Source organism: Melanaphis sacchari, unplaced genomic scaffold (genome assembly GCF_002803265.2).
Source record: "Melanaphis sacchari strain LSU unplaced genomic scaffold, SCAv2.0 Contig7_pilon_pilon, whole genome shotgun sequence".
NCBI classification, from domain to species: Eukaryota; Metazoa; Arthropoda; class Insecta; order Hemiptera; family Aphididae; genus Melanaphis; species Melanaphis sacchari.
In genome coordinates, this window is record NW_020271560.1 from 4,480,001 (window position 1) to 4,552,089 (window position 72,089).

Sequence of the window (72,089 nt, forward strand, 5' to 3'; positions counted from 1 at the left end):
CATTTTGATATTTGATACTCATATATACTTCGATTGTCGCTATAAAAGAGGTTTAAATTATTTTAAAGAAATTATTTGTGATAAATAATAATTTGTGAATACTTGACGACATCTATATCGCATTATAGGTCCAATACGAACATATTATTGTATTGATGCGTTTATTATCTATACCAATAAACACTATATTATTATATCATAATATAGCATAATATAGCTCCAGGGTTAACCTTAGCTGCTTTAGTTGCAGAAAAGTTATTATATCCAAAATGTTTACGATATCACGTTATGTAGTCGATTTAGAGTATTAAATTGTAAGTTCTAAGGTCATACTTTCATAAGGCTTGCGGGCCACGGAAAAATATCGTCTACGTGTCCGACTACTAATACGCTTATCTGTTTAAGTAATCGAGAAAGTTATTGGCCGATCAAAGTTCATAATATGATTAGATCTAGGAGTCAATTTATAAATCTTCTACTTGCAACAATTGTTCATAAATATATTGAGTATTATAGACTATAGTACCATATTATAATATATTGTTTATAGATCGTCAAGAACACGTGTATACTCTCATATATCATAATAAAACACTCATGACTCATGAGTTCAGGGTTGCAAAAAAAATATGTCTAGCGTTTTAAAACATTTTTTTCTACTATTAAATTAGAGTTACTATTATCACGTTTTATGATGAAACAGTTGTTTAACTAAGCTATATGAAAATAACGGAACCTCTGACATTTTTATAAGCGAATAGCATTATTATTATCGCTACAGTCTATATTGAAGCAATACAGATTAGACTTAATTTAAATTATTAACTTAACAAAAAAAAAAAAAAAAAAAATTAATAACATTGTGACAAATAAAAAAATATAACAGTATAAAATAATATAAGAATCAAACAAGGAATAATGGGTGTTTTTTCATTGCTCAACTTCACCATATTCTTAAATGTAGACATTTTTATAAACAAAATGTATGTTAAATATGATGGAAATGAAAACGGTTCAACAGAAAGACAATAAAATAAAATATGAACTATCTATAAAGTACACATCATATTGTTATTACTAATTTGTACTATATAACACTGTAATAATATTTCTAAATACAAAGTACGAAATTGTCAACATTCTTTTTATTTTTGGTGTTAAGGCATACACATACCGGTGGTTTTAATCTTTATTATAATGAAACCTAACACCAATGGAGACAAATCAGACTTTTGCCAATTTTCATTAAAAATATCTCATACATTATATTATACGCCCAGTATACGGTGCGTATTGCTTATAGCAAATAAACAACGTTATCTGTGTAATCAAATATGGCTGTAGTATAATATGGTTCCTTGGTATGTACATGTTAGGGTCATATATGATAATGAGCGATTTAATATAATTTAAAGTTAAAGCACATACAAATAGGTAACTATGGGAATAGATGATTTTGATGTTAGCTATTATCAAGAGGTTAGTATGTATAATCGTATATTAAGTCTATTAAAAAAAAAAAATTAAATATTGAAAATTATTTGAAACGCCACCAAAAAGATTAAACATTGGATGATCAGCTAGATATGTGCGGCTATTGTTAGTCATTAAATCTAATAAAATATTCGAGGAGCGAGACATAAGGTGACCTACCAGATTAGAGCCTTTTCTTCTAGAGCTTTTGAAACTCCCAAAGAGCGCCACATCATATGACGTAAAACTAATTGTTTATTATGGCATTATTGTAAGGTAGCCTAACTGTAACCTGTTGGATAAAACTATAAAATCAAAAATATTGTTTATCGACTCGCGTTACGTTAAATGTTAGCATTAGACTACCAAATTTAATACGGACGCATTTTTTACGTCAATGCAGTGAATGGGAATAACTATGGTAAATTATAACGTATGTTTGATGATTTCACGCTGAAATTACAAAGAGGGTTTTACACTCCATACTTCTTGTCATTATTAGTACTTCAGATATTGAGTGAAGCAAAGAATGTATTGGTTTTAAAATTTTATTATATGTATTTTTTTCATATAATTTTGTGCCTAAAGACAATTTCTCTAGTAACGACAATGCTCTAAACGACCGATGAACAACTTTAAAGGTTTTTTTGGTTAAAAATTAGATTTACAAATAATTGGTATTATTAGGAGGTCAAAAATAAAAATTCTCAGTATTTTTTAAAATAATAGGAAAAAATACGAACTTTTGTTACAATTTTAATATTTGTAAATAATCCAACTGTTTCGTAAAGAATTTCATGTATTGAAAATTTTTCTATAAAATTTGAACAATGGACCATAAATTTTGTCATAATTGTTTATAATATTATCTATTAATTAAGCTTATTGTTTTACACACATAACATGTAGCTTAAGTAAGAAAAAAAAAAGTTAAAAGAATATTATATTAAATTACACATGTACAATATTATTTTGTAATACAGATTAATAATTAATAAAAAATAATTGCAAAAAATGTATAAATAATAATAGGATTCAAGATTCAATACTGAAGTATAAAAAAATGGTTAATTTATTTTAATTCATAAAGGTACAATTATTTTTGTTTCATTTTTTTTTTTTTTAGTTTTGAACGAAACGTGCATGCAACCTACATATCTTTCCTAAATGTCATTTTTTTCTCATCAAGTGGAGACGAAAAAATAATTCACCAGGACTTCAGGAAGAACGTTGTTTTTAGATAAGTTGAAAATATCTTTTCACAAAGTGCGAACTTATTAGTATTTAAAATCTTTGCGGTATGGCGGTTAGTTCATTAAAATTCGAAAAAAAATGATTTAACAACATCACACACGTAATAATGCGATGCGTAACACGTAATATACATCTACAGTACAACTATCATTATGTAGTGTAGTAATTCGTACACGAAAAATATACATAAATATATAATAAATTCACGAGAGATGGGCCGTGGGATCTGGTGTTGTGCGAACCACCTGTATTCATATAATATTATGTATGTATGTTTTTATATATATATTTATTAAGTGTATATATAATAAACGCAAGGTCTCTCTCACTTTCATCTCTCTCCCTATCGTCGCGTGAAGGCGGCGCGTCTTCAGCTTTATTATATTTCGTTTTTCCTCTCCATCGTCGTTGCGTTTGTCCTTCTCTACTGTACGACGTCGCGTCCATCGTCGTCGAACACGACCGCCTTCTTGCGCCGTCAGTTACTGCTCATTATTATTTCCGCGACAACGATGAAGCGCAACACATGTCTTTGGGTGGTTCTCACCACTTACCTGGTTCAACAATGTAAGTGAACAATTTTATTATATTATTTTATACACGAATTTTATTTTATATTATAGATTAATAGTAAGTCGTGGTGATAATCATACGAGTTATATAGTTGTAATATTATATTTACTACGAAGTATGATTGAAATAACCTTTTGAGTATTCCGTAAAACATCGTATCAATATTATGTACTTATGAAATGTATAAAATTGCTTTTCGAATGTCCGTTGATTATTCCTGTTATAATAATATCTTGTACTGTAGAGTTTATACGGAAACAATTTAAAATATATATTCGTTACTGCCATGGCGTATTTCATATATTCCAGAAGACTTCAACACATCTCTCTAAATAAAAAAAACCACGAACTGACCGTTATACTTCATAATATAATATGATGTATGCGCCATTTAATATAGTAAATCTTGTTTCTTGACGAAATTATTTACTTATTAATAATTTGATTAGTAATATATTTTTGTGTAAGAGTTCTTAAAACATTCTTTGCACATTTATCATAGTTTTATAATTTATAACAAAAAAAAAAAAAAAAACTAAAATAATTTACACAATGAAAAAATCATAAGTTATGTATTCAATATTTTGCATAATATATTGAATGAATTAGTTTCCACTAGAATTTAAATTTAATTAAACTGCATTTTTTGTTACCCCATGGTTTCTAGTTTGAACCCAATAGTAATATTTGTGGTTATTTGACCTTGTAATAAAAAAAAAAAACACGATTAGTTATTGATATTTTCATTAACAAAGAATAATTAATATTAAAATTTTTTATTTGGATTATTGACAAAATAATAATAATAATAATAATAATTTTAAGATTAGAATGATTGTTAAAATTAAATATGATTTTTTTTTTAATCTATTATTGTTAATGAATTTAGAAAAATCAAGTTATAGCTGTAGTTAATTACTATTCAAGATAGATCTGTATTTCAAAATCTTATTAAATCATAAAAAAAATGTTTTTAGTAAACATTTAAACAATCTACTTTATTTCCCATTAAATGATTTTAATAGGTATTTAATACATTTTTGTTATATTTTGGATAAGTAATAACAAGGATATAATAGTTAAAATTTTTAATGAAGATATATTCACTGGCGAAGGAAAATTTACCATATTTCATTTACGACGAATGTTCATTGTACATAGTTTTTTATAGAATCGGGAGCATTATTTTTATACAAAGTCGTCTAGGCTGTAGTGAACATTGTTTGAGGTAATATATTATATGATTAACCGTCTGCTGATGTGAACGTATGACAAATTTGAAACCGGTATGGAAATTAAAATCGTCGTTATTTAACTTAAATTTATAAGTGACAAGTTTTTATGTTGTCAATTCAAAAAACTCATGTAATCCTATACAATACTATGTAATATAGTTACGCTTTATAATAATCATGTGTCGGGTTTACAATATAGGTACTATATGTTGATATACCTTTATATATTTTTATGTTAACAATTGATATCGACGTGTTTTCATTTTACATAAGAATATAGTTCTAAACTACATTATTTATTGACTGTGTTGAATGTAGCAGTTGGGTAATTTTTTAAAAGTCGACTATGAAGAAGTGGAACTAATAAACGTAAATAAATTTATTTTAATTTGAAATGAATTTCCGATGGACATCACACAAGATTCAAATTCCTATTAAGAATACATTAAAATAAGACAGATGACATTGTAAGGATTCCAGATTCTCTTTCTTTATAAATACTAAAAACATTTAAAAAAAAAAAAATACTCAAATACTAAAAAAAAAAAAAATAATGGTTTTAAATAACATGTTGCTAACTACAGGTTTTGAAAAAAAAATAATATTCTGTTATTCAATAAAAAATAAAGTATATTATGCATGTTGCTTTAGTTTTAACTTGTATTTTTCATAATTAATTAAAAGTAGTTACATAGTGCATTTATTAGCCGAGTGGGATATAATATATCATTATTATTTATACATTTTTTGCTTAAATATCATTAAGAATATATTTTTGTATCCGACAACGTTCTGTCAAAGATGCAAACTTTCACTTTCGACTGGTTTCGTAAAATCGTTCCTGTACAACACATTTTTACGTCATGTTTTTTAATAAAAACTAATGGTTTCCATGATCTTATAGGAATGCGGCGTATTCCGCATCGAGCGAACACAATATATAATATTATGTGTATCTTATATTATATTAGCTACATGTCACGTGTCATAAAGATTATATATATATATTATACTACATATATAGATTAGACGTTAACGCGCGCTAGAAATCCGCCATAGTTCATTCTAATAGAATTTCTGCAACATGATTACACAGGAAGTTTATATCATGGAGGTATATAAACTATTTTTGTAGATACAATAATTATCATACTGTTAACGTTATATCACCAACTATTAGTTCATGCACTTGCCTCTAATTTATCTGATTACAAGTATTATTATCCAAACCTATTTTACCATCAATATTTTTTCGAAAACCCAAAAAAGCGTGAATTATATCCAACAGATAATCAATTCCTGAGGGACTATTGGGAGTTTAACATCATTAGCTGCGATAACTTGAGACCTTTATTAACATAATTTGAATATTCAACGTACATGCATGGGTTATACACATAATTTATGTGCTGACAATAAACGTTTATTTTAATAATACCATCAGTGAAAACGATTGTAATAGTTGTAATATTAATATCATAGTAATCGCAGCGGAGGTGTCTTCGTCGAAACAGCCAGAAAGCACATTATCATAATTATCATCATCATATCATAGTTATAGTCCACTATTATACAGAGCGTTTCACTAAGTCTGTTCATTCTCATATTTTTCTTTTAATAATGAACTAATACAAAATCTGATGTTTACAAGAATATTTAAGTATACTTAAAAATAATATTTTTAAATTCTTGAGATTTTTTGTACTACTTAAGGAGTATTCTATATGTTACGATACAAATTTCTGTTTATAAATGAGAAGTACCCTTTTTTTCTGTGAATTATTTAATCATAGTATTATAAACCTATAGTACTTTCTACACTATTTTTAGACCATTAGTGCCTAAAGTTAAATAATTTAAATGCTCGTTTGAATTTTGATTTTGATAAGTTAAAATTTTTGGGAAATTATCCACTAAATAATTTATAGTAGAAAGGAAGATTCTCGTTTGAAAAAACAGAAGCTTGTATATTATCCACAGAACACTTCTTAAATGTAGAGCTAATAAATCCAAGAAAGTATGGTTTGCTATCTAAAAATATATTAGATGTACTTAAAAAATTCAAGAAACAGAGTTTTTGAATAACTGAAATAGATTTTAAATAAAAAAAAAAGGGGATTAGCATGTTTGGTAAATACTAATACACCATGTATCATTATCACCATTGTCGTTGTTGTATTACATTAACCGGTGGATTGCGAAATCCATTCAAATTCGTGTGTGATTTTTGAATCATCTATTGCAAAGATATAAACAATCCGGTTTGTTTTTTATTTTAATAACGCTTTCGGCGCATTTTTTTCACACGCTCATCGTGAATGCGCTTTATTATTTGGTATTTTTTCTATTCGATTTTTAAGTCGTTCTCATTATACAATCGTGGCAAATTATATGTAATATATTCCATGAATTATAATATAGTACGTTTATTCTCATCGTGGACACAATATCATCCCTGCACACACATACGAAACTTACATACATAATACATATATTATGAGTGTATAATGTATTGTACTTTATTATCGCAATGTGTTCACACGAGTCCGTGCGTAAATTAGTATAGATAGTGTCACACACACACACACACACGTCTTGCAAGGCAAAGTTATGATTATTAATAATAATATAATGCGTATTATTGTGCGAATAATAATAAAAAAGCAATTAAATGCGACGACGAGAGACGACTGACCGCGTCGGCCTCGACCTTTTATTATATATTTTTCCCGCCCGCAGACCGCGGACGGTTTCTATTTTTATTACTATACGCGTTTACAGTATACGTTAGGTGCATAGTGTACATTGTTATCGTTATTATTAATTCGTTCACAACCTTGAAAATCCGAGATAATTGAAAAAAAAAAACTCCCTTGTGTTATCATATAATTACAGGGTAATGCATGTGTTTCATCGCGCTTGTTCTCGTCGTCCCTCCCATTCGCTCGCCAACTATGAATTTTTTATTTGTCAATACATCTTATACGTGAAAAAGATAAACAATAACATCAGACAAGTGTTCATGGAAAACACAAAAACACTGGTACGGTGAGTTTAATAATGATTTTATTGTCGTCAAAGTGAAAACAATTTTTCGGGCTGATGAAAGTGTAGTTGATTTGTTAACTCAAAAGTGCAGTTTTTAATAAACACGAACAGAGAAAAGAGAGTATATACTACTTAAACTACAGCCAATATGAGTTTGTACATAATATCGGTCGTTATCTCGATTATTGTTTGCTGCAACGAGAGGAAAGTCGATGCAGTCGTTTTCTAAGTTTTCTACACGTTTACGGTCAATGCGCAACCAAGACGATGGTCAAGTTTTCTCTGCAATAATACACCTTTTTTATATATATTTATCTTTCTTTTGATTAACGCTCGGTATTACACTTGAAAAGTGGAAGTTATGTATATTCGGTTTTCGGACCACATAAACTTTAAGAGACGTATTTGTGGCGCGTCACACGTGATTATAAAAACGGAGTAGGTACTTATGTCGATTGTGTCATATTGCTTTAGCGTATGAAACAGACTGGTTTGCGTGACCGCGCGCGCAGTAAACCGTATAACAAGTGCAAAGCATCAATTTTGATTTCGGACGGCTCAACGGAGACGAGCAAAAAGGTGAAAGTTTCACGCGCTTTGAATTTTCTTTCGTTCGGCATCGGCGACGACATAATCAGTACTTCGGACGGTACGGTACAAGAATCGCAAAAAAATTTTACGCCGCTGTCGTTTGTATACAAACGTAGGTGGATCTGAGCGATTTTACGAAATGGTCGCATTTATATCGACATTATCATCGTCGTGTATTTACACAATTTAAACGTGATTATCAGGTTGTTACATAAAGTATACATAGTATATCTTAACATATTATTATTAATAATAAGCGTCACGGCGACGACCTCGAGTGGAAGACGATTTAGACGCGTGCTCGTATGGAGGCGGGGGAGGTATTGTTGTCTCGCTATACAGGGAAATATATGTATTTAAGACGATTTGTTACGCACCGCGGCCGAAATTATTTTGAGTTCCTTCAATTTCTCTGTGTCCGCCTTTTGTCCGCGATTATTGTCCCGGAGCTATGTGTGCCTGAGATTCTCCGCTTTTACAAATAATAATACGTCAATGAATAATTCCACAGCAACAACAATGATTACGACAACGTCGATCGTCGTAATAACTAATATAACTGAGATTGCGGTAATGACGATACCTATATATATATATGTATATAATTGCGGCACGACAAGAGAGGAGAACCAATAAGATCGTAATAATAATAAAACGTTATTGTTAAAATAATTACCGTCCGGCGGCGGAGGCGGCAGTGACAATAATAATAATAATTAGCGCGTCGACGTCGGTGACAAAAAAAAAAGAATATAAATAAAAAACGACGCACGACACGCCCTCCTCCGCCCTCGCGTCATTGTGTTCGTATGCAGCGGCAGCTTTCTATTCGGTATTTGTGTATACGAACGAATATACATATAGCTTACGTATCGTAAAATATTATTATCTAATGCGTGTGTACAATATAAATCTCATAACATAATGTATAGATCCATTGTGTACGTTAAGTCGACCGTTCGGGGCAGACGGTAGACATATATTATGCAAAAGTTCAACGGCTCCATAGGATACGCATCTGTAAGGTATGTTCTTTGCGTGACCCGGCGGCGGCGTGGTATACATCTCGTAAGTGTACCGTGCACTTAGGTCTCTTAGACTGCGTCGCCGCCACAGCTTTCTAAAAACTAAAAGGTGCATTATACGCCGTTAATATAATATAATATATTTATAAACATAATAGTCGTATAATAATAATTATTATTATAACCATTGCGCGTATAATATACGTACGTACGTCATATAGCATAATGCTGTGGAGGTACAAAACGACGTATGTATAAGGTATATCCGTCTGCAGTGTGCCTATATCTATTTTTATAATAGCGTCCGATGAGCGAAATTTGATGATGTATTGATATGCACGACGGCAAGGTTAGGCGCGAGTGACGTAACCCGGTCATTTCTTCTCAAAAACGAAAAAATATAAACCGATCACGACGTGTATAGTTATCTCCTCGTCGACATCATCGTCGCTGCTTTCACCGTGGGATTCGAAGCCTAGATTAAGTGTTATATATCTACGTATATGTGTGTACTGTGTACCAAGACTTGAGTCGATCCTCGGAGTTGCGCTTATGTACTGCGACAGGAATGTAATCGACTGCGGCGTATAAAGGTCACGCGCGAGTGGATTGCGCAACGCGTACGTTCATTGTTGTCGTTTTGGTTTGACGAAAAAAAAGCCTAATCGTCTACTACCCTGTCGCATCTCCACTGTATGCGTTCGGATCGTGATCCGACTGTCATTTGTAAAATATATCGCGTTGAAACAATAAAAATGACAGTTATCGATATTTTATTAAACCATATAAAAAGCACGAACAGGGTTTTTGTTCAAAAGTCACAGCCATTTCGAATACAATACACAGTAGCGCTGAAACCAGTGCTCCCGGGTCTGTTATTGTTGTACAGGCCTAAAAAATGTATCGTTTTACATCGCTACGGCATAGTTGCAAGGGGAAAACTGGGTTACTTCCCCCCTCGAGATTTTTAATTTTTATACCATCGTGCTTGGTATATAAATATTAAAAACAGCGAAGGGTCCGAAATCGAACGCCATCGTACGTACGACAGTTTCGGTATGGACAAATTTTTTCGATTTCGTAAATTCGGTATACGCGTTTATAATAATATATATGCGGCTGCAGTCGTCGTTAAGTTTTTTTTTTTTATGCTCATATATTATGTAAATATTATTGACGATTATGCAAGACGCAATGATACACGAGCAAATCGATCGAACAAAATTCGGCGAATCTCGCGCACCGTCCATGGTTGAAGACACGACGTGTTAAAATACCATTACGGCTATATATTATGAAACCGGTTAACCCAATCATTTTGTTACCGGTTATTGTTACGTTATTATTTTATACCGTGTACCACCTAGAACGGACTGATGTCATACCGACAATCGGTGTAATTGATATTCATCGATTTTTTTTTTTTTTTTTATTATACAGGGATTTAATTTTTGTGTAGTAACAATATTAGTTATTAAAATACGCGAGTAGTTGATTTAATAACACGAGATAAATCGCATTGAACTCTGTGTTTTGTTTTTAGGCTACTGCCAGCAACAATTGAAGTCATCCAATGTACAGGAAGATCCGTGCAAAGCCAAAAACAAGGTGGTAGCCGATGCAGCTTACTGCGATCGTTATTGGGAATGCGTGGACGGTCAGCCTGAGTTGTACGACTGTCCAAACGGTCTGGTTTTCGCAGGAAAACATAGGGGTGTCACCGAGGGATGTGACTACCCATGGAGAGCGGACTACTGCGAGGGCAAAACTCAAGCCAGTAAGACAGCCCTTAAAATAATAGAATATATTATATTCCGTATATAAAATAATTTACTAGTCTGCAATGTACCTACGAGTATAAGGCATGAGTCAAGAAAAAGTCTATGGTTTATACTTAAAATTAAGATATTTTACAGGCCACGAGCGTGTTGGTGAGCTTATAAACAGTACAATGAGTAGTCTTTGGTATTATGTGTGATTTAATGCAAACAATGAATATGAAGTCCATTAAAACCGTTATGCACATTTGTTAAGGTAATTCAATCGTGATTAAACGTGGGTAGTATTTTTTTTCAATGATCGTTAAATTATATGATTTGATAAGTCTTTTTTGAAATTTAAAACGATTTAAAACCTAACCTAACCAGACAGGATGGAGCTAGACACTGTTCCAGGGACGGTGTCTTTAAATTTGAAAGCAATGAACCAAAATCGGAGCTTGCACACTTTTTTCATCGAAGTCCGTTCTTGCGCATACGGGTATTCCGTGCGATCGCCTCTGGTTATTATTTAAAATTATATATTGTAATGTATGCGATGGACCCTACCAATATAATAATATACACACGATCCCATCATTGCCCAGGTCGTCACGAGCGTTTTATTCCATGTTATATATTCGAATATATTCCTCCGGCGATGTCCAAGCCAATGGACTTCTCCATAGGTGCAGCATTAATGCCATATAATGTTAATATTATTATTAAACTTATGCATGTCGACAGTGCTACGTGCTATACGGCAAGTCCGTCGTTGCGCGGAGGTGAAAGTATACTGCTGACGCCTGAAGCGGATTAGACGCCCACCCGAGGAGGCAAGTGATCGCCTCACGAAACTCGCAATGTCCACGTCAATAATATAATATAATATAGTACATTCAATAATAATAATAATAATAATAATCTATTTGAACCGATTACAATATAATATTATAATCGTCATACAACACGCGCGCACGGCGTCTTGTATTGTTCTAAATTACTTTTATTATTTTTATTATTGTTATTGCTAAAACAAAGTCTGCAATCCGTGATCCTTGGCCTACGAAGATAATTTTTATTGTATACTTTGCCCTCAGATATATAAATAACAACTGCAGGTTAGTTAACTTGTAATACGCTGCTGCGCATTGGATGTCCATGTTAATCAATATTTGCGTGCTAGTCAATGTTTTTGTTTGTTATAACACATGAAAGTTCTATATGACACATAATATCAGTTGAATTCGGTTATCAAGTATAATATAATATGATATTAGAATTGGCGTAGAAATACGCCAAGTCATTACGAATGTAGATTTAAAGTTTTGACTGACATTTGGCTAACATATTTAAAGTATGTTATATGTATATTGTACTTACCTAATGTAATTATAAAACAAAAACATACATAGTCATATAATAAATTGAATAGGTACTTGGACCAATTGTATTTTAAATTAATAAAACAATTCCAACGAAAAATAACTTTTATTGGAGTTTTGTTATTGTGTCTTATCGAAAACAAATTTGTTGTAATGTGTCTATATTTAATGATGAAACTTTATGGTGCTTTTGTGAGGTCTGAGGAGACAGTAGTAAGAAGTTGTTTAAAATAGGTCAAAAAATTTAAGAAATAAGACCTTATTGTTCTTTATACATGAGTAAGATGATATTTAAATGATTAGTAATCCTGTGTTACATTTGCATATGAACGCGATTTTGTCGGGTTTTCAGTGGTGTTCAAGATAGGTGGTGAAGTTGAATTGCAATTTTTGTTAACGTTTTTTATTTGAGATGTTGTATTACAGGTTAGTTGTTTGTATATTTATACATAATTTTCTAGTTAACAGAGCGTGGTCCTTTGCAGGGTTGGATATGAGATTTTCCCCAAATTTAACACGCACGGGAATATATGCACAGTAGATTTGGCAATTTTGATACTGTGGTAGTTGTCGATTAATATCATTATAACCGTACGTATTGCGTTTCACAGACGGTCCAATAGCCAGGGAACACTGCGATTGGCTGTACGGAATATTCGGTCACGAGACATCTTGCACGCGTTACTGGACTTGCTGGAATAGCACTGCCACCGAACAGCTGTGCATCGGTGGGTTGCTGTACAACGAGAAAACTCACTCTTGCGACTGGCCCGAAAACGTCGATGGATGCCAAAAACACCGTAAGTACCTGCAGCCAGTGATGTATTATTTATAAAAAAAATCACTGGCTTTATATTTGCACTGTAAATATAAGTACCTATGATTGTTATATTAGTATTTGCACACTCATGTGCATTTATCGGGTACCGTATGCCGGGTTGTGGTCATGTATGATCACGTTTAACCGATTTTACGCAGCCACGTCTTCTGATGCGTCATATGGCTTTTGTCATATTCTGATAGGCCGTTATAATCACTGTTTCGTTCAATAACCTCGGTTTACCGGAAAATTTCCAAAGTCAGGGCAGTCGGGTTCAACTCAACTTTTGGACACGACACAATAGACGAAGTAATTGCGTGAATACAAGTTTATTCTATGGCGTTTTATGACGTATCGTAATACGCGCCTACCACGTTTGGAGAGCTTTCACCGCGCGTAGGTAAACGGCGATTTTGTCGTCATCGATGATATAACCATACGAGGCGTATTATATTGCGACGGAAGATCGTGTTCTCTACGGGTTCGGTACAGGCTGCACAACTCGATTGACGACCGTGTGTTTACATTATAATATAATACTATTATCATAATAACATACCTGTTCTACCCGTTGAAATGCTCGATCGGTAAATTACATAATGATAATTCGCGATCAAAAATATAGTCGGAAAAATACAATTTACTTCGACCGAGTGATATAACATGCGCTCGCAGTGGACCCGATACTCGGACTTTATGGTGGAACTAGAATATTTTAACATAGTATTTTTACTGTTTCGTTTTGACGCGCAGTTTCACCGATTGACGTCTTGTGGAGAACCGAACAAATAATATCGCTGACTGGTCTTGTATATACAGTCATAATCTTTTACATGTTATGTCAGTTTACGGATTTTTTTTTTCATTGTAGTTTTTATTAAAAAAAAAATTCGTCGCCTACTAAGAGATACTCGTTCGCGGACGAAAAATACTGAGATTTATGTCGACATAATATTATAATATTTTTTTTGTTGTCCATGCGAGTCATATAATAATAATCATAACATTGCCGCTGTTGCGTCACGACCACCAAATTCGTCTATTTTTTTTTTTTTTTTTTTTTATAGTAAAAACACGATGCGCGCACGTATGCATTAGGTAAATTTTTGTCATTATTTCGTTATTAATTTATCATCAAATGCTATTTGAAAGAGAAATCCCGTTTTATTTATCAACGAATCGACACCGTGTAGCTTGTACGAGCAACACTTGTTACACTCGTCCGTTACAGTCAACCCGAATTTATTTATCGGCTTATATAACTAACTGACTGCACGCTTTGACACGATCGGTATGCAAAGTATCTTTATATGAGCGTAGGTATACGTTTATGATGTAGGTATATTGCACGATTGGATGTATCGTATTATTGGAGTTATGTAATCGGGCATGGGCCGTAGAAATAAAGTCAAAAAGCGGTAGATACTGGTTTTTTTTTTCAATTTCGAGATTTAAATAACGACATATTAATATAGTTAGGTCGAAAATTATTCGAGACAGATTTTACGAATTCATTACAATTAATTTTTTCTAATAACGTGAGCGCTACTATCATCGAAAAAACGCACGGGTCTTCCAGTACTTTGATTTTTACTTTTTCACGTAATTTCCCTTTCTTTCTCTCTCTCGCTCTTTCTATCGAAATCAGGCGGTAGTCCCTGCATTTTAATTTACACGCAGGTCAAATATTTTTTTTTTTTTTTTTTTGTTATTCGTTTACAAAAATCTTGTACAATGTGCATGATATATTATTACGATGTACGTAAATGCATGACGTTAAAAACCGTTTTACGTTTTAGCTCTCTGCAACGAAGACGCCAACGGAAACGTACCACTGGGAAAATCGTGCAATAGGTACTGGCAGTGTCAGGGAGGTTACCCGAGACTGCAGAGGTGTCCGGCCATGTTGGTGTTCGACAGGCGCACTCTAAGATGCGTTGTGCCGCCCACTGAGGATTGCGAGGTGCCAACCACACCTGCCCCGTCGCCCGACGACTTGCCGTCTAACGAAGATGACGGTGAAGAGAACGTACCACAACAAGCTAAGGCCGCCGCCACCCTCGCACCGCAGCAACAGCGAAATCAGCAACAACAACAACAACAGCAACAGCAGCAACCGCAACTTCACCAGCGGCAAGGTGGTCAGCCGCAGCAGAGACAGCAGCAGCAGCAGCAGCAGCAACAACCACAACAACAACAACAATTGCCCGTCGCTGCGCAACAACAGCAACAACAGTTCCAACAGCAACAACGGGCTCAGTTCCAACAGCCCGCGGCTAGGACTGTCCAACAACCACAACAGCAGCAACAACAGCAACAGTTTGTGCCACAACAGCAACAACAACAGCAGCAGCAACAGCAACAGTTCGTGCCACAACAGCGGGCCCAACCACAACAGTTCCAACTGCCTCCATTGCCGGTGCAACACCAGCAACAGCACACCGTGCAGAGGAGAGAAAACACTCCGGTATCGTACGGCGGCGCCGAAGACGATGTCGGTGACGACGTCGACGTACCGGTCGCGTTTTCCGAACACTAAACACAATCATTGCACTGTACAACTAACGTCGACACACCTACACACATCTACACATTTAGTATATTATTAGAATATATAGTTCAAAACGAAAACGAATATTATATAGCACCTACATCGAAAATACAATCAAATTCGATACCTCCGTCAGAAATGATTTTGTTCGCGAAATTCGAATACCCACCTATACTTACCTACCTACTTAACTGTCTACAATAAAACGTCGATTTTTCGATTTTATTTTCCGTTAGTTTTAGGCGATTTTTCGAGGGTATCCGATGCCGCATAATGATCACCACGTAAACTACACGTCAATCATCGTATCGAGTTTCGTCGAGAAATCGCGCATTCGGTAGCTGCGATCGAGAGTCTGAAAATATGTTTTTGTCGACATCCATTTCACAGATACGTAATATAAAAAGACGTATGCGGTGACCGTCGACGAATCGTTTCTCTTGATTATCGATATATTTCAGATCCACTCGATTTCCGTATCAGTTATGTGGGGTCCGTTTTGAAAACTACGCCTTTTTTCAGTTTCTTTATATTCGTAGCCTTGTAGGTATACAGTCAGTAAACTACGTCTAAAGGTCGTATCTATGGGTTATTTTTTCAAAATAAATTGTCTGTATACCATTTCATTAGCGTCAATAAAAATATATTTTAAAACATTTGCTAAAACCCGTCGAATGAAACAAATTCAACAAACACGACATGTGTGCGTCGGGCATCCTCGTAACATCGCTTTGTTTAACATATTCATGATATGATATTAAAATAATAGTATACTTTTAAGAGTGTAATGTTTAGATGTTATTCGTGTTGATACAAAATTGAAATTGCTTGCCAAAGGACTGAGTTTATAACGCATTTTATTTTCTAATGATAAACAATAACTTAATAAGTTTAAATGTTTGTACTACTGTCTCCGTCAAATATAATTAATATATTATATTATAATATATTCTCGTACGTATAAAAATATATATAATGTATTTATATTGTCGTACAACATTTTTACAATTATTTTTTTTATAAACATTGCTATTGTAATAGAGATTATATTAGAGTTACATTATTGTTTTTTATTAAGATATATAATATTGCCATTTAAAGGTAAGTTTTAATATTTAGTATAATATATAAAATAAAATATAATATTGTACGCTGAGCACTTATTTTCCATAATATAGTGTTGATATACATTTAAGAAATTATAACATTATAATGCGTGTATTATTAATTACAATATTTGCAATTAAAATAAACGAATGCATTTATTATTTTTTTAATCACTTAGCACAAGTTGACTATTGAATATAGCAATAACACATTCTCTGATATGAGATATTATAACGTGTTGGTTTACAAGAGATTCCGATTATCGATTAAATGATCTCGGTGTACTGTTATTAAACCAAAAAAACAAAAAACATCACTTTATTAAATACGAGTTTATTGTCAAACAGTGTCTGCGACTGCAATCTGCATTATAACGATATCAAAGTGAGCAATATAAAGTTGACTGTAGTCAAGAGTAAAAATATTTTTGTCGTTTTATATCAAAATAATGTTTATGTTTTCCAAGACGATCTGAAAAACGTATTAGGAATGTTGTTTTAGTAGTAAGTTTTTTGATTAGTGATTACTAATTAATATTTGCCGAAAACTAATCGCATACTATATGGTATATTGTATATAATATACTAATATACCATATATATTTATACATATGTTTTTATACGAATAATACTAATATTTTATTTTATTTTTTTTTTTTGAATTGACATATCCATTATATATTCAATATTACTCGTAAAGTTTGTCGAAATTGAATTTAAAATATCTTTGAAACTTTGCATTTTCATTTTTTAGAATTTATGTTTCTATTAGAAATCTTATATTTAGCGTATAACTGATGTCAAAGTTTGAACTTTAAAGGCTTAGAAAGAATCGTGCCAATATATTTTTAAATTGCTTTGGAACAATTTAGATCTTGTATTGAATTATCAAGCTTTTTGGTAGAGCCAAAATCTTATTTATTTATTTACCGATTATCCATGACGATAGATCAAATTTGCTTCCGATAACCACTTTCAAAGTTGAAGGTTGAAATATTTTACTGTGTCAATAATTGATGACACGCCAAAAAGAAATAATGAAAATAATATTAAACACAAAAAAAAAAACTCAAATCATTGTTAAATCTATACACTCGTCGTTCCGCTCAAAATTTAAAATACAAAGGTAAATAATCTCTATTCGAATATTAAAATGAATTCAACATACCATAGTCCACAATATTACTGGCGTATGTGAATTGCGTATTGCATATCCGAAACGCCGCTGAAAACCGAACAGTACGTAGATTATTATTTAATTGCATTAAGTCCTTGTTATCTCGTGTTTCTTTTTCAAATAGAATGTATTTTTTGATTGTGCCAGAGTTCACACAAAATAATAAAAGAACAGAAGTTATAACGCACATAAAATCAAACGAATCATGTGTTAGGTTTTGTTATGTATAGTAATATCGTACACATAATCAGATTTCCTTCGGAGATTATTTTTTGCTTTTTCGATGGACGGCCCCGTCTATAGTGAAATAATTTAAGTAATATTTATTTTTATTATGGTTACGGTTTTTGTCTCTCTCGTTTGTGTTAACTCAAACGTTGCATCGAAGTTTATGTTAAATCGAATTAAAGCCGCCGATAGGTATTATTGAATATCATTAATCTGAAGCAGAGTTGAGTTACCGATCCAAAAATTAAAATCCGTACCAAATCTTGATTTTTTATTACACAACACGATTACATCGAGTATTAATATAATTAAAACTTTATGTGCATGTTATTAATACTGTTTCAAATTATAATTTTCTGGATGCATCATACACTCGCCTGCTCTTTCGTAGATAATAACGTACCAGTTTATGGTAATAGTTTTACTTTGGCCGAACATCTCTAACGCGTCAAACGATTAAAATTTATATAATAAACCCAAACCCTATGTCACGTGTCAGTATAGTCTGTCGAGGCGTTCCAATGATGACGTAATACATTTTTTTATAATACGTTCACATAATAATACGATATAGAAAACGACCTCGACGTATCCATAATACGTTTTCATATCGTGTCTATGGTACAAAGTTATGATTGTATTATATACTGAGTACTTCGATCGAATCGCACGATTTGTCCGAGTTTATAAATCGCTCAGACGAGTATTCTCCGGCGTCGGTCCACATATGCATCGATTATTAGCTATTATAACTTAAAATTAATGCATCACAGTTATAGGCACCTTTGATTCGTTCATAACGATATAATATTAATTGATTGGTTTCATTTTAATCCCATAATTGTGCGTACTACTATTTTTAGTATATCATTGTACTGTTTGATAGGAAAACCGTATATTGTTGATAAATCATCAAAATTTTTTTTTTATCTATTGTCCAATCGGTGATAGATGATAAAATGTCCATTGGTAAGGGGGATACAGTATCCCGCAACATGAATAATAAATATACCATATCCATTAAAATCAACGTAGAATAATATTTTCTATAAGTATAAATATTTTTATTTCAGTTAAATTTGACATTATTTACTATGTTATCTGGATGTGTGTTATATTGGTGAAATAAATCTCTCAATTCGTAGCTGAGATAAAAAAAAAAGAGAAGAACAAGCGGTAACTGCACTTACTCGTATTTTTTAAATTTCAAAAATAAACAATAAACACGTAAACGTACCTACTTCGTATAAACTTGATTTAATAGGAGAGGGGAAGTTTGATGGAGATTTGGGGTAATAAAGTTCACAGTCTCGTTTTCTATTGTGTCATTGATTATAGTACAAGTAACCGTTTCGATAAACTCGTGTTTTTATCCATAATATATCTAGGCGGTGAAAGATTTAATATACATTAATAAATTAAAAATATTTTGTATAAAATTGAAGTTTTTTCGACCTATTATTCCGTAAACGTATATGTTTTTTTTATGATTTATCAAGCATTTTTCAATAATTAAACGAAAAAAGTATGAGATTATGTTTCTATTTTTGAATATAGGTATCAGTGATGTAGATACAGATTAGAGGTTAGGAGATTTAAATCCTTTACCCTAACCAAGAAGATATACAATATACATTTAAAAGTTATATTTTATTTTATAAAATCAACAAAAAAAATTAACAATTGTTGTTTTGTTTAAATTTATTTTTTATTAAAACCATTTAATTAAAGTATTTAAGTATATATACCTAAGTACGTATTAGAAGTAATAATATTATCAATTAGTTTTAAATATAAACACGAATTTTAAATTAATTATGAGACACAAAAATAACCATACCTAAATAAATTACATAAAAAGGTTAAAAAAAATTACGCAAGCGGGTAAAATTGTATTTACTCGACTACGCCACTGATAAGTATGCGTCATAATTTTCTAAAAATGTATCGATAAAAATAGTTTCCATACCATATTTTGGTATTGGATTGACGTTTTTAGGCACAGATATATACTGACTTAATACCTACGTAATAAATAAACTATTGTTTGGTTTTATTTCACCGTATTAATGTAGAAATAAAAATCATTTCTGATGTTATTTAAATAATAACTGTTATAAGATACAGAGTGGTTTTAATTTTTTACTTAATTCAACACTTCTACGATACATCAATACTTATCCATTAATATTATTGATTTACTATTGACTTATTTATAGAGGTGTAATATGGAGTTTTTAAGTTACAATTTAATAATAACAATAATATAACAACGATTAATTGGAAACTTTTTTTAATTTTTTTTTATAACTATTAATTTGGCATAAATAACAATCCAGAAAAATTATTTTTATATGTTTTCATGTAACAATGCCACAGTGCCAATGTCGTTCAATGATTTGTACAATATGTGTTTTATGTGAAAATGTACACTTTAAACATGACACTAATGGATAAACGATGATATGATTTACTTTCTCTTTCTGTAATGAGACCTGCAACAGAAAAAAATACACTCAATTATTTTTCAACATTGAGATGGAGATAGGACTTTTTTCTATTCTGTTATGTTATATTTTAAAATCAAACCGACAGCGAGTGAAATAAAAAAAAAAAAAATGAGGAGCAATAAACATTAAACTCGTAAAAATGTGACAGATATTATACGGACTAATCGATCGTTACGTTTAAAAACCGAAACAATAAATCAGCAGAAAACGTTACGAACATAATATTTTATTTTAAAGTTTAAATCAATATTCAACAATGTGATAAATAAATACTATGGTTTAACGTATCACGTCTAGATTGTTCGATCGGATAATTATAGAATATATTAAATTTCTATTATGGAGAATTATGTTTAATTCGGTGAGTAATAATTGCGCAAATAGCGAACAATAATATTTAATGACGTGTACACTTACCCTTTTTCGACACACGTCAACGACGATTCGTCCACAACGCTGTCTTCACCGCAGCTTATCAATCTCGGATGTCCATTCACGCACGTGATGAGCCTGTGAGGGTCTCCGGGGAGGGCGAATCTCGGGTACGGTTCGAATTTGGCCGACACCGAGTGCGGGTCCACCTTGTCCGGGCAGCTGAATCCAATTATGTCTGCGCGGAAAAGAAAAATCAAAACGTAATTCGATACATTGTTCGAACAACATTGTTCGATTTATATCCTAATACCCCGCGTTCACGACCAAAGACGGATTTACAATTATTATGTAGGTACGGTATGAGCTTACTGTAAATTTCAGCTTAAAATTATAATGGTTTTGCTTGCCATCTCAAGTTATTAAAAGGGTAAATTCGACTCGGTGCGCGTGATATTACCATATTGTAATTATAATATGCGCTTGGGCGAGAAACGAGAATTTCGAGCACCTGCTGGGTTGCATCCAACGTCGACGAGCTCATCGGGCCAGTTGCACTTTTTGATCCTGTCGTCGTAAGCCAGTCCAGGTTCGCAGGGCAGCGAGTATGGCGATCCGTGTTCGCATTTAACGTAGTTGGTGCTGCAAGCGGAACCGTCCGAATACAGACCGAATTGGTATTCACATCCGGGAGAACTGATGGCGACAACTGCGGAAGACGATAATGATGTCATTATGTAATGTTTTTACAGATAAATTCGTCACGATTGTCACAAACAGCCTATGCTCTAGGGTTCCCAAGAATATAAAACTGGCACTCCCCAAGAACGAGCCCAAATTGTTTCAATTTTTTAATAAATCAATTTGTTGGTGTCTTATATAATCACTACATCATGAATGTTTAATAACACTTTAAGGACCTACAACATTTGACTTTGTACCTAGGTTGCGCTTTTATGCGCACCAACGTACAAATATTAAGGGTCAGTACTATTAGGCTAACACAATATCTGAAGGGATCGCGTAGATCCGCATATTTTGAAAAAATATATCGGTTTCTGCGGTCTATGATCTCTTCAGGCACTTTGGCCTACAATCGAGTGTATTCTATTTCATCGCCCCTCGTGGTTATGCATGATAAGAAAGTGTTAAACCGCCCGATTAGGATTTTCGTTTCCTGTCCGTACCCCCATCGGGATCACACCCACACGTTACCACCCAAAACGTGTACATTATATTTTAAGTTTTGCGTCGTATATTTCATCTCTGCGCGCTACCTACGTTCGGCTTTGCGATTTCCGCATTCAACGGCCCAGTGGTAGTTGCAGTGGTGGTAGGCGGCGCCTTTGCCGTCGTACAGAAGACCGTTGCCGCACTGTTCTAGCGTCAGCGTACCGTTCGTGCACAGGTAAAATTGATCGCAATAATCGGGGTGGGCGTACGTCTGTTCGCCATATTGTTCCGGACATTGCGACGACCTTTCAGCGCTGTATGCCTGGCACTGGATCACTGCGAATCGCAAAAAAACAAAAACAAATTAGGTTACTGTAGTAAGTTTTGGTGACGCCACGCAGGTAGACTAAATGCTAGCCCAAACCTGTACCTTTATGTAAACGCGCAAATAGTCTTATCGAATTCGTCTTGATCTAAATAAATTCATCTGTTCATTACACTTATAGTGGCCAAGACCTATCGCAGTAGACCATAATATATTATATCAATCGGTTTTTGAAAATGCATTTGGGAGATCATCGTCATACTTCGATCGGCTACACTGAATACTATCATATTATTACATGGCTGCCCAACGACACTATCGATTGTATACGACGTATGAATTTATTTGTCCGTTCAATACGATAGTATATCATCGAAGTGACGAGCGATTAAATGCGCAGCTTTAGAGATGTCGATTTTGGCGGGAGCAAACGATCGCGTCGATGTAGAGTCCGATACCCACATTCGGCGATGACGCGAGTATAAAGCTCAGCAACAGCATACAATTGCGGGTGTCCATGAGGGTACTTACGTATATGACACACCACACACGCGTATACTATATAGAGCGGTATATGCGAATATATAATATTAAACGCTCATATAATATTGTGCATATAGGTACGAGTTAAATTTATCCTCAGCCTGCCGCCGTCGCGGTTCAAACTGGTTTCGCCGGGGAGGAACACCCATTCAAACCGCATCGCGAGCGCGTTGCAAACTTTCACCCGAGCGAAAACCGCACACGAGAGTATATTATGTTATTACAGTATTATTATCGTTATTATATTATAAGTATAAACCTAACCCAGAAATATAATATAAGTCATTATTTTGTGATCGCGGTCCCGATATCGAGGCGTGCGCACTGTCTCTCGGGCGTACATGTACGTATATAACATAATGGCCGCTGTCGGTATGGAGTAATTTATGAAACGCTCCGGGCTAGTGGTTTTGTTCCAATCTGTCATATACGCGTCCAATGCTAGTTGCACAACTCGGACACGATATATATATATATATATATATATATGCATTTTTTATTATTTATAAGTTTATAACGATATTATGCAACTGACATACAACTAATATAATATAATGTGTTGTGTCGTGTATAGGTAGGTACACGATTTATAGTAAGGTAACAATATAACAATATTATGTTCTTCGGGGCCGCTTTTCTATTAGTCGTCTATCGTTTCTTAAACCCAAAATATGTCCTCACTCAGCCACCCCACAACTATGTCCGGCTCCTACAACCAACAACGCCCGATTTTTAACTCTTTTTTATACACATCATGTATATTAAATATTATACGCGCAGCGATCATGCACTCGATCAGTTTTCTAGGTCATCTGTAGATAATTATTGCATGTACCACCTATATATAATATGTTTATGCTTTGTCTAGTGTATTTTATTTAATATCATAACAACCAAATTATATGCATATTATAAAATATTAATATAATAACACTGATAATTTATACGAAAATTATTAAATCGTGAACTTCCGACTACACCCAACGTTCCAAACGATAACCGAACATATAGGTATATTGCTTCGTAGCAATGTTTTTAGTGTTTAATGTATTTTAGGTACATTATAATAAATGTATTTTTAATCGGATATCACCAAAAGAATCTCCATAATTATTTTGTTTGTTCGTGATATCGTATACGTAACCGTCTTTCGAAATGACACAAGAAAAATGTAAGTACGTTTAAAATAAAACAACACATGCATACGCGTATACAGTATGCGTTGTATATACCGCACAATAAAAGCAGAGCTGGTCGTACTTCGGCCATTTCAAATTTTTAAATAGATGTTACTGTATACCACGTATTTCGATAGCCACAAAACCGAAGACAATAATATTACAGGACCTATGACATTCTTGCCGATGGTCCGTAATAACAGTGGTGATAATATACGATAAACGCTAGTAAAACACAAGCTTACATACCTGTTGCTTTGAGCAGGAGCACTGCGGAAAACGTCCAAAAGACGTTCATCGTGGCGGCGGTCTGTGTGGTGTTTACCTACGCGTGTTTACAAATCCGACCTGTCAGACAATCGGCGGCTTCTTGAGCACTGTACGCGTTGTACGTAAAATATAATAATAACGAAAAAAGAATAATAAAACGCACGTGACAAATGTTATATGTACGTGTGTACTACGCGCCTTTCACCGACAGCGCTCCAATCAGATCCCCAATCTGCAGTATTCACACGCCGCCGCTGTAGCTAGGAATCGAATGAACTTGAACCACTCCGCCGCGAATGCCACTGAAGTGCCGGTTGAATGTATAATAGTTACACATTATACATTATACAATATTTATATATATATATATATATATCATTATAATATACCTATGCTATATTATGCCATTACGGTGATATTGATAATATTGTAATAATATGGTCTCTCGGTAGGTACTATTTCTTTCATTGGTGGCGGTTTTTTATTTTCTGTAGTTTTCGATTCGTAAAATACATACGGCCGTCACGATGTTCTCGATTTATAATGCCACCGACAAAATATAATATACTATAATGAAATAATACGAGTGCTACGATTTCGTTACGATTGGCCGTTTAAAGTACGATATATATATTTTATTTTTTTTTTTTTTTGGTTCTCGACGGTTCTTTTGCGAGATCGATATGTATAATATACGAAATTGTTGTAATTTTCGAGAAGCACAATATTATTGCTCGTTGTGTATTCATTCGCAAATTTGAATCAATGTACTTATACATATATTCGTTATAGATATAATGATAAGCGATGAAACGATTATAAGTGAACGTTTATTCGGTTTCAACAATTGGCCTCTAGAACCGTGAAAAATTATTTTAAAAAACTCATTACGCATTTTTTCCTACGAGGCGATTTTTGGCAAAACATTAAACACTACAATTTTAACGAAATTTCCTAGAAGTAGCAATGTTATTTCTTCAATGTTATTATTTTCTTATATTTTATTTAATACACAAGAATGCCTCTTTGCGTTTACAAGTCAATTGCAGTTTCCTTTTTACTTGCTATTTTAGAAATTATATTGAACGTAAAAAAAAGTATTCGTCTGTTAATATTTATATTTTATAATATCGATTTACGTTAAAAATGTAGACATTTTTGAAATCATTTATCTGTCAAAATTTGAGATTGTGCGAAGTTTTATCAATTTTTACTTATTTATATTTATTTGGTATTATGATGAGTATTTAATTGTTTTCCCAAGAAATTAAATTATGATTTATGAAAGATAGTACATTTATGTTAAATTCATATTTCAAACAGAATACAAGGAAAACACAATATTTGAATAAGTAAAATTACATTGGAATAATTACCTGATGCAACATTATTTTCTTCAGATCGTGTTTCACTTATCTATTGAAATAAAATAAAATAAAATGAAGATTTTGTTTTTACAAAGGACAATATTATTATTATTATAAATATAATTTTTGCTGAAACGACTATGTTGAAATCCTTTATAAAGGGCAATTTAGCAACTGCTGATTAATTAATATGGCTCAGTAGAATTCCATAATGTTTCTATCCCGTCATAATTCTCTTTATATTTCATAGACTTTCAAGGCCGATGATCATTAAGAAAACCGGCTAACATTATCATAATGTTAGTTTGGAAATGTGCCCAAACGCCCTAAACAAGATGGTGGCATTAATATTCTCGCATAAGTCATAAACAATTTTACAATCTAAATATTGTTGAATAAATTATTATTATTATTACGTACAAATTGATTAATTATTAAATAAAATTTTTTCATTGAAAAACAAATTATAAATATATATTTTTTGTTTCATAAATTTAAGTTTAAAATTGCTATTTTAATAGTATCAGTATTGCACTTATATATTTAAAATAACAATATACGTTTTATGTCTTTATACAAATTACGTTATATATTCTCAAGTGAGCTATTTTGTTTTATATTAAATGTAAAATATTGTTTCAAGTTCATACATTTTTATAAAAACTAAAAAATGTAAAAGTTTTATCAACATCAATAAATTTTTATCATTTTTTTTTATATGCTCCAGAAAAACGTGAGATTAAATTTTAATAATTTATTTTTATAAACATCAAATTATAAGGTTTTAACTTAATAGATTCAAAAGAAAGTATTGTAGTCGATAAATATATTTATTTTAATTTTAAAAATGTGTACTTTAGAATATAAGTATGTTTATTAGTGTATAAAAAACGTCATTTATCTCGTACTAATTTTTAATATTTGTAAGTGCATACTTATTGCAAAGTGAACTTTATTTGACAATTAAATATTAGTAAGAATATTTTAATATATCAATTTACAATTCTTAACACTTATTCAGTTTATTTTCTAAATTAACTAAAATATTTGAATTTAGGATTTTATATTGATGGATTTTATTACCAATTAATAAATAATCTAAAAAAATGCCATAAGTATATAAAAATAACAAATAATTAAATTTGAACATGACATGCAGCAGATAAAGCGATTTTCGGTAAATACACAATTAACAATTTAAATTTAGACATTTCTATAGGTAGGTAAATAGATTAATAAATTAAGATTATATATCTTATACACCTTTGATAAGACTTAATGGAATGTAATTGTAGAATCGTTATACCTATTTAATACACCCTGTCATAACAAAATCGTGTCTCAAATTTCTAATGAGCTATAGTTATATTATAAACTGAGTATATGTGTCACATAATAATTATAAAGTATTGTAGGATAACTCATTATGAAGCTTATACTCATTAACTCATTAATCATCTATGATATAGTTTCAAAATCGTGTTGTATCTAGTAAAAGTTTCTATTTTTTCTAATGTATGTTGTTTATTTATATAAATGGTAAATAAAACATTATTTAATCATAAAAATATCACATAGGTAATGATGTTTTGTAACTTAATTATGTGGATTTATTGAAATTGTATAGTTATTGACCAATTTAATAAGTTGAGAAAAAATGCTTATTAGTAACTTAGATATTTAAAATTTTCAAAATACTCGTAATATAAAAATATCGGATCAAAATAAAAATTGTTTGTATTATATTGACTGACTATAATATTTTTAAACTATGAAATACTAACTAATGAGTCTTAAGAAGAAATTTAAAACCAAACTTTAAGTATATGAGCTAGTAATAAGAGATATTTCAAGTTTAAATAGTTGATGTTTTTAAATACTAGGTAACAGTATTTATTTATTTTTTCACTTTTATAGTTTTATGAGTAGGTAAGGTTTTAAAACAATTAATGTCATTCAAATAGTCTATTGTTTTTGTTTTATTTAATTTATAATATGATAGTTCTGTTTTACTGCACCGTTTAAAAATAGTATAATTTTCCGTACTCGACAAATTTTAGAAAACTATGGATGTAGTTTTTATACACATTTGCTTATATTATTTTATGTTTACTTGACACTTAATTATCATGTAAATTTGAGTTGCTATAGTTTTTAGCAAAACATTTTATTTAACAAATAAATATACTAGGTTTTTAAATAAAATGTTTACATATAATATAATATAGTTATATTGATATGCATAGACAAATTGTATTGATAAACTCACAAATAAAATATATTTTAATTGGAAACATATTAAATTCAAACTATTTCCAGACCCATTAACATATAATAATGCTTAGTCTGAATATCGAATTACTTTTAATACAATTTTAGAATGTCTGAATATGTATAATTATTTTTATGTGTCAACTGAAAATGAATTAAATTTGTATCACCAAATTATTAATACAATTTTCACGAAAACAAATTTTAGCCTAATTATGATTTAATTGTAATTAAATCATAATATATATTAAATGTTATAGTGTTGTTAAAGATATGATACTTATACTTAGTACCTATTACAATTCAGTAATGTCGTAAAGAATAAGTTTCTCAAGATCATTCTGTTTTTAAAATTGTATGTCAAATTTGTCTTAACCTAAACATATTATAGCCAAAATCATAAACTATAGAAGTTTAATGAAAACTTAGTTGAGATCACATGTCATATTAGTGTGTAGGTACTAGGTACTCTGTAAACTACCTTATGTTGAATACAATTTTAGATAAAAGAAAAATTACTTAACTGAAAACTTATTATCTCGATTTCAGCATTCATAATAATTATAATTAAGAAACTGGTTCGAGGTTATTAAATAATTAAATAAGTTTACAGTCTAAACAAGTGGCGGTGTTCATAATATAGAGTACACAACCATTAAAAGTAAACGGCTCACGAGAAACGTACAGTGGGCGTGTGAAATGCATTGAATAAAATAAAAAGATAAATTATAAGCTTTCACTTATCATATTATTATTTCAAGGATTTATTTTAAATTAACTTTAAGAGTTGTACATCGTTGGCCATATTTTAGGATGCAATTAGCTACTATTTTTATTTAGTTAATATACATTGTGATTGCTTTTTAAAACAACAAAATTATTTATTTTACATTTAAATATAAAATAATTACACTATATAGATAATACAAATGAGATTTTAATTTTTTCCGCTCTTCTTTTCGTCCTCGTTCTCGTAATAATTTTCACTGAAAAAGTAATAAAAAATAAATATAATTAAAATTATTAATAAAAATATAAATTATTTTATTTATTAAATTTACATCTAATGTAAAATATAAATTACTAGTTTAATGTATACGATTTATTGATTTATATTTTATAATATTATATCTCATTAATAAATTATTTGTAAAATATATTTGACAGCGTAATAAGAAATTAGTGACAAATGGTTATAAAAGCTTGAATCTCGAAAGCCATTCATATCGCTTACAGTGAAATTAATCATAAGATATATGATGGGAGACGCAAAACAAGAATTGATTAATTAGATGTTTTTTGATGTCTGATGAAGTAGGAGGCAAGAAAGGCGAAAATATTTTCTCGGATGAATATTTCTGTTTTTTTTTTTTTACAATTCGAATAAAAGCACAACTTTTTTTTTTTTTAACAGATTCTTATGAAAATAAATTAGTGTTGCGTGGTAAATGTTCTTTTTTGATTATGTATATGATCTTCAAAAATAAGAAGGTAATCAATGGGATTACTTTTGCAGATTTATAGTGTCTAATTAAAACGTAAAAATGAATAATAATAGCTTTCGAAATATTGTTTGATGGATGTTGTGAAATTATATAAATATATTATAATACTGCCTGCAATTTTGTGAGATTGATTAAAACACTTATTATTATACTCTTACACTTTGAGCTAATAAAAGATCGAAGGATAAAGAACAAATTTTTTATCTATTTTTATGTTTTTGTGTGTGTATTTTTTTGACATAATGCCGTTTTACTCATTAGTAAAGTTTTTTTTTACAATACTTGACTTTCTGTGATATTATAATTATTATATAATAGCAGTTATGTATGAGGTCTGTAGTCCTATATGCTAGTTTACTGTCATCACGATAAATTATTATCATCATTACTTACCATCCGGGTACGTTTTCCGGATCGTCACACTTAAACGACACGTCGTTGTACACGGAACCTGCGGAGCAGCTACCGTATTGCGGGATGACGCCGTTCCTGCAGATGTAGAACTTCTGACAGTCATCGGGGTGCGCAAATGTTGGATGAGGTAAAATTCTACCGTTGGGACCGACCACGTCACCATCAGGGCACGAGAAACCATCGGTGAGGACCTCTGTAAAAAATGAAAACACACGTTATCATAGGTAAATGAAAATAACGAAATTTTACAATCCATGTAACGATAATATAATATATTATTATAACAATTTAATATATTTGAATTATTTCTATGATACGTTAGTCATTATATAAAAAAGTAATAGATTTGTAAAACACAAAAATAAATATTTTTGACTATCCATAAAATGTTTAAAAAATTTAGGTAAAACAATATACAATATTATACTAGTCATATGATAATATGATATGTATATTTTTCGATATTATAGCATAGTAATTAGGCAACCATTAAACATAGTTGTACTATAACTTTTTTTAATTTAAAAGTATCGTCGATTAGATTATTAAAAATAGCTGTATCTACTAATCGAACGTATTGATGATAATTATAAATTATTAATGTTATGTAGAAAATATTCCTGATCTAATTATTTTTAAATCGTTTATACCAAAAATATTATTTTAACTAATAATGAAGATATTATAAATAACTTAATTATATTTTCTCATTTTGTTAGTTAATTAAATTGTATCGTTTATTCTAGATAAACCACGAAATGTCATGGCATGTTCTAAAATATGTTAAGTATCTATATAAACAAACTGATCGATATGCGTAAAATATAATTTGTCTGATTTTAATCAAAAATGAAAACATATAAAACATCTGATAGCAATTTCAAATAATAATATAAATAATATTTTAGTATCTGCTACTATTGTAACAATAACTTTAATTGGACATAGGTAGGTAATAGGTAGTATATATTCGTTCCTTTTATATATAGTTATATCACATATTACACCGATTATATAAGCTGTAAATTGTAATAGCATGGGCTGGTCTGGAGTTCGACGTACTGTGTTATGATTAATGTTTATTATGTGATTTAATTTATATCTAATTATTATTCTACTTGCACATTGGCGTACAGAATTAATACGTATAAAACGTTCAGAATAGATAATCTGTACAAAACCATATACAAATATTTATAACACGCGCAGTACGCTATAAATCGTTTTTGGAATGTCTAATTTGTTTCAAAATTAAATAATTATATCGTCATCGATATGCAACTATAAAATTTAAACTGCAATGTACGCTGAATGACACCATGTAATTATATATTCATTACGCATAAACAAAATACTCATTAAATACTGTGAATCCTATGCCCAAAAATATTTGTATAGGACTAGTTAAACAAATTAATTTTAGTTGACGTATTCTAAATAATACAGTTATAACTTATATGTAACCGTTATGTTTAAGAATAATCTATACCTACAGGTGTAATCTGGCGCGGGGTGGGTACTTTTAGTAGAAAAATAAGATACGGTGATAAAGTTGCTCTTATATAGTTATAACACTATTAAATATATTTTGTGCTGGTTTATATTAAATGTAATAGGTATTTTTAAAACTGTAAAATAAAAAAAAATAGATGTTAATTGTAAGCAGTAGTATATGTATACTAAAAAAGATTGAGTGGACTTCAAACAATTCTGAGGAGGTAAAGACCCTATTCGGCTTCAGCCTCCCAAGTTATACAAATGGCTACACCGACGATTTATTCCGCGGACACTTATATTGATTAATTTCTATTTTTCAATATACACAAGCCTACACTTATTATAATCATATATAATATATAGCTTATGGTACTCTTTTAGACTTTATAAGATTTCAAATACGACAAAAATCTGTGAGTTGTAATACAATAGTACACGCGGAATCAAAAATCAAAATCTACAAAATAAACGTCCCTATTATACTCTAAACGTATAATATCGTAATATAATTAAAACTATAGAGAAATATATGTATGTAACACGAGAATACAAGTATTGAAAAAATTCTTCGTGAATTTCGTCTATTATTAGTGTGGTATATATTTGTAATATAAAATACAATTTTAGAACCCCTACAAAACAACAATATGTTTAACATACAAAATGTTTGGCCAAGAAACGTTTCAAGATTTACGAGTAAATGGTAACTTATAAATTATAAATGTATAACATTCATGTGGTGTAAATACGGGAGACGTATACTATTTATATAATAAATGAAACTGTTTGTCTGCCTGAAAATGTGAGTTAGTTAATATTTACATTACGTCACGGTAAACATAAAGACCGTTTCCTGTGAATTATATAGAGTGATTATTTTATCACAGACCAAGTAATACATTTGAAAATACAAGGAATCTTTTTAAGTGTTAAAAAAAATTAATGGCTATTAATTTTGCGAAAAATACGCACTGCAATTTATTATTTGACGTTAAAATCTTTGTTGAAATTCCTAAGATATTATCTAGCAGTCCGCGAAAAAGTGAATCATCAATGCTCAAGGGTACTTTACTGATACATCTTGTGCAGCACTGTTCAGTGTATTGGAGGATATCGATCGCGTTTAAATGTTTAATACATAATAAATAATATATACTATACGGTAGTTTACGCTGTAAATGCGGGGATAATATTATAAAGATTCATATTAAGCCTATACAAATCGATAACATTATAATGAATATTATACATAAACGTGCGGCAATAGTTATTGCGCCGGTTCGTCGATAAGCCAATGGGATAAGCCCCCTAATTATTATTTATTAGTAAACTTATCTAAAAATTGTAAAAATCTTTTATAACTATTTTTCGGATACCTACAACAGATAGCGTGTGACTTTTGTATCCCGATAAAATGTCTATTGATATGTTATCTGTATATTTTTTCTAAACATTTGGTTGTAAAGTGGACAAATATAATAAATAGAATAATAGTATAATATTATTATTGTGATTTATGAAAGTTGTATACATATATCATTATTATTATGATATAATATATATAATACTTTTTTACATTTTTTTTTTAACGGTTACTCAAAAATATTGATGATTTATGCCAAACTGTATTTCTTGGTAACGATTATGTATGGAAAATTGTAATTTGAATGTTATATGATACTTTTAAGTTGTTGCATTATTATGGTGCATATTTTAGTTTTTTTACTATAAATAATAAAATAAACTGAAACGTTTAAGCTTTTTTTTGTTTTTAAATTGAAAGAAAATAAAACTTATCACTATCCAAGGAAATATTTTTAGTTAAAGCTATATTTAAAATTTAATATTTAGTATTGAACTTAGATTTTTAAAACACATAATATCACGATACTGCAGTACTAAAATGTATTGCAAATACTTTTTTAGAAATGTAAGCACAAATATTTGATTGATGTTTTAGGAGTTTAATTATAATATGCTCCTATTATGATGAACTACGTGAAATCTATACGACATATGTTTAAATATGATATACAATACAATATGCTGTACACAATATTATTTTATATACCTTTTTTGGTCGTCGTGCATTGCCGCTTGCTGTCTGTTGACCAGGCGCAAGAGCTAGTTGAATCGTCGTATATCAGACCCGGTGGACACGGCATCTCATTGGCCACGCCGTCCACGCAATTGACGAATTTGTCACAGGAACCTTCGTCCCAATGCCTGTAGTAGCCGTTGGCTCGGGGACAGCCTTTTGACGGTTTCGGTTCCTCTGTTAAACGATTAATAAATAATAATAATATTTAATGAGTGATGAAATTAAAATCATAATATGTACAGGGGATCATAATGTTATCAAATTATACGTAACAAGTAATGCGGATGATGGTGATCACGTTCTCAAATCAAATAAATAATACGTCATAATATGATATCCGCCAATTATGTAATGACAAAATTTGAATACGTTGTATACATATCTATAGTATATATATATATATATATACATACATACAAGCTTACATGTATTCGGTTACTCCGTATCATAAGGAGGTGTTGTGTAGAAGATGACAATATAATACTTTAAACTGTTATACTCAAAAAGCGTTTTAAAAATTTAATAATGTTTATTAATTGTTGGTTACTTAAATAAAAATGATGTGTATGAAAAAAATGTAGGTATCTAATGCCTAAACAACGTTTTTCATTATTTTAATGAATTTCCAAAAAAGAATGTTTAAAAAAAAAAAAAATAAAAATAAATTCTTCAATAATATTTAGAGATACTGCAGTTGTACGCAATATAGAATTTACATTTTGTCTATTATTAAGCTATAATAAATGTTTTTCCAATTTATCAATAAAAACAATAGGCATGTCAAAGTAATTATTATAATAAATTTAATTTCACGATATATACCTTGATAGATACCACAGTGTAAAAGAGAATTCAGATACCAAAACATACAATTTAAAAAACTTTGAATTGTGATTCGTTGTATACGAGTATATGGCAGTGCCAGTACTATACCTACACTTTAATAAATCAGCCCTTTTTTGAAAAAAAAATTAACGTCGTTCTACATTTATGCGCAGGGCAGTCTCACGAGTTCACACATTGCAGACATGTTTTGATACGTTTTTACGTTTTAGTTCACCACCAATACTTCATTGCATACTATTATGCGATATCAATCCACAATATAACCGAATCGTCTAAAACGGCCAAACATATGTCAAATCAGTCTATACACAGTTATTACTTCAACTTAGCTCCTATCATAGTTTTATTTAATGGACGACTAAATATACATAAATTAGTTGTTAATATGATAAGCACTTACGCTGAACAGTCCTCTGGCCGCAGTCCACGTTTACAGACGTATCGCATTTCTCGTGAGTCGGGCTGGTGTCGTCGAACAGCAGTCCGTCGGGGCAAAGTTTTTCCGTTATTTCGCCGTCCACAGAGCAGTGGTAGTACAGATCACATTGTATCGGATCAGCATAGAACCCTGGTTTCTCGGGACATTGGAATTCACGGTTGTTCTGTTGTTGTCCGAGCGCTAGGCCTACACATACACACAAAAATTATATTTTATTATTGTATTTACTATAAGTAATGTTAGATGACAGACATAAAAAAAATAATTTGTTTTTTACATCGTATCAACTAAGTATTGTCAGAAATCGATTAAAAGTATAAGTGCCGTTATCATCTCGGTCAGATGCGAATTTACGTGCAAGTAACACACATAATATGTGCTCTTTTTCATGAAGATATTACGTTATTTTTAAGTTAAAAATATTGTGTTGTAATTTATTAAGAATTGGGAAAATAATTTAAGATATAGGCAATCAAATAAAATAAAAAAAAATAAAAATACATAGTAATATTCTACTGTGATAAAATTGATCTGAATCTGCTTCCGTACATGAAGTGCTAATTTGACAACTAGTATTGCCTGTCTTAACGGGGCGTTAAATGCCGAGTCCAAGGGATTTATGCTATTATATACAATGCCCGATGAGACTAGGCTGGAAAAAAAACGTGCGCGCACGTGCATTTCGCGTATACTTATTAACCATATACCTGCACGTATCTTGACGAATAATATAACATATTAGATGACGAGTATCCCGTGTGTGTAATAACAATAATAATATCAAATATAGTAGTGGATAAAACACGAGCAACGTACGATATATTATTAACGTAACGATATACAACGTGTATAACTTGGTAGTTTTGCGTACACACCGGATTATGCACATACAGAAACGCGAGTTATCATAATTTCACGTTGCTAGACTGGCGGGTTTCGCGTAAAACCATATAATAATAAATGTTTATATTTGACCATTACGCACATACCACCGCGGTATATGATATATCGGTCGGTATCTCAATATTTTATAATATCTGATATTTGTATAGGTACTTACCCGCGAATAGAACAAGCGCAGCGGCGTTAGCGGTCAGAGCGTGCAGAAGCATCGTTGGTAAAAGGCGAGCGGATTACGAATGGACCGGGTCTTCGGGCACGTACTACAACCAGCTATAGGTATACCCGCCGCGGACGGAAGACGGACGAAAAACTAGTCGGCGGAACCCCCGCGTACGACTTGTCGCGACCTCTGTTGTAGTGGTGCCGGCGACGGACGACAAAAGGTTTTTGAACTCCTGTTCGCTACAACATAATGTGTAATGCGATACACGTACGTGACGATTTTCAATGGGCCCCGTGTGAGAACGTTTTTAACTGCTGCACTCTGCGCGCGATATACAATATTAATAACAATCAAAAATATTATAATATATTATGATGGGCGCACAAAAGAGGTACGTGACGAAATAACACGGACGCGTATAGTTGTACATCCACAACCTATGCTCCGGACGATTCTTCGACGAGTGTAACGCGTATAGTGCACCTGTATCACCTATTTATATTATAATATATTACATTGTGTGTAATGTGTATAAGCTTTACCCGCCTCCTGACCAGGTTTATTTAATCTCACCCGGCTGTTTGAACACTCTGCGGAGATCGTTAATCGAACAATCGACTTTTATGATATTCGCAAGAATTTGCTTCCATAATATAAATATATGATATATTATTATGTAAATTGTCAACCATTTATATTTATGAGATGTTTGAGAAACCGCTGCAAACCGCAACACCAGCCTTGTGGCTCTCTATAATTCTGCAGTAGCAACTAACTAAAACATTATAATATTCTGTTGCACAGAAGTATAGTTAACACTACGAGTATTAGATAAAAATATATTATTAACGGGTACAAACACGCAGCTAGATACCACCCTGTATAATGCACACACTGATTGGCCGCTGGGTAAACGTACATAATATTTGATTTCCTGACAATGCGTTTTATGCGCCGTTTACGGACATAGGTAACACGGGCGTAACCGAAAATACTGAAAGTGACCTTTACATATTTGTATTCGCCCAACGGCTGTAAATCGTAATTTAACGCTACCTGTATTACGACGTTCGACGATTTACACGTCCGCAGGTCCACCTATGAAAAAATATAATTAAACGAATTCAATTTGATAAAAACTATTAACGAGTAATTTATATTTACGGGTTGACTTTGACGAAAAACGACTATCCACAGAATTTTAATTAACGTATAAATTTCTAATGGTTATTACGAGAATATTTTAAACAGAAACAACGACGTCTGACAATGTCACGGTTGTTGACGTTGTTCAAACCATATTATTCCTGGACCCAATATATTTGTGGTATGTATAATATAATATAATACATGTGTTTACAGACTATATATTATTATTATTATTGTTTAATTTTTGTTTTCGAAATGATGCACGAAAATTATATATGCACAATATTTATCCCTCATTTTTTTTTTTTTTTTAATATGTATACGCGTCTAGGAGGCATGACTAATGGAAAATTGTGTGGATTAAACAAGTTTTCACATCGTATTAAAATCAATACACCTTTATATGTTGCGTCATAAAACCAGTGCAACACTCGAATTTGGTGAAAGCTATAGAAACTGAACTGGAGGCGTTTTATTTGAGTATTAGTATAACTAATAATTATATAATTTTAACTATATCAAAACAAAGACATTAAAACAGGTCTTGTAAATTACTAAAATAAATTATTTGATTATTAGAAAAAATATATTCAACACGTATGTTTACTTGTTTGACTATTGGTATCTTATACCTCATACCATTTATACCTTATACACTTTTATTTTATAGTGCTCGTATAAGTCAAGTATCTGTGAAAGTTTAAAAGTATGACTTTCACCTTTTTTCATTTTTAAAAACACTTTTAATTTAATTATAGTATAATTTTTATTTGATGCAACATAATATTCTGTATAGGTTATGACTTATCAGTAATTAAGTATAGTAAATATTATATGTAAATATATATAATATAAAATTATTGTAATGAAGTGGTTAAAAATTAAATGAAAACTAAACTTTTTTGATATACGTAATTTATCAATTTATAGTTTATACTGTGAATTTAATTTAAAATAGCATAGTAAATATGCCTTGTATTGTAATAATATATTTATACCTAATTATTTTAATCAATTTTCGTAGCTTAATTTCTATAATATTATATATTCCGAGGTTAAAGAATAAATTAATGAATAGCTTACAATAGGTACTAGATTTTCCAAGAGATTGTGTTTGATACTTAATAAAAAAACAAAACAATGCAACAAAAGTAATATTGTAATAAAATTAAATTTTATTTAGTATTACATCATAGTATAATATATATATTGTATATATATATATATATAAATTCGTAACAATAATGATTTTAGTTTTGACTTGGTATAAAACTATACACGCACACACACACACACATATGTATATATATAGTAACTTAAAGTATACATTTAATATGAATTATATTATGTACAACAAAACAATGTGAAACAACTATTGTTTTTTGTTCTTGTTCTGTTGCTGCTGTTGCACTTGTGGATCGTCTTTGTACCAATTCTCGCTGAAAAAATAAAACAATACGATTTTATTATGTCATATATACCGTTATACGTATAATAATAATATTACGAAAACTAAACGCTGCAATGTGCCATTACGTCGACGGGATGACACATTGCGATCACTGCACACTGGCTGTTTTTTATAATTTATAGGTACATACTATAAAATGCAACATGCGATAAAATATACAATAAAATTAGATATACACTCACCATCCAGCCACGTTTTCGGGTTGATCACATTTTTGCGACTCCTCGTTGAATACTTCGCCGGTCGAACAGCCCTGTTCTCGGGGGGTAACGCCGTTGAGGCACACGTAGAACTTCTGACAGTCATCCGGGTGCGCGAACACTGGGTGTGCCACATTCTGGCCCCGGCTGTTGTGGGTTTTGTCTTTGGGGCACGTGAATCCATCTTTCAATTTCACTAGAAAAAAAAACGGACATGGAATATTATAATTTAAAGGCTGTGCGATCCGTTCCAAATTTGGGTTTCGATCACGCAAAACAACGTCATCTTTGTCGCTATTAAAACATCATATTATGTTCCTTACTGTCGTCCGATTCGTTGCAACCCGTCCTGCCAGCAGTGGCGGGCCAGGCGCACGAGCCCGCGTACTCATCGAAATGCAATCCGTTGGGGCACACGATCTCCGTGCCGTCACCTTCGATGCAGTTATAGAATATGTTGCACACTTTTTCGTCCGGGTGAGCAAAATATCCATTGCGCCTCGGACACAAATAGTTGGACTGTGGGGTTTCTGCGGACGGGCAAAAAAAAAAAAAAAATCAGCGTTATATTATTATTATCATTATTCTGTGAAAATCCCAGTGAATGAATGATGATAGATATGCGATGATAGTACTCACGGAGTTCAGTTCGTTCGCCGCAGTCCACGCTGAACGGCTGGTCGCATTTGTTCACTTTCCTGTTCAACGGGTCGAACACCAACCCGTCCGGACATAGTTTCTCCGTGGCCACGCCGTCTTTGCACTCGTAAAATTTGTCACATTGCACTGGGTCCTCGAACTGACCGTTCTTCTTGGGGCATTGGAATTGACCATCTATGAAATGATGAACAAAAAATGTATTAAAATCCGTACACGCGAAAAAGATTTACTATACTCTAGGGAGGGTTTTTTCGATTTAGGTATATTGCATACGAAACACGGTGACGCGAGTTCGAACGCAGCTGCGGAAGACATAGTGAAAGTGAATTCCGCGCTCGACGATTAACCTGCAGCTGGCGTATGCCGGCACAGTGGGCGTCAAAATAATGTTTACCTACTAAAAAATTTTTCGAAAAATTTCGCAAATAACGAACGTCATTTATTACGGCGGGCAGGCGTTTCAACTGAAAAGTTGAAAAATTTTAATCTGCGTGCGATGCGAGTCAATTCTACAGTACATTATATTTTTTATGCATAATATCCGAACGACTTGGTTTAGTTTTCCGTGAACGTATTTAAATTTTACTCAGGCATAGAGAACCGATGATTATTTGAATGATATTGTTTTATTAGTATTTAATGTATAAATTATGATAAATATGAAGTCTTACTTGTAAAATGGGATATTCCAATAACTATCGTACACAATATTATTGAGAGACTCATAATTGAAAACTTAATGCGTGATGATATGTGCAAGCGACTGCGGCCTCGACGGAAGAACAGGAAACCATTCCATAGTTTCTCCCACTTATTGATGGCTACCTCAAGTAGTCACTTCGGCGTGGATGGGAAATCTGAGGTGAAAAAAAAATTGTTCGATGAATCGATTTCGTTACGAGGTTTTTCAACCGTAGGTACCGCAGACTTGGAGGTACTGTATAAAATTTCTAAACAATGTGAATGTTTCATACAAATAATATAATATTAGCAATGTGTACTTAATATACGAATACGCGTATTACGATCGACGTTCAACGTTGAATTATATAATGTATAACTTTATATATTATATAAATTATATATTTATATTGTCATGGAATTCATATATATCGTATATCGTCTCATTTTATTGGTAAATGTGTCGGATTAGTCGTATATATTTTTTTAAATAGATTGAAAGATTTATAATGCTGTATTTATGAAAAAAAAATTATTTTTCTTATCACTTAATTTAGTAGTGCGTCAACGTTTACGGAATACTCATATAAAATCTAAATAGGTATTTAAGTTATATTTTGAATAAGCTATATATTAATTTTTTACTCAATTTGTAAGCATTGAAATTTTCTGAAAATATTTTCTGTAGTATAAGTAATTAAAAATGTAAAATGTATTTATTTTTATAGCGTAAAAGTAAAAACTTAAAAATATTGTATTGTGACAAATTTTAATTATCTAAAAAAATAAAAATATTATACTTAAACAAAAATATTTTATACAAAAAAAAAAAAAAAAAACAATTAGAGATAAAATAAAAACTTACTGCATGTACAATGTACTTAGCGGCAACGAACCACACAATACAAAAAGTATACATTTGCGTTCTGGACTTTTGAAGACTTGCTAATTTGTCACTGTCATGGTCTATACAATTTGTATACACAATATGCGATATAGCTAGACTTTTACAAAATTAAAAATTAAAAGACTAATATATTACGGCGTGATACCTATTTTTAATATAATGCTTATCTTTTTTTTTTTTGTGGTAGGTATTTTATGAAAAATAAATTTATTAATTTAAAAAGGATTAAACGTAAAACATTTTTTTTGGCTAACAGTTTTTCTAACAGTTAGAAATTTAGAATGTTATTAAAAATTTTGTTTTTGTTTATTTTCTAAAACACACAAACATTTTTCAGTATCTTTTTATAGTTAAATCATACCACAACTTTGAACTATATAATATACCTAATGTAATATGTTCACATTCACGCTTATACAAATTCAACAACATACTCGTATGCGTATAATATTATACGCGTATGTATTTTTACACAACTATTCTCGTGTATGCCTTGGATTTTCAGTGATCGTTTTTTATTCCAGTTTTTTTTTTTTTATAAAGGAACAAAAAAAAAAATAGATCCTTCAAAGATTAATTTAAAAATATATATTTATATAAAAATCGTACACTAACCATGGCATATTGTTGACAATAAGCATATTATTACAATAGTTAATGTAGTTTAATACAGTTTTTTTCCATGCAACTCAGTATGCGTCTCACTTCTACACAAGACGCGACGATAGTTATTTTTTCTCATTAAATTCGTATAGTATCTAAAAAACAATATAATATAAGCAAGGGAGATAATACAGAATACCTTCCAGAGTGCATTTATCGCGACTTTTGTTCCCCGGTTTCCAATATGATCGATGATTTTCTTAGGTCATAGTTTTTGTATTGACATATATTTAGTTCTAATTTACCATCAAATGTGGTCTAAAAGTATATCACATATTCACATAAAATATTTTATGTTATTTCATATTAATATTACTATTAAAGTAATATTCTGCACATATTACTTTAATAATGTCAAATTGAGTAGGTATTTAAATCTCAAAAAGTGGTAGTAGCAGTTAGACACTAAATTTAATATTCCTTTTATAACCAAAGGGTTTAATTAAAATTGTTTTCCTATTAACAATTAATATATATTATAATAAAAACAATTTTAATTGACAATGTAAAAGTCTTCTACTGTAGTGATACTGGAAAATTTAACAAACACTGATGTGCGCAAACTATAATCTCAAACTTAGCATATTATATAAAATAAAGTGATACATAACCGCGTGTTATTGTATGAATTTTTTTTAGATTTTACCTGCTAACGGTTAGCAGCTAACCTAACATACAGTTAATATACCTATATATTTTTAACTAGTTTAATCGATATTTTACATAAAAATGATCATCTCTACACAGTGAAACTTATCATTCATTTATTTTCCCTATTTATTATAGTTTAATAATAAAATTGATAAAATTTATTTTTAGGAGATTTCTGAGTAGCCAGTCGATTAATATCCGTCAACACTAACTTTCCCCGAATAAAATTTTATTTTTATCAAAACATAATATGAATTTTAACTAAGCGTTTTAAAATAAATAATAAATAGATATTATGATAAAATAATCATAATAGTTTAATGAATAAACTGTAATCTAACAAAAAAAAAAATAAACCCTGAATAATCGTGAGTAAAAATTTGACTTTATTATATTTTTTCCTTATAAATTATGTATTGAAACTTGCAGTAACTTAGAGTGCCGAACCTGGACGCTTTACAGTAGAGTAGTATGGATTTTTTCTTTTTTTCTTTTATCGTTAAATCTTAAAATCAATTTATACTGAATTTCGGTGAGATTGATTTAGAAGTAGAAGCGTTGAAAAATTGTTTAAAATGTATGCTTTACTGCAGTGTAGAATTTTGTAGTTATTATACTTTACCTGATATCCTAATTGACTATGGATAGCAACGAAGCATTAGTATTATCAATAATTTAAATTTCAAGTAGACATTATGGTCAAACAGGTTGCATGATGACATTTACATTTTTTTCATTCCTTAATATAGAAAGAAATTATATAACCTAAATATCGAAAAAACAATCATTTATATTCTGTAAAAATATATAATAAATAAGTAGTCGTAGATAATTCGTGTACTTATATCATATATTTATATACTCATGAACTGTAGATAACCTTAATTAGCATATTATTATTATTTAAAATTAAAATGAAAACAGGTTTAGGTATCGTTTATTGTGAAAATAAATCATTTATTTTTAACTTCGACTTAGTGTCCAAATGAGATCAGTTTCCCTGATACAGTTATTGAAAATATCGAATTACAAAATAACAATTAGTTAATTTCATTCATCGTCTTCTACGACAGTGCGTCTTGTAGTTGGTGGTCTTGATGGCTTTCGTCTGCTCGCCGCCGCTGCCTCTTTCTCCTTCGATGTTTCTTTGGGTTTTGGATTCTCGAGATTGTAAAGTTCTTCGTCTGTCAATACGCCTTTATACCAATCGGCACTGGAAAATAAATTCGTCACGATAAATTATTATTATAATTAAATACATAAGAATTTAGCAACCCATGCATAATTTATACTGAAGCCAAAGCAAAACGTTCCGGTTTTCGAACTACCATTATGGTTAGTAATTCACGTCTGTTATATAATCTACATAATATCATTATTGATAATGTACTCAACTCGTTACTCCGTTCATTATTTACGCGAAATCTGTCAGTGGACGATTACGATTATATCGTTTATTTCAGTGGCCGAAAATATATATGTTACTTGTATTCATAAAGACGAGATCGTTTTTCGAGGCTTTTATTCTATAAATAACATAGATTTTTTTTCTTACCACTCGGGAACATTTCTCGGCCAATCACATTTTCCCGACGCTTCGTTGAACACCTGTCCCATTTTGCAGCCGTTTCTCCTTGGCGTGTCGCCGTTGACGCAAACATAAAAAAATTGACAGTCTTCGGGGTTCGCGTATCTGGGATGTTGTTGCGCAATCTCAGAAGTCACGTTGGGGCATCGGAAATTGAATACATCTATACATAATATAAAATATAATTATCAGTTGTGACGAGCATATAACATAAACCATATGGCCATAATATTACTATATTTATGCGATGGCTGATGACGTGATTGTTTAACAGTTTATAATATAATGTAAATAATCTATTTCAATAATTATAATATTATTGTTTTGTATGGTTTATAATATGTGCATTTATAATTTTTTTCGATAAACGATTTACCAGAAAGAAAACGACGTTATAGCATCGAATATATAAATAACTATGTAAAAAGCCGAGCTGCAAAAATAAAATAAATCACTGGCGGTGGGAGTTTAGCGCGTTTACCACTTGTTTTGATATCGGTCCAAAATCTCGTGCCCATTTTGGCAGTCGAACAAAAATTAACATATCCCGCGTCTGTACGTGGATTGTATAGTTTTTTCTCTGCGGTTTATTATAGCGTATCCCATGGCCGGAAACGGAATAACGTGGTTACAGAAATAGTGATAAATTTCTGACGAGTTTGTCACGAGAAAATGATTAAATTATCGCGATGAAATTTCAAATATCCGAGTATTGCAGCGGAATAGATGAAAATATTGTATAGTTTTATTATTTACCTTGCGACGAGCATCCTTTCTTCTTGGCTTCGTCTGGCCACGTGCAAATGCCAGATTTTTCGTTGTACACCAAGCCACCCGGACACGTGATCGCGTTAAATTTACCATCCACGCAGTAATAAAATTTGTCGCAAATGTTTGGATTCTCGTGTGCGAAATAACCATTTTGTCTGGGACAATGTTCAGCCGGTTGAGGCGTCTCTGGATAAAAAAATACATAAATTCAATTAATATTAGTTAAACCTTATACTATATATACTATATGTCTTGATGAAATACTATTCTCCAAAACGGCCACCTCGCATGACGTTATTGTTGCTAGTTTTTTATTTTATTGTCGAACTTTATAATTCCTGTGAGTCGACTCACGTAAAATCAATAATTTCGGACGAAAAAGTTTTTGTAGAACACATTCGTACATTATACACACTTATAGTTTATACTTTGCACTCTCGATTATTTAGTCGTATCGTAGAAAATGTCGGCATGATATTTATGGATCTAAAACAGATTTAATGTCCTAACAGCGCTATACACTTTGTTTAGAATACGAAAAGTTACAAATTAATTTATACGAGTAAACGCTGCGGGATCGATTTATTATCGGACATAAAAACTGTCATGGTTTTATTTATCATATCGCTGCAAATGTTTATTAACACATTGCATAATATTTAATATTATAAGCTGCATGTGTATGCCAAAAATTGTTTATTTTACCGTTATGATTATAATAGTATATTTTTTCATTTTTTTTTATTATTATCATTAAAAGGCACATTAAAAAAAAAAAAAGAGAAATTAATTTATCTATACACGTAGACACGGTTGTTATAATACGTGTTAATATTTAATATGTTATTAGTTTTCATAAAGAAAGGAAAAAACGAACATTATAATTTGCCGTCGTTATAATTCTCAATGTTACAGTGCGCATGTAAAAAGGTCCGCATATAATTAATAAGTAATAACCAACAAATAGACAAAGTATTACGATTTAATTATTGATGTATTTATGGAAATTTCATCCTTGAAATTTCTCGAAAGTTGATTATATTATGATATCACGTCATATCGGACCAACAAATGTTGTCGTAAATTTCAAATTATTATAATATATACTTGGAATTTTAATGGTATTTAATACATATTGCCTATATTATACTAATATGAATAAATTTTATATTATATTATATACAAGAGAACTCGCACGGTCAAATTTAACTTTTAAACGCTTTCGTTTGTTTCCTCGACATTTATACGCCACAGTATACAGTTTTGTAGCATGCTGAGGATTCAATATTGCGCTTTAAATTATAATATACCTATGCACTATGTAATATAGGTGTACATACGACCTATCGAAAGACTTGGTCTGCACTTGGTCGTACGATATTACGTGATAAAAGTGATTATTAACGTTTTAGGTACATGAAATACAAGTTATAGCACAGATTATGTATAAGTACTGTTTGAAATATATATATTTGTGTATAGAGTGAGAGAGAGAGAGAGAGAGAGAGTCAAAATCGTATCTACATTATATATTATTGTATTGTATTGTATAATAATCCATACTATATCAGATGTTGTAAGAAGTGTATTATTATTATCATCAAAACGGTTAGATAGTAGATACTCTGCTTGGTGTTGTGATATTGATCGCGATTATATTGTATTAAGTAATTAATATTATAACTATCACCGTAAATGTATCTTTGCGTTTGAATGCTAATTTGAAAATTTCTATTAGTTTTGAATTCCTATGACCGATGTCAATATTAGTCGTTTATTTAATGTGCCTACTTCCGAGACACGTTTCGCCTTGAACAATAACGCTCATTGTAGCCCGGACTTTTGTCGGATAAGCTTGTGGGAGTAGAGTCGACGTTGCCACGTGAGGCGTTCACGCAGTGTGCTGTGTTCGGAGCACAAAAATACAAAAGACGACTTACGGATGACGTTTCCGTAAGGTAATGATTTTAAATGTCAACGTCGATTTCACCTTCGATCTACCCCCGCATGTGCGTAGACGACGGCAGTGTTTTATGGTACAAAATTAAATCTAAAACGTTGAGATTGAACGGAAATGCATAAAATCCTATCTCCGAACACCTATAGCGTGCGTCATCTAGAAAGCTCGGAAACGTTTAGCGGTATGTATAATTTACGCCATCATCGGTATACACCGTTCGCCAAAAATAAAATGTTATAATAATAATTTATTACGACGTGCAGTGCACAATACGCGGCGTTTATACATAAACATAACATAATCCAGACTTTCTAGTTTCTACTCGAACTGCGCTCGGCCACGCGACACAATAATAATATAAAATAATGTTACATAATAACGATAGCGTTATCATAATGATATTATTTCACACAGATATTCGCACGACAAAATAACACGGTAATAATAAAATATGTGTTATAATGGAAAAAACTGCGTGACGGCGGACGACCGCTAACGCCGCCACCGCTCGTCTGCGCGTAAGACTCGCGCGCGCTATAATTAACACGCGTCGGCCGGCTCGAAAAGGTACACCTAAAATAAGACGCGTCGGCCGCGTACATTTCACGTCACACGGCGGTTTTTTCTTTCTTCGTCTCCTCGTGGCGAGCGCATATTATTTCGTTGGCACGGCGTCCTGTCGCGCCGCGTCTGTATTACAATATTATTGTCGTCAACCGATTACATACAATATAATAAATTAATAACCATAACGACGACGGCGGCGGCGGCGGCAATAATATTAATCGTAACGATAATGTTATTATTGCAATAACAACGCGACGGGACACGACGACCACACGCTCGATCGATCGAGTTGTCCGACGCCCTCGAGCGAAATCGCCGCGACAAATAGGTGCACGAGCAATCGCGCGGACCGCCGCCCACGTGCCACACACACTTTTGTGTATAAATAGTAATATACACGACGTCGTTATAACGTTCTATAATTATCGTACCCTACGCATTGAATTTTAATATCGACGATTATTGACTGTTGTTCGCGCATATATATATCGCCACGCGCGACTGAATCGCGGTGGGTTTGCAAACGGACTTATCCGTCGCGCACAACGATATTGGAATGCTATTAAAATTGTGTCCGTATTGCGATGATATGGAAATGGTTCACGCGACCGTCGATGATTTATCACGGAATACTTGCACGCACGTCGTGCATCGGTCGAGTTTAGGCAGATCATGTTATGCATTTGCAGAGATAGTTGTAATAAGTATAATAAGCAAAACGTGGGCGTTGTATAGCAAAAAACCACTTTGAGCTTATCAATTTTTTCTAGAATTTACGAGATAAAAAAATAAATCCTATCATTCCCGTGGACATGGAGTTATATTCGGGTTTTAAAATATAAAATTGTCGGGAGTGAAAAATTATAATATTTCGATAAAAGACATCTCTCGTCACGGTTAGTGCGCTCAGACTTTTGACATCGGCACTCAGAGGGCACACGCACTGTCTTATGGGTATGTATATATACTCACGCAAGGCGGGCCTTTGTGAACAGTCGATGTTCAGTGGAAGGTCACACTTCTCTTGCTGCGAACTGTAGTCGTTGAACACCATACCGTCCGGGCACAATTTCTCGGTGATCTTGTTGTCCGAACACGCGTAGTACTTGTCGCATTGGTTGGCGTCCGCGAAGAAGCCGTTCGGCTCCGGGCACTCGCTCTCCAGCTGTAGCTGATCGGCCGTCTCTTCATCCTCAACGGCGGCGGTCGGCCGATGACGGGGTGCTACCGTGGTCGTGGTTAGCGGTCGTTTCCTACCACCGGTGGACTGGCCACTCAACAGAGCGACTGCGGAAACGATTCATTTATAATAATAGTTTTTATTATTATTATTATTATTAATATTAAAAGACGCCCGCACATATGATGATTTAGCATTTGTCTTTTATAACACGAGTGCGTGGGAGGTAAGTAGTCGAAGCGTACACAAAATATAGTAATATAGAATAACAGTAGGTAATAGGACCTTGCGACGCGTAAAATGTATTATGTTACGAAAAAGCTTTTAGGCGTTTGTTTTGTAGGTGTTGTAATGGTTGCTTATCTATTACAGAATTTATATACTGTATATATATATATATATATTACCAACTTTACGTTATTGTCACGTGGGAAAAAGCACACAAAACCTTATTGTATTATGTACGTTTGCAGCAGTGGTGGACTATGTCGTGCTATTCACAAAAAGAGGTCGAGAACAAAGAGACAAAAAAAAGGACGTTGAATATATATGTTTAAATATATACGAGATATATATAAATTACATAATATTCACATAATACTAGGTAACAAAAAAAGAATATTTCGTTGGTTTTCTCACCAAAGCCTCTTACATATACACGAAATAAATTAAAACGCGTATATATAAATAGTATATTGACCGTCCTTAGACCACTGAAAATATCCGAAAGTACGCCAATCTGCTCGTAGTTGCTCTACTTTGAAAAACCCTATGAGGCTGATTGCTAAAGGTTTCACGCGAAACCTTATTTTTCCAGAACAAAATATTTTTATAATATATCATCACTAACTAAAAACAAAAAAATGAGAGGAGGGGAAGGGTTGGCGTCGAAAAGACGTATTTTTAATCGTCACGCCATCCAACACAGACTATCAGGAATTTTGCCGCGTTCTACCGAATTCCACAGCCGCGTCGAGTATTAATACTTGGACGGAGTCCAGCGTGCCTATGGTAGAAGAGTAAAAAGTTTAACGCTCTTAAGTAGAGGCACATCGATATCTTGTTATTTTTGCGCCGAAAGTCGAAAACACACACTCGTCGTCGTTACGCACAAAAATATCATAAAATATGGACGTCAGTAGACCCGAGCATCGTACAATTAAAGGCACTGTCAAAAAAAATAACGTTAAATTCGAAGATCGAATGCCACCCCTTTTTATATTATTTGCACAGTTACCAAGACAGAAAAAGAAAATACTTAGGTAAATAAATTAAAATTCGTAGACAGTGGAAAATAACAATTACAAATCCAATCGACTCGTAACAAATATTGTAATGGAATAGTTGAGGTAAATGTAATCAACATAAATGATTTGCTATCTAATATATAAGTAAAATAAAAAGGTGTACATTTTTATTTTTATAAATCACCTCTATAGTCCAACAAAGAATTGAATCCCAATGTCCTACTTTTGGTAATAGTAAAAAATCCTAAATTCTTAGAACCTATACTACTACTTTTATTGTTTGACTTTTTTTTCTACATACGTATCAAAGTCGATTTGTTTCGAACGTTTATTTCTTTAGGGGTTCATCCAAGGTCAGGTTGTGCTGTTTATTGTAAATCGTTGCCGGGTACCAGTCACGAATTCAAACGCGTCCATTCGTGAGTTCGAATGAATGCAGTTTATACGTATGATTTAATACATACATATATAACAATATACTGTATAGGTATTGTCGATTCACCATGAAAGGGAGACAAGAAGTGGGATACTACTTTTTTTTTATTCCATCTATATTATATTGGACGCCAAGAAACAGTTTTCGATCATTTCTGATTATAAATTATTTTTCAATTATTATATGAAAAAAAAAGTACGATGACAACAGTAATCCCGAAAGTAATAAAATCAGTAGTGTCTTATAATATTAAAATACCATCAGTATTATACATAATCTTTTTATTAAATATCAAATGCGCGGATATTTTGAGGGTAAACGAAAACAATTTTTCAACAAATACCTTCCTATTTTCACCCTTGCACGAAGTACATACACAATAAAGTAATGCGTTTAAAATTAAAAAGCAATATTAATATTGACATAACACTACGGCGTCTACACTGAAAAAGCTCAAAATTATATAAAAAGTAAAAGCATTTAGTAATAATATAATTTAATATATATATATAATGGATTTACGATTTCAAATAACGTGGCTACCTGCGTAATATCATATTCAAATACAATAATTTTAGCACATAAAATGTATATTACGAAAAAAAAACCAACAATCTCATACATTTTTATATTATTATAAATGAGCATGTGTCGAGAAATCGAACGCATACGATATTATATACTACGCACTTTCTTTTTATTTGTTGTACATTTTTTTTTAAAAAAATAATATTTTTTCGTCGAATACCGCGTTTAATATAAATAGGTACAATAGTAACATGATATTATATTGTATGCGTTAAAATAAGATCAAAACAAGCGGATACAAAGATATAGGTAGGCATTTAATATATTAAAGTAATAATAATACACATATATACAGAGGTATATATGACTTAATTGATTCATTACGCTACTTACTGTGGCACAAAATAATGGCGACGAGTCTTACGTCCATGTTGTACGTGTGGTTTGTAGACCTTTCGATCGCGAATGATTGTGAACGACGCAGGCACGGACACGAGAAAAAAATAATAATAATAGTAATAATAATAATAATAATAATAATAATAAAATAACCGGCGTATTATTATAATGTATTCACCTTCGTTCTGAGAAAACCACTTCTCAGTTCTCCCGCGTATACCATAACCACGCCGACCATTAATAACGGCTTTGGGCGATACAAACGTGATTTTATTACATACATATGCACGTCGTCGGATGCTAATACGATTTTATTCATAACGCCACGACGCTTTTTTATTTAAGCGACGCCGCCGACATGGGTTTCGATGATAATAATAATAATAATAATAATAATATTGTTACGTCGTATAGCTGTTGTAGTGTGTAATATATACCTACCTATATATTATATATAGATAATATAAATATATTAATATATTATTATTATTATTATTTTGTTACTCCAACGTTTGAATGAATTTTCTTATATTATATTCCTTTCGTCGTTACTTTTTCGCAAGACGAATTTCAAAATTCAAAACCAACGAGACAAAGAATATGACATTTATATACATATTATTTCTTTGTCGTGTACGTATATAAAGGTATAGGATAATAATATCGTGAGGTGAACGTGATAATGATTATCACGATGAGAAAGTATGTATTACGTGATGGATAAAATAAAAGTCCAATTTAAATGTCTTTGTATACAGGACTTTTATTCGGAACATACATTACCATTAAATCTCTGAAATATGATTTTTTAATTTTTTTGCGTGTTTTGTCTTATGCACATACAGCACGAGATAGCCGAACAATAATATAACATTACATAGTAACTAAATACCCGAAGTTTTACAATGGTTTGTTTCATTAAAAAAAAAAAAAATCACTATGTATAATAATAATAATATAATATATGGTTTAGTTTTATAGCTTTACAATTTATTTAATGGATAATAAAAGCGTACAGAATTACAATTTATTAACCTTCTATTAAACAACATTTTTCATTCTACATCTGCACTAATTATAATATAATTATATAAAAAAAAAAAAAAAATACTGCCTTAAAAATATTATTATTATTATTATTTTTTTTTTTTGTTTTACAAGTTATACTATAAACATAATAATAATGTTTTTTTTTTAGTATGTGGTAAGCTATAGATCAAATGACAAGTATACGATTTTTTTTTTTATTCTTAAAAATAAGTTATTGTTGCCTTTGTGAAATCAACTAGAAAAAGCGTTTTGTCTACAATAAGATAAAAACGAATAGCGTATATTATTATATCGTATAATCGTAATTACCGTATATGTATAGTCGTATATAAGTATTAAAAACAAGAAAAAGAACAAAAAAAGGTAATACAAGTTACAAATTATATATATCCAGCCGAGAAACAAAATATAAACGAAATAAATAAGGCACAACTTACAAGAAAAAAATGTAAAAAAAAAACAAACAATTGTCTAACTTATAATACCCAATACAATAATAATAAGCTATACAATATAATATGTATCTATTGAAAATGTGTACAATCAGTTGAAAACGTCGAACAATTAAATACGTATGTATATTTTATAATATATTATATAGACTATTTAAGACGACATTTTTATTTTTAAAGGTACCAGCTTTTAATGCTGAGAACGAGATTTTGGTTTTGTAATTTATCCTCCAATCCTTGCCCTAATTTAGTTATACGCATAACACTTATACTTTATTGATAATATTTATTTTTAACTCATAACAAAACTAAAAATGCAATAACTATTTAAATTTTTTTTTCGATTTTTTTTTCAATTTTTTACTCCAAACAAAATACTATACATTGAATTTTCTACAGGCAATTTTTTTTAAATGTATACACATATATAATGGCTCAGCCTCTAAGCATAATTGCACGTAAACCAGCCCGGATTACAATATGTAGAGACGCGGAAGATCAAAAGTTTTTAATTAAGATGATTTTTCAGTTAAGACTTTTGATCAGCCTTGTACTATATATATATATATATTATTATAGTATATAACAAAACATTTATGAATATCTAATCCAACACTATGCATTGTTCAACGATTTTTTTTTTTACTTACATAATATTTAATAATCTAGGCCTATGGTAAATGAACACTCATTTTTATTATAATAATTATTATTACAAATTGGTTTCATTTTAAGTTCGGGGTGACATTTTTAATTTAGCATTTAATTTTACCAATCTTTAATCTAAATTTTCAAAAAATTCGCATATATAAATAACTAATAAAACTATCAATAACAATAACAGCTATACATTTTTAATTTTTAATAATGAGGTTTTTACGCATTCATATGCGCAAAACTGTTTTTAATTAATTGATTTTTTTATACAGGGACATTGACGCAATGAGTGATTATTATTTAATTTTATTGTAAATACTTTAAAATATTTTAATAGTAAGTGTGTCGTTCGACCCATCCACCTGGATGAGTCCTGAGCCAAAAACGCCGACATTCATCATAAATGAATATAACTACGGCGAAAGGTAAACCGGGGAGCCACCATTCGGCTTTTACGGGATAGGTCTTGAGCACCTCTGTCATACCAGGACAATAAGACACAAAACAGGCAGCTAATGTTTCAAAAACCATTCCGAAATTTAAAACCCAATTATCCATACCTTGGTGGCAAATGGAATTGTAACGAGTCTTGCAAATAATCAAATCAGCCCATTGCACTACAACAATAGCTATGAAGAAGGCAGTATGGCAGGTATATTCTAGCTCTTTTCTATGCGTAAATGTCCATTCTTGACCATAAGAGTCTTCCAGATCGTTCACGGACTTCGAATCCCACTCATTACGTATGCCAATCAATCTCCGCGGTAACCACCCACATTGAGCCATAATGACGAAGTACGAGAAAAATCCTGCAACAGCTTCTATGACTCCGATTTGACCATAAGCGACGAAAATGAGTTTACCGTTTACCAATTTGTCAGTTGATGGGTTTCTGGGATGTCTTAACATAATATCGGATTCAGCCCTTTCGTAAGCCAATGATATAGCTGGCCACATATCAGTTCCCAAATCAATACAAAGTACGGCAACAACACCAAGTGGCAATGGAATGCCACTAAGTATGAATAGTAAGAACGGAGTTATTTCTGGGACGTTAGAAGCCAAAGTGTACGCTATAGATTTTTTTAAATTGTCGAAGATAAGGCGTCCTTCTTCCACACCAGTCACAATAGATGCAAAATTATCGTCTAATAATATCATGTCGGCAGTTTGTTTCGATACGTCTGAACCCGTTATGCCCATAGCTATACCAATATCTGCTTTTTTCAAAGCCGGCGAATCGTTAACGCCGTCTCCAGTTACAGCCACGATAGCTCCCAAATTTTGACAACCTTCAACAATATTTAACTTTTGTGTAGGGGATGTTCGGGCAAATACAATTTCTCTGTTTGTTCTTAAAACGTGTTCCAATTCTTCGGTAGACATGTCCCTTAATATTGAACCTTGTATAACGATTGTTGTGGATTCCCGTGGATCTAAAGACGATACCGGTACTCGACGTCGTTTAGCGATATCTTCAAGAGTTTCAGAACCTTCAGTTATGATACCCACAGCCTTTGCAATAGCTTTAGCGGTCACGGGGTGATCACCGGTTACCATGATAACACGAATACCAGCTGATCGGCATTTTGCAACGGCATCTGGAACACCCGGTCTTGGAGGATCAATCATGGACATTAGGCCTAAAAACCTCAAATCAGTCAAAGGGAAATTAGGAGGATCTGTGGTAAAGTTAAAGCCAATTGGAAATTGGTCTGTACTTAGGAAAAGATCACAAAATCCAAGAACACGTTCACCGTAACTTCCTAATTGTTCAATGATTTCGTCCATTTCTTGTCTGATGTTTTCGTCCAATTCAACAACACCATCACCATATCGCATTCTAGTGCAACGAGCCAAAATCCTTTCTGGTGCTCCTTTCATAACTAATAATTGTCCTTTTGACGGCAGTGCATGGATCGAAACTTGGAATTTATCGGAAGAATTGAATGGAATTTCTGCAACCTTTTTATGTTGTTCACGGAAAGCCATTACGTCTCCGACTGCAAGTTCGGAAAACTTAATTATAGCAGCTTCGGACGCATCACCCATGACTTCTCTCTTTAAAACCGGTGTATTATCTTGTCCGCATATAAATTCAGCTCTACTGCAGAGACATCCACCTCTAACAAGCGACTGATAAGCTTTCGTGTTCCTAGCCTCTTCTGTTACACCTGTCGGGTCTTTGAAGTAATCTACCTCGATTATTTCCTTATTATAACTTAAATGTGTTACAGTCATACGGTTTTGAGTCAACGTTCCTGTTTTATCAGAACAGATGGTAGATGTAGATCCAAGAGTTTCAACTGCTTCGAGATGTTTTACAACACAGTTTTTCGAAGCCATCCGTTTTGCTGTCAAAGACAAACACACGGTCACGGTAGCGAGAAGACCCTCTGGTACGTTAGCAACAATTATTCCGATCAAGAATATAAAAGCATCCAACCAGTGGTATCCAAGTAAGAATGCCATTATGAAAAATGATATTCCTAGAAAAATTGCCCATGCAGAGATCAAATGCATGAAATGATGAATTTCATTAGCAATTGGTGTGTCTCTTTGTTCTAGCCTTGTAGTCAGTCCAGCAATACGTCCCATTACAGTATTATCACCACAGAGTATCACAAGAGCTTTTGCAGTTCCTTCGACCGCGTTAGTGGAAAAGAATGCCAAATTGTTTGCTTCCAATACTTGTACTTTAGATACAGCCGAATCCCGAGGTTGTGGTTCAGTTTCTCCAGTCAAAGACGAGTTATCTACCTTAAAGTTATGGGCTTCGATAATACGAACGTCGGCGGGAACGCGGTCGCCAAACTTTACTTCCACAATGTCACCTTTTACTAGTTCTGAGCTCAATATGTTTTTCCGTTCACCGTCCCGCACAACGTTGGCGTATTGTGGTACCATATTTTTGAAAGAATCCATAATTCTTGAACTTTTTGCTTCTTGACTGTAAGCAAAAACACCTGTTATAACACAAACAAGTACTAATACTGTACCCAGCCATAGGTTGTCTTCCTGTGGTTCTTCAGATGTGGAATATTGGATACCATATGCTAAGAAGCATAGGGCCGCACCTGCCCATAATAGGATTGAAAATCCTTCGAACAGGTGCTTTAACAGGATAATCCACGCAGGAGTCCTCTTAGGTGGGGTTAAAGAATTAGGACCATCCCTAAGTAATAATCTCTTAGCTTGAGAGGTCGTTAAACCTCTTTCTGGATCCGTCTCATAACGAGTGTATAGCTCCGGCAACGGTATCCGGTGATCATCCAAGTCGATTTCTTTTTTGAGATCGCTCATTTTGGCGGTTTTGGCACCACCGCTTTCCGCCTCTTTAGAACCCATTTTGGACAGAATATAAGGGACTTTTCGTTGTAAAAATACAATTAAAAACTGTTTACGATTTTAAAAATATTTATAGGAATTCATGGTTATTATTATTATTATTTTTACAAAATATATAAATACACTAACTAATTGGAATAACGAATTTACGTCAACAACTTATAATACTACTTATAACGATCTTTTCATTTGATTACAAATAGGCGATTCTATCTCTATTCTGTGATCGAGAAAATCGATTACGGCTAATAGGTTCATTTTTAAAAATATTAAATAATATCACAGACTTAAAATAAAGTGTGACTCCAATTTTCTGAAGTGTGTATGTGTGTGTGCTGTTGTTATTCTGGATCAGCGTGGATCAAGACGTCTTGTCCCGCATGATGATTTTCTGCCCAAAAAAAAAAAAAAACAAAATAAAAAAATAAAATAAAATAGTATTATATTTTAGCTAATTAAATTTTAAGTTAATTGATAAAAATTATACAATTGCTAATATTGGAATAGCATTAGAGTATTTTCCCCAATTTATATTTAAATACCCTTGAAGACAATCCAGAAACGCGCTATACACTTATAATCATCGTGCCAAAATTATTTTTCTAATTTTTTTTTTGTTTCTAATATTTGATAACTAAATTCAATCATTAAAATATGTTTCAATTATTAGGTACTATAATTTAATATGAGTAATGTTATTACATTATAAATACATTATTGAAAATAATATTTTATAGGTACAGAACTCAAATAGATATGCAATAGTTTATAATAAAATTATATTTCATAATTATAAATTATAATATATCTGTTTTTATGTTTTTATTTATCTAGAAACAAATTTATTTCAATTATTTTGAATTTTTATAACCTCGATGTTTAATGTATTAGAAATAATTATGTTTATTCAATATGTGAATAAATTATATTAAATTTTAGACATTTAAATTGAACATAATTTTATTTCAATCAATAATTTAACAATAAATAAAAGTTTTAATCAAGATTATTTGATAGTTTACTTCAATTTATCTGCTTATATTATAAATATATAAAATGATTAAATTTAACATTTCAAGTCGTTTATTTGTTTATTAACTTATTATTTAAAAGTTATATAATTAACAATGATTTTATTTATAAAGTGTTCGAAGAATCAAAATAATAATTAAATTTTGTTTTAGAATAAAATTTTATTTCTTATAAAAAATAATTTATTTAACTTCGTTGTCCTAAAATGTTTAAAACTCAAAATAAATTACTAAATAGTTTAAATATGTTTTAATTTATTATACTTTATACTCTATAAAATAGCGTATAGAAGTAACTAGAAATTGTTTTTTGTATGATTGACTTTAAAAATCATTAAGAATCTATAATACACGCATCCATACGTATATATCCATACGTGAATGATACATAACATAGAAATTAATTTAACACGAAGCATTTATGACTAGAAATATTTAATCAGACGATAAAGTTTAAGTAACATATGGTACCTAATAACAAAAAAGTATATATTATATAAAAAAAATTATTTTTTTTCTCTTTAAGATTATATTTTGTTGTTAGCATTTATTCGTTTTCAAATACATTTTTCTATAAATCATAAAACAAAACAAATTTTCGATTTTTACTTAACATTTTTAAATCAAAAGCTTTAATTGAATTCTACATGAAAATTTCTAATTTCATTTTTAACAGTATTTCTTTAACATTTTTTTTTATTTTATGCGTTAAATGTTTATAATACGTCTGCAATATGGAATAGTTTATATGAAAAAAAAAAAAAAACCATCAAAAATATCTAAATTCAAATTACAAATAAATTCAATAACGATGAAAACTAAATTGGATTAATAAGTTTGGATAAGCTCTAAGACATGACTTTATTACAAATGTAGTTACTGGAAGCGAGTTGTTTGGTGACCGAATGACCCTGACCTGGCATTAACGGATTTGATTCATTTAAATCAAATCGCTCCAATCGCGTGTTTTGCTACTTCTTTTTAGCCACAAATGTTTGAACCGAAAAGTTCAGCCCGGAATGTTAAATTAATAAAAATATTAACTAATAAAGTTTATTAACAGAAAAAAATTTAACTTTTTGACTGGAATTATTATGTTAACTGTATTTTAGGTTAAGACGAATAGTTGGCTCAGCCGCAGTGCGGACCCACACGCCACATTTACCCCCGCACCGGCCCGCACACAATCCCGTGTGTCCCTTCATTGCCCACCCATGCACCAAGCCCCCGTTCGCCGCCGACGCGACCTATTTCGCCACTCATTCCGCCACCAGCGCGCTCACCGTTCGATAACAGCACACCGTTTTCACACACACGTCAACTTTGACAATAATCGCCAAGTATACAGAAGTGAAAAAAAATATCGACTCTAAGGTTATGTAAAAACAATTGAAAAATAAAACAACGTTAAATCGTTATGCGACAAAAATGAAAAAAAAAATAATAATGCATAAATACAAGTGTTACATGACCACTACATATACATATGTAATATAATAAAATATATATATATATATTTATATATATTATTTTAGTATAACAGTTTTATAAAGGTGATAAACGAAAATTATACACAGCTGTATGACGACGATGTTACTCACCAAGTTTGGTATCCAAATCACGCAAATAATGTAATCCAAGTGATCGCAGAGTCGCACTTATAAATTTTCAAATTATTATACAATAACGATGAATTGAAAAAACACTTAACGAGTCGCGAACAAACTTATATATTATAACAAAACTTTTAATTTTAATAAAGAAGCCAGACCGGACGCGTATGTGTAGCAGTGGTAGGACAATCGGTGAGTTTATTCGGGATTGGGACGTGGTGGGGATAAGGCAGACGGTGAGTTCGCTGAGGAGACGCGCGATAGAAGGAATAAAAACAGAGGAAAAAGGAAAAAGAAAAAACCGTCTCTGGTGATGGTCTTAAAATAAAGACGGAAAAATCTGTCTAGTGCGTTAGAGCGGTTACAATAACGCGGGTCCCGCGGCTCACGGCGGCAGCAGCTGAACTCCTCTCAGGCGGCGTTTCGGGCCGGCGGCCGTGTCAGCCGCGGCGGCGCGGGCTTGTAGCGTAAAATTCTATTCTGGGACGCGCGTGCGCGGCCACTGCCGTGCGGCGGGCGGCCAGGAGGGTTCCGACGTAACGGCGCGGCGGCGTAGTGGCGGCGGCGGTCCTATGGATCCGTCGGGCGTCCAGGCGCCAGGCGCGGTTGCCGTTCCGCACGTCCTCCGCACTCGCCAGCGGTAACCCGTTCGCCATCGTCCGTGTCACCCTCTCGCCCCACACGAGCAGCACCCACATCCATCCATTCATCCATCCACCCACCCGCAAATCATTGCCATCTCTCTCGCACACAGACTCGCTGCGCGAAAAAACGTCTCTCAGAGATATTTCACGCCGTTGCCATGTGTCTCGGAGGTGCCGGCCGCCGCCGCTGCCTTCACTGTCTTCGGTGGTGTACACACAGTTCACTGCGTATTCGTCAGTTGTTATTATTATTATTACATAACGTTTGCAAAAAAAATCACTGTGAAGGACTAACGCATGAGACTAGTGCACGGATAATAGTGGAAGTGGCGGCGGAGATGGTGGTGTTGTTGGTGGTGGCGATAGTGGTGCAAGTTGTGGCAATAGATAGACTGACCTCGTTTCGACTCGGGGTCGACGGTTTGTGAGTGCCCGTTGTACGAGAAGTCCTCGTTGTGTCTTTCTTTGTGATCTTCGAGGAAGTAAAAGACAGATGGGAAATGTATAAAGGATACTACCGTATGTCAACCTAGGGTAAGAGAAGACTCGGCTAAAGTAGAATTTTTTCTGTGTGTGGTATACCAAATGTGTACAGTGAATTAAAAAATTACCTGAGTATTTTCCTTTTTAAGTATCTTTGTGTTAAAAAAGTATAAACACTTTTTTAACACAAAGCTTTCCTTAAAAAATCAAAGTCGCCTGAATAAATTGTGTGAGGTTTGTGTTGAGCAGTATATTTTCTGAGAATACGTCATTGAAACCAAACAGTTTCCATTCCATTTATAACTATGATCTCCTTAATATTATATAACATTCCCAGCAGCATTCTTATAAACTATACAATACAATATATGTTACGACCACCATAATAATAATAAAAATGATAATAATAATATGTACTATACGTTTTGTTTTATTACAACCATTTTATATTTTTATATAATATTATATAACATTTATATTTATACATATTATATTCAATAGTCATTAGTACACCGAATTACTAGAATTAAATTTTTTTTTAATCGTCATTTTTTCATCCTAGTTTCTCTTTTATCATATAATATAAACGGACAAATCAGGTCATGCCAATTTTTACCATTGGCTGCATTAACCATAAAAATATTATAATTATATAATATAACAATTGAAGACCATAGTTCATATATTTTAATACTAATACGTAACAATTACACAAACTCTTAACTCTACGCTCTTATACGTATGTACTTAAAATTATTTAAAAAAATAAGCTAATAGAACAGTTGATGACAATAGCTAATGCGGGTTAAATATGGCTAAATGTTATTTACAGCTGTTTAACTATTATTAATTTAGAGTTATATAGTGCATAAATTGCTATAATTTGTTAGTTTTAAGTAAAACATGTAATTATTTTTTAAAGGGACATTTTTGTTCATATTATTAAAATAAAATAGTGGTAACTACTTATTGCACAAATTATATTGTAGTCGAATGTAATATACGAAACGTACGCACGACGCGGACGCTGTTAAATTGCATACACCAGGTGCCGTATTAAACGATCACAAAGTCTCATTCGTGTTGTAATAAACAAAAATAATGTGTGATTTCGAGTTATTTATAATAATGCATCGTATACGTATACCTTAATACTTAAATAAAAAGCTCGTATTCATGGCTATAACGAACCTATAGCTTTGATTTAAATAAAACTTAACACGCATTCAGCGTATACGTATACATAAGATATTTACATTGTATACCGTTTAAAATATTAAATCATTAAAATTCTATCATAGCACGAAAACGTATTGTTTGTCGATCGATTTAAACCCAATTATTAAATAATAACAAAACTAATTATATTCGACTAAAAATCACTCTGTAATATTATAATTAAGGTAATTTTCGAACTTCCTTTATATTTCGTTTTTGTCGTTTCGCATAGCACACAAATATTTAACCGCGGTCATTCGTGGCTTTTAATTCAATTTTAATGAAAACGAAATATATAATAGATATATACCTACCCTAAAACGTTCGATATAAATGTAAAATACTTCTTACTCACATCATGTATCCATAAATGCAATTCGGTATTATCACTAAACTAAGCCTATATTTATTAATTATTATTATTATTATTATTAAGGGAGATTAAATTTCTGAATACTAATAATATAGTATTTTAGTATTTAAAAAATATTATTTTTATTTTCAATACAACATACTCAATAATAATTGAAAACGATAAAATTTATGATAAAAAAGTTAACTATTACGACATAAATAAATATCATTAATACAAATAAATTACATGCAGCTATATTACTAACAATTTTAGGATAAATAATGATTATTTATTTTTTTCATGATTTACTTTAAACTAGACCAATAAAAAGAAGATATGTCGAAATATTCGATGAAAATTGGAATTAGTTTTATGAAAGAACTTGAAGAGTCATCAATTATAATGTGTACCTCTCATTATCTAACTGCAATAAAAGATAATATAATTTACAACATGTTTGTAAAGCAGAACGTATGAAAACGTGTGCATATTTTATTATTATTATTATTATTTGAATTGAATCGGATCAAAAGACAATATTCAAGATTAGAACGAAAAGAGAACAACATATTTATTTTTACAGTCTACTTGTAGACGTGGTTTTATGTGCGTGTACTGACATGGAATGCATTTTTTGCTAACAGAATAATTATAATATTGAACATAATATTATTTTCACCGATATTACCGAGTTGTAATCGAGGGCGATTGAAAAATAAACAGTCGTCATACGATACGACACCGTTATGATAATATGTTTGCAATGCTATCATAAATCGAAGGTATCGGTATGTAGGTATAATAACATAATATGTGTGTTTGTCGATGTCAGAAAAGAACCCACAACCCGGAGAAAAATAATACGCTGTCAGTGGCAAATGTACTTAGATCACTGACGATGCCGTCACAAGTTTCTCTATTTGTTTCGTACGCAAATACATTATGCACATATATTTGCAGACAAAGTTAAATTAAACCACCCAGAACAAACATTCTGCATGACTCATATCGTACACATAGCCAGTCTATTATAATAACGGACCGAAAAGCGTTGTAAATTTATAAATATTATAAAACACACGTGTATAGACCATATGATAATAACGTTGTAATAAATTCAAATTATTTTCTTGAAGGAAATACTTTAGTTTTATGTGAGCGTTCATTTTAGAGTGCATTTACAGAAAATCAGAATAAGCCTTAGGACAGTATACGAAAGTTTTATCTAAATAGAGTATGCTTGTCCTGAAATATAATATTATATAGTTATAAACGATTCGAGGAAAATTTTCTATTAATATGTCGTTACTAGGCCTACGGTAATGTTTGATACGTGACACGTTTATTAAAAAAAATGTATTAACATGACAGTAAATTCGTTTTAACGAATTCTATAGTATTGTATACTACTAATAATCGTATTTTAGACATATATTAGTATAACATTTTAAAACAGTTTGTATGTATTTTTCTCATATAATAATTTTTGCTTCGTTTTTGTTTTTAACCTTTGAAAACGAAATCTAACAGAAAAACTTGCTGGGATGTATAAATATTGAATTAAATAAAACCGTTAGATTGAATATTGTTCGGGAAATTCGTACGTGGTAGACAAGGACTATCGTCTTTCGCTGCGTCCGATTGCAATCGTCATTGCATTTTCACGTCGATTTCAAAGAAATTGGTTTTAGACGAAAGAAAAATTATCCTTATCTGTCATGATAGCCAGAACACGAAAAGCGACACCAAAATATCGCATATATATATATATATATATATATATATATATAAATATATTATATGTATATCAACAACATTGTTTTATGATTCTAACAACCTCAATCGGTTTCGTCGCTCTATACAGTCGCGTCTTTAGCAGTCATATTCCGTTTCTTGTCCATAATCGGCGATTTTTCGATGTCGATATAAACCACCGCCGCTCACTCTTGTTCGTCTACAAACACCCCCAATCGTTCATGCATAGCCCTTCTGAAGACCAATGGTGATGCGGCAGTGGCGGTGTACGCGGCGGCGACGTCGTCGTCGTCGTCGTTTCACCCCTGTGCTCGACGCCCATGGCAGACAGTGGCGACGGCATAAACAGCTGTTGGCGTACACGGTCGGTTGGTACGGCTGAACGGCAAGGACAACCACCGACACCGACGTAAAATCAATACAGCTTCTATATAATAGGAACCATGCTAATAACTTGACCCTTCAGCTGCAGGAAAAGTCCACATTACAATGCACGCCGCCGCCGCGCCCCGATACGATTTTTATGCTGCTATCACGTGGTGATTATCATCGCATAATAACAATTTATCAACGTTATATTACTATCACTATTCTATAGCAACACGCCCACTATCGATTCGCCATACGTATAGGCACGCGCGTTTTAAACAGCGCGCCGACTTTTATAAACCTTGTAATGGCGGCTCTGTACAATGTTTTATACGTTATTATTATTATTATGCTGCGAACGCGTGCACCGCGCTGTATACAGCAACGCCGCGCACAGAAGCTCTACACAACGGCGGCGGCGTGGTCGATAGCTGGCTGGTCGGCGGCCCAAACGTGCGCTCTGCTGCCGGGGTGATGACATATGTACCGGCGGCGGCGACGATATATAGAGCGGCAGTCTGCTACCGAACTCTGAAATAACTACAAATCGTTCATTCGCCCGCTTATTGATCATCGGTATCTCGTCGGTCTGCACACAATAATATATAAATATATACATAATATATATATATATATCCGTACATGTGTGTGTATATATATATATATTGTTACTGTATGTATAACGACGTGGTTCAGACATACTGTGGTATAGTACACATTACTCGTATTATACTAGTCGATTTGATGAGTCAATCGTTCGGAGTTGTATAACTTCACCCATCGTTGTATATTATAAAACAATCCGACACACGCGTATTATCATAATGTAATACAATATATTATAGTTTGTGTATGCAATAATAATTATACGTAGGTATCGATTTCGAGTGTAAATCCCCGTCCCATACGACGTCTGTACGTTGTGTACATTTTCCTCTTTCCGTGTCCATCCCCCATCGCAAAAATCCTCAGCTGCCCATCTTCATGTACGACAAGATTTTTTGTAATCAAAAAATAAATAACATTTTCATATAGAGTAACCGTGATTATAATGCACTTGTATGACGCGTTCATAAAAATGTCTGCCGGATCCTATGCATGTTACAAATGCGGAAATTTTAATAAAACACGCATTCAATTAATGTGCACATATTGCGTACGAAATTATATAAATCGTGCGGTTATTATGATGATTCACAAACAAATTATTATGACTGGACTGTCTCTCTGTACACGATATTTAAAATATGTGTTAAAGTATCATAATAGAGGAATTCATATTTCGATATATGCAACTACAATACATCTATCAATAAAGATCTAACGATATTATTTTAAATGTATTATTAAATTCATCTAACACACAGGTCCGTTGACTCTACAGTCATCTAAATAAAACCAAAAATTCGAGAATAAACTTATATCAAATTATATCAAATTTTCAGTAACAAATTATGTTACAAATAATTGTACATTCATTTTCTAAAGTAGTTACCTATAGTCAAAAATGTAGAATTCTCGTCTAGGATTCAATATTTTGTTCTAATCTGAATATAATATACATTTATTTTATATGCTGTCGGATAAGTATATATTTGTTTAATGAATGTAAGATAATTTTTGGCTATAACTAGGTATGTTCGAAAATGTTATCAAAATCAGATAATTTTTCAATTTTTTTAGAATATTAACATAAAAATGAATATCATTTCAAATTTTGATTGTGAAGTTAACACGTTGTCAACTTTTTATAGTTGCCAATCCATATTACTATAATATTATATTATCACAAAAATATAATGAATTATTAGTGAAATTTATCATGCATAAAATAAAATATCAAATTTAATAATTATACTTTATGAGTACATATTTGAACTAATATTTAATACATACATATAACTACATCGTAAATTCTAGAAAGCAGCTTGATAATAAAAAACAAATACATCACTTTTTATTTATTGCTAACAAATTTACTTATGTTTTTATTTTTAATATTTTTATTAATTGTTCATTCTGTTTTTCTTATTCAATTACTTTTTACGCATTTAACTGAAATTTTCTGGACATTTCAAAAAAATCTTCAATATTATATAATTATATAAACTTGTTTACTAATACCACGTGAGAAAAAAATATCGATACAATAACTATAACATGATAGTGAATAATATTATTAAAAACTTTATTTACGTTCATGGTCTATTCGACATCATATGTGTAACTAAAATCATGACGTGTTATTCGCAAAATATAAACCTGGACGCAATGAACGAGTTATTTATTAGTACTAATTCATTGATCACATTATTGTTTTTAAATATATCATAAATTCACAACACATCATTATCTCATGCTGAGTTTAACAAAACGAAACGAGTGGGATCCAAAGTCCAAACCAACTGTCTCCGTGTAGTCTAACTGTTTTTTATTGATTTTCTTATACGTAATAATTATAATGTTACAAAAAAAATTAAATTTGATAATAATAAAAAGAAAAATATCTCACGAATAAATAACATATAATTATTACGTATTATAAATGTTAAACATGTAAAATAGAGTTTTTTTAATTTTGATATTGCGTCGGCATTATACAACTATGGCTTCTTTTTTAACATGCATATTACGGTACGACTGTTATATGAATCGAATCAGTAACTGTGTTTCCAGTATAATAATATGTTACATAAGTGCAAATTCTAGTAAATAATAAATGAATACTATCGGTTTAACCATCGAAACCACTAAAGAAGTAATATTTTATATTATGCAGAATTATGCCATCAGATTTAAATTAAGAAAAAATCAATTACTTTTTTCATTCAATTATGTAAAACAAAGATAATAATATTTATTCATCCAATGGAACGTTAATACGTCATAACCATATCTCATGGGTTTATCTTAAATTCGTTTCAAAAAGAATTTATTTTAAGATTTGTGAAAAACATATCTTTCAAACCATAAATTATCTTATTCCGTGTTATTTTATTTGCCAAAAACCACTGACAGATTTAAATATTATTTTCTAGAGAACGAGTTGAAACGTATATGAAGATAAATAAACACTGATTGTGTATAAACACATTAAAATAGATCTCAGTCGAAGTAAATTATTAATAAAATATTATAGGTGGCATATCATTGTAGGAAATAAAATCTATATATGTTAAGAAAATATAATGTTTACACCCTATGTATAAGAAATAAATACTTTCCAATTCAAATTTATTTTTCATGTAATAAGTATATAGTAACTAGACGTCTAGACAACTACTAACGTCTTAGTTATAATATGTATAACCACTATAACGATTAACGATAAATGCATAATATTATTGATAGCGTTGAATGACCTTTAGTTTTGAACAAAATTGTTCAAAAAAAAATAATAATAATACTCTATTCAGCTTATTATAATTTATTAATTATTATTTTTAATATTTATAAACCTCAAAATTGTATTTTAAATATCAAAATCTGTTTTTACATCATATTAAAATTAAATAATAATTTTCTAAACCTATTATTAATGATTTAATATAGGTACTTAACTTAACTCTGAAACAGACTGTATAATATTCAGCGTTTTACTCAATTTAAATTACTAACCGTAAAATACAATTTAATTTATATTTCCTTGATCTTATATTTTTAAAATTTACTTAAATTAATTTGTTTGAACTTTTAAGTGTTTTTGTTTTTATTTAAAACTTTAACAAATAACACATTATATAGTTATGATAAATTTTTAGTACTTAGTGTTAGTATAGAAGTAGTCGTTATAATTTACTAATATAATTTCTAAATTGAATTAAGTTGCTACTACGATATTTCAAACTATAAAAATAAATTATAAATTAATGCGATTAATTAAAATAATAATCATAACTTTAAAATATTTATGGTAATATATTATCTTTGAAAATTTATTCTTAAATAATTCACATTTAAAAATAATCAGATAGCACAAATTATAATAAATGTGTAATTTAAATTTGAATAATAGGTACTCACTTGTTAATATTTAAACCTTGTATTTTACCGAAAGCAATTACCTATACATAAATATTCCTTTTGACTATAAAACCTTCACCATATCATACCATTCTGTTGGAGTCTGTATTTTTATATTTTATTGATCCAAGTTTCAACTTCAGCAACAAAGGCCATTTAGTTACCTACATTATAATTATATTTTGTCACTTACATGTTATTTAAATTTGTATGTATTTGTTTACATTGTGTTTTTGTATTTATATATTAATTTAAAATTGTTTATATTGTTTTAAATAAGATTATATAAATTAGTTCTCTTAAGAAAATCGATTAGGTCTAGGTTTTTATTATGATCGATTCTAAAAAAGCATCAAGATTGTAAAATATTCTATGTTCGAAACGATTATAAGCGTATTTTAATTTTTAAATAGTCTGAAGTTAAATGCTTAACATAGCAATCAGATCCAAAGTCTTTATTATATAATATACCTGATTATATTTCTTATACTTTTTTTTTTTTTATTTTGAATTAGAACTATTAACAATCTGTACTCGTGGTATAATAAGCTTAAGAGATATTTGAGAATTATAACAATAATACAATTAATACAATTAATACTTGATATGCATAGTGATTTTTTAGGTTAAAAAATACATAATTACAATATGTGTACAATATTTCTGCCTAACACATAATAAAATTCCAATTTCAGAATGTCAGAATTAAAATAAATTTGAACACGTGATTATCAATTATGTGTATTATAGTTATAGACCAAAAGAAAATGACCATGGTTTGTTTAGAAACAAAACACGGAAAATAAAATAGTAAATGGCATCATTGCCAGTCTTATTTTTAGACAAAATGTAATGCAGTAAATTTAGTACAGTATATAAAACTCAGTTTAACATGTTATAATTTATTAAATTTTTTTGCGTAAAGTTTAATTTTTACCATTATTTGTTAGGTAATTAAATCAAATAAATTTATTATTTTTAAAATTTTTACCTTTCTGAAGATTTACAATGTCATAAAATTATCATAACAAATAAACTCTATTTTCTATTAAGTAATTTAATGTAAAATTCGGGATACTTACGAGACACTATTAAAACGAGTAAAAAGGTCCTATAACAACTATTCCCAGGTACTAGGTAGCAATACTTTATATACTATTGATTGACCTGATTACCTCAAAAGTAACGAAATCTATTTTTCTCCGAAAATAATGTATTTGGTGTACAACTGAAAATATTTAGACATATAATACATTAATAAAATAATTACTACTCTAATACAATAATAATTAAAAAAAATCATTAGTAACACTAATGCAATATGAATTATAACTTTAAATGAACACATATATTATTTAAGAAACTATTTTATATTTATACGCTTTAATAAATGTAAAAAATTATTTAATATAATTTTAGTATAGTTTTAAAAATCCATTGCTCTTTATTTATATTTAAGTTTAAAAATAAATTATCACGTACGTAATTCTTGACATGAACTTAATTATTATTTGATTATAATTATGCCCGATTTGATAAATAATTTATTCTAAGTAGGTAACTAAAGGCACTTATAGCTACTTACGTTGCTATTATAATGCTTATACATTTTACATGAGTCTCATAAAGTATTATTGTCATAATTAAAATTAATTGGATTTTGAATAAATCCTCAACATAAATTTTTTTAAATAATAATTTATATATGTAGACTTGCAGTTGTTATTGTATAGAAACATTAATAAGTCATTACAACAAATTTCTTTCTTAAAAACATTAGAATCACGTATAATATATATTATAATTTACATTTATAAAAAAAAAATGTATTCTACTTTTAGAACTTTGAAGTTTTAACGCATAAAGTAATTTTAATTTAAAGCGCTGACGGTTGAAAATTCTGTTAAAATGAAAAAAAAAAGCTATTAAACTATATTTATACTTATAAATTTCAGTTTAGTGCAATTTATGTAATTAATCTTATTTATTATTTGTATCAACCTGTTTACTTAATATTATATACCTATTCAGCATTGTATGCAATAACAAGACGTACTATAAATTTTGGTAAGTACGTTATGAAAATTATTTACATTTAATAATTAATTGATCAATGGTCATTTGTCATTTATTTTATAAATTATAATTGTGAACTAAGCAAATTATATACTTCTATTCAATAATTATTATAAACTTTGAAAATTAAAACTCAAAGTTATTTTTATTTAAGTTATGCTAACTTAAAAGGTATCTTTTTGTTATTTATTTCTTTGTGACATTAATATATTATACATTGTTATTATATAATAACTAATAACTACTAACTAAAAAAAAAAAAACCTCAATAAAATTGTATTTAACTATTAGTTATTACTTATTACATAATATGTATGCGGTATACGAAATATTGTTTTATTACATAAATATTAAATATAATACAAAAGTAAATAATACATAGAATTCGCCGTCTTCGACCTTTTAGTTATTACGTAATCTAGTATTGTGGTCGTATTTTATGTACTATGAATAATAAATACGTAATCTTATGCGCGTTGCATACGAGAAAGAGTTAGAATAAAAAGTCGTAATTAAATTACAAACGAAGGAAAATAGCTATATTTGCATAAAGTTTATGGGTTACGAATTACGATTCTCGAAAACACAGAATAATTTGTTAATTGAACTTTGTAAGACATAAACATATATATATATAATGTAAAAGTAGTACCTAAGCTCCATGTGTGGGTAATGTAGTTTATCTACACACACACACACACACACACACACACACATATATATATATTTATAATTATATTACTATTACAAAGAGGTAGAATATAGTTTAGCATACTATGTGGTAAACGGGTTCACTACATATTATTAAAACAAACTTTCTTAGTACCTAATTTCGGAAGTTCGTGCGTGCACGTTTTACGACAACTTAAACGTCACACGTCATGATATATATGATATACATTATAAATTAACAATACATTCAGTATACTCCTAGTACAATGTCTAACATAAATATGTTTTTAATTTTAGAACGGGCGCTGAGACGGCAAAAATCTGGCGATAGGAATATCACGTATAATCTATGACTAAAGGTATTCGATATCCCTGAAAAGTGTAATCCTTATATTATATGTATTATATGTACTATTCACTTTTATTATTTAAAAAAATATAATAATCAAACTGCGAATCGTTAAACCACCGTGAATGAAACAAATAATTGGCTCCTATAGGTAATATTCAGCCAGAAAATGTACCTATATATACCTATACCTATAATACGAAAGACTGGAGAGCGCGCGTGTGCTCTACGGTTCAACTATTATTGTTATTATTTTTAAATTCGTCACCGGTTATGATATTTTTTTCTCTTAACGATCAATCACTACGATTTATGCAACTCTTCTCGTCCGTATACGATAGTACCGGGTGATCGATCGTGAAACGGCGGTGATATCGGCGCATGGGGCGGTATACTACCTATATACACACATACACTCACATTTAATATATATATATACAAAAATCGATTTTCGACCCTTGAAAAAGTTTACGGGGGAAATCCGCGTGATACGTGCACACACTCACTTGCGCACGCACTTGCACACAAACGCATATTATACGTAACACGTATAATATATAGCTATAAAACACTTAAATACCTATGTTTTTATATATATATATACATGTATATATCCATCCTGGTTGTTATGTATTTATAGTAAAACGAAAGCGGTACAATTTACGTATCTAACCTACAATGCCGTCTCGTATATATAGTAATACTCAGTAGTCAGTTGCAGGTCATCGATGGCGATATTTGGCAACTACGGGTAACCGCGTCGGTAGTCTTGGTAGTGGTAGTATAAGTCAATGGTAATAGTAGTATTGACTAGTAACTGTAGTAATTTCATTAGT

At 31.2% G+C, this 72,089-nt stretch overlaps 6 protein-coding genes across 6 annotated transcripts; 1 reads left to right on the forward strand and 5 right to left on the reverse strand.

Moving 5' to 3' along the window:
- Nucleotides 1-3,115: 3,115 nt before the first annotated feature.
- On the forward strand, nucleotides 3,116-16,308 carry LOC112601682 (putative uncharacterized protein DDB_G0288537). Its single transcript, XM_025349415.1, has 4 exons — nucleotides 3,116-3,294; nucleotides 10,743-10,976; nucleotides 12,953-13,141; nucleotides 14,961-16,308. Exons 1-4 carry the CDS (start codon nucleotides 3,240-3,242, stop codon nucleotides 15,698-15,700), a joined length of 1,218 nt encoding a protein of 405 aa, XP_025205200.1. The 5' UTR covers nucleotides 3,116-3,239; the 3' UTR covers nucleotides 15,701-16,308.
- Nucleotides 16,309-20,047: 3,739 nt separating this feature from the next.
- On the reverse strand, nucleotides 20,048-24,817 carry LOC112601891 (protein obstructor-E). Its single transcript, XM_025349754.1, has 5 exons — nucleotides 24,574-24,817; nucleotides 22,387-22,614; nucleotides 21,617-21,814; nucleotides 21,151-21,343; nucleotides 20,048-20,718 (listed from the first exon to the last, which is right to left on the reverse strand). Exons 1-5 carry the CDS (start codon nucleotides 24,620-24,622, stop codon nucleotides 20,694-20,696), a joined length of 693 nt encoding a protein of 230 aa, XP_025205539.1. The 5' UTR covers nucleotides 24,623-24,817; the 3' UTR covers nucleotides 20,048-20,693.
- A 4,163-nt stretch (nucleotides 24,818-28,980) lies between these two features.
- On the reverse strand, nucleotides 28,981-36,555 carry LOC112601901 (protein obstructor-E-like). Its single transcript, XM_025349764.1, has 5 exons — nucleotides 36,095-36,555; nucleotides 34,996-35,220; nucleotides 33,720-33,923; nucleotides 30,131-30,344; nucleotides 28,981-29,218 (listed from the first exon to the last, which is right to left on the reverse strand). The coding sequence occupies exons 1-5, from the start codon at nucleotides 36,144-36,146 to the stop codon at nucleotides 29,170-29,172; spliced, it is 744 nt and encodes a 247-aa protein (XP_025205549.1). The 5' UTR covers nucleotides 36,147-36,555; the 3' UTR covers nucleotides 28,981-29,169.
- Nucleotides 36,556-38,559: 2,004 nt separating this feature from the next.
- On the reverse strand, nucleotides 38,560-40,359 carry LOC112601766 (protein obstructor-E-like). Its single transcript, XM_025349543.1, has 5 exons — nucleotides 40,252-40,359; nucleotides 39,560-39,754; nucleotides 39,244-39,450; nucleotides 38,903-39,116; nucleotides 38,560-38,688 (listed from the first exon to the last, which is right to left on the reverse strand). The coding sequence occupies exons 1-5, from the start codon at nucleotides 40,304-40,306 to the stop codon at nucleotides 38,622-38,624; spliced, it is 738 nt and encodes a 245-aa protein (XP_025205328.1). The 5' UTR covers nucleotides 40,307-40,359; the 3' UTR covers nucleotides 38,560-38,621.
- A 3,042-nt stretch (nucleotides 40,360-43,401) lies between these two features.
- LOC112601585 (protein obstructor-E-like) lies at nucleotides 43,402-51,260 on the reverse strand. The gene is made up of 5 exons (XM_025349284.1): nucleotides 51,153-51,260; nucleotides 48,341-48,655; nucleotides 44,827-45,027; nucleotides 44,038-44,233; nucleotides 43,402-43,695 (listed from the first exon to the last, which is right to left on the reverse strand). Exons 1-5 carry the CDS (start codon nucleotides 51,187-51,189, stop codon nucleotides 43,533-43,535), a joined length of 912 nt encoding a protein of 303 aa, XP_025205069.1. The 5' UTR covers nucleotides 51,190-51,260; the 3' UTR covers nucleotides 43,402-43,532.
- Nucleotides 51,261-53,015: 1,755 nt separating this feature from the next.
- LOC112601927 (sodium/potassium-transporting ATPase subunit alpha-like) lies at nucleotides 53,016-59,726 on the reverse strand. Its single transcript, XM_025349817.1, has 2 exons — nucleotides 59,298-59,726; nucleotides 53,016-57,056 (listed from the first exon to the last, which is right to left on the reverse strand). Exon 2 carries the CDS (start codon nucleotides 56,663-56,665, stop codon nucleotides 53,648-53,650), a length of 3,018 nt encoding a protein of 1,005 aa, XP_025205602.1. The 5' UTR covers nucleotides 56,666-57,056; nucleotides 59,298-59,726; the 3' UTR covers nucleotides 53,016-53,647.
- Between the last annotated feature and the right edge of the window lie 12,363 nt (nucleotides 59,727-72,089).

Coding starts and splice junctions, on each gene's coding strand:
- LOC112601682 (XM_025349415.1), top strand. CDS start 3,240: ATGAAGCGCAACACATGTCTTTGGGTGGTTCTCACCACTTACCTGGTT. Junction 10,977..12,952: donor CGAGGGCAAAACTCAAGCCA/GTAAGACAGCCC, acceptor TGCGTTTCACAG/ACGGTCCAATAGCCAGGGAA. Junction 13,142..14,960: donor CGATGGATGCCAAAAACACC/GTAAGTACCTGC, acceptor TTTACGTTTTAG/CTCTCTGCAACGAAGACGCC.
- LOC112601891 (XM_025349754.1), bottom strand. CDS start 24,622: ATGAACGTCTTTTGGACGTTTTCCGCAGTGCTCCTGCTCAAAGCAACA. Junction 22,615..24,573: donor GCTCCTGCTCAAAGCAACAG/GTATGTAAGCTT, acceptor TGCGATTCGCAG/TGATCCAGTGCCAGGCATAC. Junction 21,815..22,386: donor CGGAAATCGCAAAGCCGAAC/GTAGGTAGCGCG, acceptor CGTCTTCCGCAG/TTGTCGCCATCAGTTCTCCC.
- LOC112601901 (XM_025349764.1), bottom strand. CDS start 36,146: ATGCTTCTGCACGCTCTGACCGCTAACGCCGCTGCGCTTGTTCTATTC. Junction 33,924..34,995: donor CGGCCAGAGGACTGTTCAGC/GTAAGTGCTTAT, acceptor ATCGTTTAACAG/AGGAACCGAAACCGTCAAAA. Junction 30,345..33,719: donor ATGCACGACGACCAAAAAAG/GTATATAAAATA, acceptor CATTTTTTACAG/AGGTCCTCACCGATGGTTTC.
- LOC112601766 (XM_025349543.1), bottom strand. CDS start 40,306: ATGAGTCTCTCAATAATATTGTGTACGATAGTTATTGGAATATCCCAT. Junction 39,451..39,559: donor CGGCGAACGAACTGAACTCC/GTGAGTACTATC, acceptor GCCCGTCCGCAG/AAACCCCACAGTCCAACTAT. Junction 38,689..38,902: donor CCCGAAAACGTGGCTGGATG/GTGAGTGTATAT, acceptor TTATTTTTTCAG/CGAGAATTGGTACAAAGACG.
- LOC112601585 (XM_025349284.1), bottom strand. CDS start 51,189: ATGGACGTAAGACTCGTCGCCATTATTTTGTGCCACA. Junction 48,656..51,152: donor CGCCATTATTTTGTGCCACA/GTAAGTAGCGTA, acceptor TCGTTTCCGCAG/TCGCTCTGTTGAGTGGCCAG. Junction 45,028..48,340: donor TTCACAAAGGCCCGCCTTGC/GTGAGTATATAT, acceptor TTTTTTATCCAG/AGACGCCTCAACCGGCTGAA.
- LOC112601927 (XM_025349817.1), bottom strand. CDS start 56,665: ATGGGTTCTAAAGAGGCGGAAAGCGGTGGTGCCAAAACCGCCAAAATG.